The 53,558-nt window shown below is 34.3% G+C and overlaps 6 protein-coding genes across 8 annotated transcripts; 3 read left to right on the top strand and 3 right to left on the bottom strand.

Annotated features, from left to right (window-relative positions):
• Positions 1-1,708: 1,708 nt before the first annotated feature.
• Positions 1,709-3,484, top strand: LOC130988728 (F-box protein At4g19940-like). Its single transcript, XM_057912665.1, has one exon. The coding sequence runs from the start codon at positions 1,978-1,980 to the stop codon at positions 3,166-3,168; it is 1,191 nt and encodes a 396-aa protein (XP_057768648.1). The 5' UTR covers positions 1,709-1,977; the 3' UTR covers positions 3,169-3,484.
• A 1,018-nt stretch (positions 3,485-4,502) lies between these two features.
• On the bottom strand, positions 4,503-6,426 carry LOC130988734 (xyloglucan endotransglucosylase protein 1-like). The gene is made up of 3 exons (XM_057912677.1): positions 5,368-6,426; positions 5,094-5,287; positions 4,503-5,011 (listed from the first exon to the last, which is right to left on the bottom strand). Exons 1-3 carry the CDS (start codon positions 5,656-5,658, stop codon positions 4,630-4,632), a joined length of 867 nt encoding a protein of 288 aa, XP_057768660.1. The 5' UTR covers positions 5,659-6,426; the 3' UTR covers positions 4,503-4,629.
• Positions 6,427-27,029: 20,603 nt separating this feature from the next.
• On the bottom strand, positions 27,030-27,951 carry LOC130988743 (uncharacterized). 2 transcript variants are annotated; one of them, XM_057912697.1, is made up of 3 exons: positions 27,513-27,951; positions 27,343-27,413; positions 27,030-27,245 (listed from the first exon to the last, which is right to left on the bottom strand). In XM_057912697.1, the coding sequence occupies exons 1-3, from the start codon at positions 27,833-27,835 to the stop codon at positions 27,232-27,234; spliced, it is 408 nt and encodes a 135-aa protein (XP_057768680.1). In that variant the 5' UTR covers positions 27,836-27,951; the 3' UTR covers positions 27,030-27,231. The 2 variants fall into 2 exon arrangements, with proteins under 2 accessions (XP_057768680.1, XP_057768672.1); XM_057912689.1 differs by having other exon boundaries at positions 27,030-27,413; positions 27,513-27,914.
• Positions 27,952-34,819: 6,868 nt separating this feature from the next.
• LOC130988756 (NADH-cytochrome b5 reductase-like protein) lies at positions 34,820-40,116 on the top strand. Its single transcript, XM_057912710.1, has 13 exons — positions 34,820-35,220; positions 35,997-36,039; positions 36,586-36,661; positions 37,797-37,856; positions 37,935-37,985; positions 38,402-38,456; positions 38,566-38,636; positions 38,711-38,762; positions 38,996-39,073; positions 39,179-39,268; positions 39,357-39,470; positions 39,651-39,716; positions 39,794-40,116. Exons 1-13 carry the CDS (start codon positions 35,074-35,076, stop codon positions 39,848-39,850), a joined length of 960 nt encoding a protein of 319 aa, XP_057768693.1. The 5' UTR covers positions 34,820-35,073; the 3' UTR covers positions 39,851-40,116.
• Positions 40,117-42,025: 1,909 nt separating this feature from the next.
• On the top strand, positions 42,026-46,334 carry LOC130988771 (uncharacterized). 2 transcript variants are annotated; one of them, XM_057912732.1, is made up of 7 exons: positions 42,092-42,494; positions 43,750-43,917; positions 44,245-44,518; positions 44,978-45,145; positions 45,376-45,644; positions 45,890-46,049; positions 46,246-46,334. In XM_057912732.1, the coding sequence occupies exons 1-6, from the start codon at positions 42,201-42,203 to the stop codon at positions 46,040-46,042; spliced, it is 1,326 nt and encodes a 441-aa protein (XP_057768715.1). In that variant the 5' UTR covers positions 42,092-42,200; the 3' UTR covers positions 46,043-46,049; positions 46,246-46,334. The 2 variants fall into 2 exon arrangements, with proteins under 2 accessions (XP_057768723.1, XP_057768715.1); XM_057912740.1 differs by having other exon boundaries at positions 42,026-42,494; positions 45,890-46,262.
• Positions 46,335-47,055: 721 nt separating this feature from the next.
• On the bottom strand, positions 47,056-51,506 carry LOC130988762 (probable inactive receptor kinase At2g26730). The gene is made up of 2 exons (XM_057912722.1): positions 49,635-51,506; positions 47,056-48,044 (listed from the first exon to the last, which is right to left on the bottom strand). Exons 1-2 carry the CDS (start codon positions 50,950-50,952, stop codon positions 47,374-47,376), a joined length of 1,989 nt encoding a protein of 662 aa, XP_057768705.1. The 5' UTR covers positions 50,953-51,506; the 3' UTR covers positions 47,056-47,373.
• Between the last annotated feature and the right edge of the window lie 2,052 nt (positions 51,507-53,558).

Consider the following 53,558-nt stretch of genomic DNA (forward strand, 5'->3'; position numbering starts at 1 on the left):
TCTCTATATAAGTCGAGCTCTCCCAGAAGTTAAGTTCGGCTTTTTGTGTATGGGATAAGCATTTATTGAGTGCAACACGTTTTGTGAGAGTGTAGTACGTTTTTGAGATAACATCTTTGTTTCGTTCATGTGTTCTAGTATTCTTACTTTACTTTTACTTCCTGCCGATAGCAAGGTATTTTCTGTATATCTCATTTGTGAGTTGAAATTCGAGTTGTAAGGGAGTAAGTGTGTTCGCCGGGGTACAAATTTAGAAGGTTAGTGTTATCTACCTTTCGACTTTTCACTTGTGTTGAGGTTTTGGAAAATTATTGAAGCATAGAAAGATTGAGTCTTGTGTAAGTCCTGATGTAAGTTAATCTCTCATAGTGAATCGTTTTCCTTGAGTAAGGCCACCCAAACGTAAGTGTTCTATTACCGAATTGGGTTACCATTTCGTGCGTTCGTTTATGTTACTGGTTTTGTTACTCGTCGTGTTATAGTATCTCGCTAAGTACTATCTCTGGTATTTGCGAGATTTTTTATGTGCATTTGGACAGGTAGGTCTTTCAATAGATAGCTATTTGATCGTTCGAACTAGGCGTGCTCTTTGATTGACTCTTCAAGCTCCTTCACACAAAAAACACCAAGTAGAAGGAACTAGCGTACGCAACTGTTGAATGGAGTAAAACAAAGAAAGATAGAGAAAATATGGGGCAACAAGGTAGCTTCCAAAGACAGAGCAACAACAGCAGCTGCCCGGAGACGGAGCAACAACAGCTGCCCGAAGACGACGCGACATCACAGCTGCAACGACATTAGTTCAGAGGCGACAAAGGCACGACAATTTCCTAGCTTAGATCTCGGTCTCTCTCAAACCAAAAAATAGTCTTCCTCCGGCAACGCCATTGTTAAGTTCACCCTCAATCTCACTCCGACTAACTCACGCAAAAATAGCAAAGATCGGACGAAGAAGACACACAAGCTTATTCACACTTCGACCAAGACACAGATATGATAAGAGGTGAGATGAAAATTCGGACAAAACTTATTTTATTCACAAATGAACGTAGAGAGAATGAAGAAGAGAACAAGAAGGAAGAAAGCAACTAGGGTTCTCAAATTGGTCTGAATGAATGCGAATAACTAGACCTACAATTTAAGTCAATAGATGTGTTGCCCCAAATAGGCTGAAGGAGGGTAATGAACCGCCAAGAGATGGCCTTGAGTTGGGCCAACCATTTCAACATTAATTTCTTGTTAAATCTGAAAAGGTTACGAACTAGTTCATCAATTATTAAATCATGTGTTAATTTTTTTTTTGTCATATACAATACAAAATTGATATTTACTTATATCAAGAATTGTAGATTTTTCTCATTGGTACTACTATTTCCAGAAGTTCTTTATAAGATAAATCAAGCGTCACCAAAACTACGACATTTTTAATCCATAATAGAGGTCGGCATAGTAATAAGAATGCTTGAACAACTCTACCAAAAAAGTATATTGCTCGGCATCTTTGTATCTGCATATTTAATTTATTTGGCTTTATTCTCGACACTATTTTTTGTATGTTGCGAGTAATTTTTTAATGGAGATATTTCGATTATAATTATATGGTGATAAGTAATTTATGGAAATATAACACGTGGAAACCATTAGCCTAAGACCTAAGTAGTAATAGCGTAATTAATTTTCGTGGCATGCAATTTGTTCCATTCGGACCAGTCTATGGGAAAAGGAAAAGGGCCAAACTAACCGACTTTGCACCCAAAATTCGTAGAGAGAGAGATAACGCGTTTTCCCTCCCTTCGCTTCCTCCCTTTCTCTCTCATCCTCTTTTTCCTTTCCCTTTTCCTTTTTTTCTTTTCTTTGTGGGGGAATGCACTGACAGTTTGCCCTTTCTCCATACACACACAAAGGCGGAGTCAACATTGAAGAAAGTAATTCCTCCATCATTCTCTCTCTAGAAACGAGCTTAGAAGCAAGGAGACGATGAAGAAGAAGCTACCCATGCGGATCCAATCGCCGCCGCCTTCTCTGCCGTCATCGCCATTATCGTCACCCAACGACGGCGTCGTTTTGGAGGACTTGATGGGCCCCTCGCTCCCCACCGATCTGATCATCAACATCCTCTTAAGGCTGCCGGTGATGTCTCTGGGTAAGTTCAAATGTGTTTCCAAGGAATGGCTTCAATTAATCACAGACCCACACTTCATCTCCACTCACAGGGAGCTCTCTCTTACCAACCCGAACATAGTGTTAGTGAAAAAGGTTCCTTTTTTAGAGGAGCCCCTCATGAGAAAATGCACCAGGGTTGATGTTTGTGCCCTAAGCTTTGATGGGCTCTGCAAGAATCTTGACTTCTCTTTGTATTTAAACGATGATGAGAAGAATATTGAGATGTTGCCTTCCAAGTGGGATCTCATTTGCTTTGTGAGTGAGAGTGGGTTTTATGCTTGTAACCCTAGTACACAGGTGATGATGAAATTGCCCGAGGCCAGTTGTTGCACCTCGGGCGAGGTGAATGCCGGGATGGGGTATGTTAAAGAGAGGGATGAGTATGTGTTGGTGCATTTGTTTGATAGAAGCTTGGACATACATGTGGATTATGACATTGGGTGTGAAGTGTTGAGATTGAGAGACGGGGCGGAGTGCTCATGGAAGGTGGTGGATGCGAATTGTCCGTTTGTTGTTCGTGGTTGGGGAGTGTTGGTGGAGAATGTGTTCTATTGGATGATTTGGGATGAGTACAATCAGCCGGGGGATGAGGCCATCGTGTCGTTTGATTTGGGAAAAGAGGAGTTTGGAACTGTGTCTCCTCCTGAGGGCTGTTTTGACCCCAATGGCGCCTGGTCTCTGGTGGAGCTAGGAGGGAGATTATGTTTGGTAGACAATGTGACACGGCCTATGACTATGGATATATGGGTCTTGAAGGATATTGAGAATCACAAGTGGGTTCGGGAGTATAGTATTCAGATGAATGGGTATACTAATGACATGCTCAGCTTCATTGTTCCATTGGATTTCCAAGACGGGAAGATTGTGATGGATGCCAAGCAAGAGAGTCTTGACTACTACGATGTCAAGAAGAAGCACATCAAAAGGATGGACCATCTGATTGCAGGAGACTGGAACTGGCTTCGTCTTTACTCTGAGAGCTTCTTTTCCTTGAGAATCAAATAGATATTTGATGCTTGATGCCAAATATTAGTGGCACATGCACTTCATTTGTTGTCTATAATCATGATTGTTTTCTTGTTTCCTGATATTGTCTGCTTCCAAATTCAATCCAAATCATTAGGGTTTTTTGTTTGTTGAGTTTTCAAAGGGCAACCAGACTATAATAGTCTTCAAATGCTTATTTCTCATATCTTTGTTTGGACAATTGTTCTTCTGGTCTTTGATAGCCAAGTTGTTCTGCTTTGAGGGTGATTAGTTGTTGTATGATTTTGGAAAGACATTGTATTTGAATGGAATTGTTATAATTCTTCTTTCTTCATATGATTGCCTGACATTTTATTTTGGGTATATTTATATGAGCTCCTTCGTGATGATGCTAAAATAACTCTGGCATGCTCATCTAGAGATGCAGCTACTAGAGCAGCATTTTGGTTCAGTTATGAGACAATATTTCTGCCTTATGAGGTATCTTCTGACTTGTCTTCACTTTGAACTCTGTATCTCATCTCTGAGGTCATTCAGGAAATGGTAGTTTTATCTCATTTCAAACTTATTCATCTTGCCCACAAAATTTTATGTGGAAGAAGAACTGCACCACTGTACTCAAGAGATTGAACAGGCATTTGAATTGCCAGCTTCATGGGACTATTTTATTTTGCTTGTGGTTTTCCATTTTGTCTTTTCTGCTATTAGTCCGCAATTTACTTGGAGTTCTTCATATAATTCAGTACACAATTTTGTCCTTTCTTTCCCAGCTCAGCCATATACATTGTTGTATATGTTTTGGCAGCAGGTCTTAGAAAGTATCCTTTTCTGTTCATGTTGTTTCTTTATACTATTGTTCATAGCTGAGGAGGTATTGTTTCCAATAAAATTCTGTATGAAATTGAAGAAACATGAATTTTGATCTCTGTGATTACTAATAGAGGATGTGCTTCTAGAAACAGGGTGTACATTCATCATGGATTTATTGATGAAAAATGTAATGGATTTTATCTTACATAGCTCTTTAGGCACTCTTGGTCTTCTTATTGTAATTTTCTTCTCTCAATAAATAAAGATGGTAGGTTTATGATGGTAAATTCAAATGGAGTTTCTTTTCTCGGAAAAATGTGGGGGGATTAGGATGGGTATGGCTTAGAGACATGCTCATGCTCAGTCTTCAAATGTTCATATGATAACTAAAGTTTGTTAGATGTGGATTTGCCATAACCATATCTCTTAGTTTGTCTAAGATAACTAGTTCTTTTTGTAAGATGTTTTGTGCGGGCAGTTAGGTGCGATTTTGTTAAATTTGTTCGTGTGAATGAATCCACATCCGTGTGCATGATGCTAACTTTCGGCTAACATGTTTTTTGTTTATTCGGCACATTACTGAAAGAATAACATATGTGCAGCAGGTGCTCATCAGAACCTCTGAGCATGGATTGGTTTAAGTAATCAATGACAAATTCTGGTATCTTATCATATGATGGAGCACTCTGGTGGAAATCCGTTTGGAAAACGTTTGGAATCGGTGCAATAGTTGTAGATCATGTAGTTCTTTTGCACCCATTTTATTCTTTCTATCCCAGGATTGTCCAGCGACTGAGAGAACCATGAATTGGCAGACGAGTTCTTGGAGCAGGAACCGGATGGGCTCGTGCAAGCCAGCGCATTGAAGTTTGTGTAGGAGGCCGTGAAAGGGGCTTGTGTCCAGTCAGTTTTGACGAGCCCTCCTCTTGTTGCCCAATCTTCTGCATCCCACAGGCTCGAGAAGATCCACATCGGCTGGTTTTTGGGGTAAGATATCCCTTTGGATTCATGGTTCTTGAATTGTCTGATGGGAGTTCCATCTACTGAGAATCTGTACAGTGAAACATCACTTCAGCTTCAGTAGGTAATCGAGGATCGGAAACCTTAAAGAAGGAGGATCATGAAGGAATTACATGATGCCGAGAGGGTTCCACAAGATGGAGTAGGTGTGGAAGTCCTTTGTGGGATCGAACCAGAGGTAGAACTGCTGCTCTCTATTACCTTGCCCTTGTGCGAATACGTTTGTGTGCAGGATGTAAGGATCCCCAGTGAGGTTGCCGAGAAATTCGAAGTCGATTTCATCGTGGTTCGACCCTAAGGAAGACAACTGAAAGAGAAAGAGCACGTTGATGAGTAAGCAAGCAGATAATGTATATGTTAAGTTTATGCAAAAGAGTGTATACTTACGTAGTAGGTCGTGACGGTGCCAGCAGAGTTACCAGCAACGAGCTTGATCTGCATGTCAATCTTCCCAAACATGTACTGATTTTTGGACCTAAATCCAGAACCAGAAGCCTTGTCCAAGGAAAGGGTAAGAAGCTTCCCGTTATCGAGTATTTTCGCCTGGCCCTCGCCCCACGTGATGTCGAAATCTTGGTTGAAATTGCCACCAGCAAGAACAGCCCCAGCAAAGGCTGCTAGCAACAGCAGAAGCACAGGGAACATCTTCATCTGAGGTAAAGCAACTTGAAGAATCATCTAATCTTTTTTTTTTTTTTTTTTGCTTTGAATTCTATAAAAAAGTAGGTGGTGTGCATGAGAGTGAACTTGAAGAAGGGGTTTAAATAGGGTTTTTGAAGTGAAATAGATTAAAGATGAGGATGAGTTGGTGGGAAAGGGATGCATGCGTGTGGAAAGGGAATAGGAGAAGAGACAGCTAAGCTAATGACGTGAGAGTAATGGATTCAACATGCATGCCATGCAATGCAAACCACATATTATAGTTTTTTTGCATTTTTATCCAAGGATGGGAGTTTGGTGAATTATATCAAGAAATAGATGTTACTATTAGTTTTAGGTTTCAAGGAAGCTGGGGGGTGGGTGTTGGGGGGTTATTCTCACAGCTGTTTGGATGTAACCATGCTTTTAAGCAGCTGGACATCATTGGACTGTTGCAAGCAGATACATCAATGAAAATCAGCGCCGACGGACTTCACACACGAATTTTAAATATCGTGTGACGGAGGACTCGAATATGAGACATTTGGCCTCGAATTCTATCACTAGCCAACACACACAAATTTTCCATTTCTTGATGCTGCTTGAAAAACAGCTATCTGTGTAGTATTTTTAGATTTATTGTCATTGAAATGATTCAAATGAATCGATTAGTACTGTTTATTAAAATTATGCTATTTTCAATACTTTTCTCCCGAGCAGTGGTACTTACTAGTGTAGGTGTGGGATGAACTTAGATGTGACAAAATAAGTATACTAGACAATTTTTGATGCTCCCTTTTTCAAGGGATATCAGTAACTGTCTTCAACCATTACAAAATATCTTAAGTATGTGTTGCATAGAACAAGTGAGACTACTTATTTTTCCATAAAAGATCTGAATTAGAATTTTGATCATATATTATCTTACGTGGAAATTAGAAATTAAATAGTTTTGTTGAATCAATAAGTTTTGACATGTAGATTCAAAGGGAAATCTGATTACTGAATTGTCATGTAATTAGTTTTTAGCTTCCAAGTAGGATTAAATGTGGTTGCAATTTTAATTCATGTCGAATTTCAAAAAATTAAAACTTTGTGGATTTTTTTTATCAAAATAATAATGTTGATTAAAAATAAAATTTAGATGTATTCAGTATATATATTTATGGGCAATTAACCTAGTTTTTTCATTGGCTAGTTTGGCAAACATAAAATGGCATTATCTACTTCTCATAAAATAATTGAGTGTCCAACTGGACAGCAATTATGGGCCATTTTTACTAGTGCTACAAAAACGAAGGTCCTCTAAACCTTGTCACTTTCAACTCTTTGGTCAACTACTTTCTTTCATTAAGTTTTGCTTTAATATGGCTTGATTTTAGTGGTGTCACACATTTTTATAATATTTTCTCTTGTACTTGGCATATTAATTTTATGCAAGTGTGTGAATCACATCATTAATTTTTTTTGAGTTGGCAACAGCTTATAACACACATTTTTATACACACATTATTAATCAATAGCTACTACAGCTCCTGCATGAGCATGACGTTAGAATATTCTTCGTTGTGAAATTGTGTTAGTTGTGCATGACTAATGCCTAAGTTACTATTAAAAAAAGGTAAATGATTTATGTTCACGCGTATAAGTTCTTATATGCTCCATCAAAATTTCAAGAAATGAGACCAAACACATTGATAAGATGAATGTGGTAAATGTTGAGTGACAAATCATACAAGTCCAGTTATCGTGTAATTTAGTAGTAATATGTATGTGTTCTCACACGCCTAAATTTATTTTATGTTGTTCTATTGGAATGAATGCTAATAGTGGAGAAATTTATAATTTGAATTCCTACCCACCTATTTTAGATTGTGCTTGTTGTGCAATTTTTTTAATCTATATATATATAAAAGCAAAATAAATTCTATCCTACGTGGCGTCGTATAATCACTCTATTATAATTTTCCTCAATTCTCATTCATTCTTATTTTTTTCTAAATTTTTAATCAACGTTTCCAACAATTTTCCATATCTCTTAATTTTATTAAATAACCATTAATTAAATTCAATTAGAACTATTCTCATCCAAAATTATTCGAACCTATCATCTATTCATCTCTGTTTGCATTATATAAACTAAAAATAACTTGACGAGATATAACCCACCTTGGGATATAACCGAATTTAAAAAATACATTATATAGTAAAAATTAAAAAGAAAAAGGATTTTAGTGATCAACTTGAAAATTTTTCGATCTAATTTGTTTAATGAAATTGATGTAGTGGATATTAGTGAGGGACGATTTATTATCCTACAAATGATAACATAATTACTTTTAGCATTTGGTTTCATCAGATTTATTGCGTAATGATTGATTGTTAGGGTCGATAAAATAAAAAATATGATGTATAAAATTTCAGTTTTTGATTATAAATGTTATTAGTGATTTATTAAAATAAATAATTTGATAGAGAGACATTGAATTGAATCAATATATTATTCATCAAAACAAAAATTTAAGCATCAATTTCAAAGAACATTAATTTATTGTACTAATGAAAAAGTTTAATACCTAAAATAATAGTACGCAAAGACAGTTTCATACACAAAATAAGAAAAAAAATATATTAATATTTTGCACTAAACATAATATGATCTTATTAATATTTGGTTGTATATCATTAAATACTAACTATTGGAGCCATATATTGACTCGGCATCAATTTATCTAAGATTTATAGTTTATAGTTTTGATTTAGATATTACATTGCTCTAATGACTTTTATTAAACAGATTTGCAGTTGACAGATTAGTTGCTTATTGCTAATTCCATCAGTTTAGTTAATTTTCCTGGCATGCCGTTACCAAACGAAACTGCCATATCTAATTCAGAAAATCTATTGATATTAGAAGAGATGTCTTATAACATAGAAGAAATGAAACAAGAGCACGCTAAGCTATATCCATCTTTGACAGATGAGCAAAGAATGGCTTATGAAACAATAATGACGGTGGTTGATTAAGGTGAGGGAGGATTTTTCTTTCTATATGATGGTACAAGAAAGACATATATTTGGAACATAATTATTTTTAGCATTTGGTTTCATCAGATTTATTACTTAACGATTTATTGTTAGGGTCGATAAAAACAAGATAAAAACAAAAATAGGATATATAAAATTTCAATTTTTGATTATAAATGTTATTAATGATGCATTAAAATAAGGATTAATTGCCCATAAAATACTGAACTTTCATCCAATTATGATTTTGCACACAAACTTTGAACTGTGGCGTCATAATTACTAAACTTTTGGTTTTATCTGGTTTTGCTACTAATTCAAATTCCGGTCAAATATCAAGCTAATATGTAATATGGCGTGCCAATTTTGACGTGACGTATTTACATGACAATTAGTTGGCAAAATAATATTTTTTATTTAATTTCCTATCAATAAAAAAAGAACACAAAGCAAATAACTTAAATTGTCAATAATGTAATATATCAAATCAAATAATAATATTTTTTTAGTTGAATTAATTAATTGAATAAATTCAATAATAGTAAGGGGATTATTCGAATTTAGGTGTGTCAGCCAAAGAACATTTTAATTAGCAATAACTTAATATATAAAAAATTTATTTAGCTAAGTAATAAAGTTTATTAAATTTCATTATCTAAAGATTAATTTTTTTATAAACTATATATATTTATACTATTTGAATGGCTTCTATTTTATATATTGGAGAAATTTGCTGTGTAATAGTGAATTAGTAAAAAAATGATTTAAACTTGAGAATTAAAAAAATACTGTTATTTGATTTGATATATTAAATTATTGACAATTTGAGTTATTTGCTTTGTGTTTTTTTATTATTAATAAGAAATAAACAATAGAGACGTCAGATCAAACATTGACACGTCATATTAGCCTGATATTTGACCGGAATTTGGATTAGTAGCAAAATCAAATAAAATCTAAAGTTTAGTAATTATCACGCTATATTTCAAAGTTTATGTGCAAAATCAGAATTGGACAAAAGTTCAGTATTTTATGGGCAATTAATCCTTAAAATAAATAATTTGATAGAGAGACATTGAATTTGAATCAATATCTATTTATATATAATAGCAAAATAAATCTTATTCTACGTGGCGTCGTATAATCACTCCATTTTAATTTTCCTCAATTTTCATTCATTCTTATTTTTTTTCTAAATTTTTAATCAATTTCCATATCTAAAAAAAATTATGTTTGTATTATTTTATTATATAATATTAGTTTAAGTTTATCACTTCATACTCACAAATTAATTTTTATATATATATATATATATATATATATATATATATATATATATATATATATATATATATAGGGTGTGGTTCTAGAGAGAACTACATTATTTGTGAGAACGGGAGAACCATCAAATCTAATGCATTCACTGTAAAAATTAATGCATCCGCTGTTAAAATTAATGCACTCAAAAAAATAAAAATAAAATGCTCCCTTCAGGATTCGAACCCAGGATCTGCATTCATCCAACAAGATGATGCATCCACCGTAGATCTTGATGATCGAATGGCTGAAAATGGTTCTCCGGTCTTCTTTTATTTATGGTTCTTTCCTGAACCTCTCCCTATATATATAGGGGGCCGCTACAATGAGACCCCCTGATTTTAGTGAGATTTAGGGCACGATCTGGTGCGTTTATTTTATCAATCATATGGCTGATATTGTATCTAGAGCGTGATTTTTTTCTTCGCAGGGTTCGAATTCTGGAGGGAGCAGAATATTTTAAATTTTGTTATTCATTAGTATATACTGCATTGTTCATCAATATATAATGCCTTGTTCATCAGTATATATGTCTTATTCATTACCAATTTTTTAAATTTTATTTTTCATTAGTATATACATCTTGTTCGTTAGATATACGTCTTGTTCATTAGTATTATATGTCTTATTCATTGTCCTCATGTTACATGAAAAATAGGGGGTCTCACTGGAGCGCGCCCCTATATATATAATACGTTTATATATAGATGTAATTACTTAAACAATTAACTATATATATAAATATATATATATATATATGTTTTAATTTACTAATTTAAATGACTAATTATTTATGTATTGTGTGCATATTTATTTATTTATATATATATTTGTATATATATCTATTTCATGGATGGTGGGAGTATTTAAAATTTTAATTATTACTATTATTTAAGTTGTTATCATTATAGATGATTGAATATGATTTCAAATTTGACGATGTTGTTTAATGTTTGAGACGAGATGATGCTCATAACTCAATTTTCGTCTTTCAAGTTTTAGAGATGATGCTCATAAGTAACATGCGAGATTACGAAGACTCAATTATGATCTTTCAAACTCTAGACGAGATGATGCTCACAAGTCAGTTATGATCTTTCAAACTTCAGACAAGATAATGCTCAAAAGTCAAAACTTAGTTATGGCATTTTAAGTTTTAGACAAGATGATTCTCAAAACTAAGTTGTGATTTTTCAAGTTCCACACGAGAGGGTGCTCAAAAGTCAGAGACGACATGTCAAGCACCAAACGAGATTATTCTCATAACTTAATTATAGTTTCACAAACTCTAGACAAAATGATACTCACAAGTAAGTTATAATCTTCAAGCTCCATACAAAATGATAATCAAAAGTCAGGTGTAGTATTTCAAACTCCAGAGAATATTGATTTATGCCTAATTGTTCTAATTTTGGGGTTTGTATGAGCTATATTTTAAGTTAAATCTTCTGGAAATTGGTGCGTTTTATGGTGTATTTTATGCTTTGCAGGAGATTTAGGTTTTCGAGATGAAGAGTGCAAATTTTGGAGAGTTTGGGCTAAGAATCGTGTTTATGTGCATACTTTGGTGTGCCAGAGCTGAGAAGCCCCGCGCTGCAGAGCAGAGGTGCTCGATAAAGCAGAGCCGACATCTCCAGAACAGAGAAACCAATCGCCAGAGGAATCATAGCAGAGAAATGAAAAGCCAGCGAAGTCATCGCAGCGAAGTCAGAGCAGCAAAATCACACGCCAGAGGAAAGCTCCAGAGCCAGAGCAGCGGAACCAAGCCAGGCCAGAGAAATCAAAAGCCAGGCCAGCGAAGTCAATCTCCAGTGCAGCGAAGTCAATCTCCAGAGCAGAGGAATCACTCGCCCGAGGAATCACTTCGCTGTTGAAATCACTCGCCCGAGGAATCACTTCGCTGCTGAAATCATTCGCCAGAGAAATCACTTCGCTGCTGAAATCGAAAGCGCCAGAGGAATCGAAAGCGCCATAGAGGAAGCCGTTTCTCTGGCGAGAGCCGCGATTTCCGCCAGAGTGGAGATTATTTCCAGAGCGCGCGTCACAGCTGGAAGTTGCCTTATCTTGCACGATTCTATTGCCTTTAGAATTCTACTTTGCATGGCAACTTCCATGGTGATCTAGAGGAATTTGAAGACTATAAATAGGGCTATACTTTTCATTGTAAATCATATACTTTGCCCTAGTTTTAGACGCCATCTTGGAGATCTGTTGGCATCCGAAGCTTAGGATTTAATTGCTTTCTTAGTGCTTTCATAGTTTCGAATTTTATTGTTTTTGTTAGTTAGTTTCAATTCAGTCTTGTTTAGTTTTTATTCTTGGATTGTGATTGAGTGACACAATTACATGTTCAAGACGTTTACGGTATTTCGTATTTCAATTCAATTTATTTCTGTTTAATCATGTTTACGTTTTTCGTTCATGTTTATGCTTTCTTTTTAATTATGCAATTTAAATTATGCACTTTAGTTTCACGCCTAGATTAGATGGTTTTTAATTTACAAGTATTTAATTTCTTAAGTTAGGTTTAATTTGACTTGTTTAAATTCTTGCCTAGGTTAAGTTTAAATTCAAGTCAAGTTTAATTTAAGTTTAAGTTTAAGTTTCAATTTTTAAAATCAATCTCTTTACTGTTTTTCCTGCGATACAATTAGAAGCCCTTTAAGACTTACCTTGAGAGATGACACTGGGTCAACTTACCATCACTAGGATGTCCTTGTTCTATTGCAAGTCAAACTAGAGGTGTTCTAGGTTGAGTCAAATATGATTTTCAGAATTTTGACATTCAAATGTCATATGTGGTCTTTAGAGCTTCAACTGATTATCTGGTCTTATTATGTCTAGGGCTGGGAATTTCGGGATCAGGTATCGGGTACCCGATTATTCGACCCGAAAAAATCGGGTATCGGGTACCCAATACCCGAAAAAATTGGGTTCGGGTATTTAGGGTGTTAGAAAATTGGGTATCGGGTATACCCGAAATACCCGAATTAATTAATTTAATATATTTTGAATTATTTTAAATTATTTAATATATTGGCACAACTGTAATCCAATCCCAGCTATTTCCCTTGAATCCCTTCGGCCCTTCCAATTTCGCAAATCCCAAATTCCCAATCCCAGCTCGCCCGGCCGCCCCCACTCCAGAATCGTTTCCGTTTCCGGCGACCCAGCGGCGCCCCTCGCCCGCCCGCAGTCGCCGTTCTCCTCGGCCGTCGCCGTCGTTCACAGACCGCCAGTCCCACCGCGACCCTCGCACAGTCGCGCCGCCGTGCCGCCAGTGGAGCCCCGCAGCAGTGAATACCCGACTCGGGTACCCGAGTCGGGTATTAGGGTACCCGATTTCGTTTTCGGGGTCGGGGTCGGGTATAGGGTTTAAGGAATTTTCGGGTTCGGGTATCCGATTTTTTCGGGTAGGGTACCCGAACCCGACCCGATTCCCAGCCCTAATTATGTCCATATGAGATAATACTCAGATGATATATGTTTAATTATATTTATTTCTTATCCATCAAATTTAAAGAATTTGTACAAACTGAATACTCTCTTCGTCCCCCCAAACATCTTCCTAAGAGAGAATGACACAGATTTTAATAAAAGTTAGTTATGTATTTGATAAGTGAAGAATAGGTCCCACAAAAAGTGAAATTATAAGAGTGATAGTTAGTGAAAGTGGAGAACGAGTCCCACAAAAAGTGAAATTGTAAAAAGGGAAAATGTGCAGATTGGCCCCCGAAGTAGTAGCCCCTATAGCGTATAACCCCTCTTACTCACTGTGTGTGCAACTAAACCCCTGAACTCCGAGAAAAATGTGCAAATTCCCCCCTCTGACCTAACACCGTTAAGTGTCCGTTAACGTTTATGTTTAATTGCACCCTCTACTTCAGGGGTGGATCTGCACCTTAATTTTTTTTTTATAATTTCAGCAACCTACCTCCGGCATCAACTTAACCGCCCCCCGTAATCATCGGCTCCAACTTACACTTTGTCAGCTCGCATGCGCTCAATCTCTTGATCGTTGACTGCTTACCGCCGACATGCATCAGCATCACCAACTCCAGATGTGGACCTGGATCGAATCCTGCTTGGTCCAAAGCAATATCCGTATTTTTTTACTTAGGTCAGGATCCGATCCAAATTCATTAGGTCCAAAAAAATGAGATTCATGTCCAGATCCATTAGATTTACAGGGTCTCGAGTCCTGACCCGGATCCATTCTTTTTTCTCTTTTAAAATAAATTTACAAATATTAAATTAACCAAAAATAAAATCATAATTATTATCTAGAGTTTTAATAATTATTCAAAAATAAATAAATACAATTTAAATATATATATGATATAGATAAATATATACACAATTAATATCATAAGATAAGCCTAAAAGGTTAAGGTGTTGGAGGAGATGCTGTTGTGCGGGGCGGTGAAGAAGCTGGTGGCGTTGCTGCATGTAAGCGGTGGGCAGTCGACAACCAAAAGATTGGGCGCGTGCGAGCTGACAAGGTGCAAGTCAGAATCGATGAGTACGGAGGCGGTTAAGTTGATGCCGGAGGTGGGTTGCTGAAATTTAAAAAAAAATAAAAAATTAAGGTGTAGATTCACCCCTGAAGTAGAGGGTGCAATTAAATCCAAACTTTAACGGACACTTAACGGCGTTAGGCCAGAGGGGGGAATTTGCACCCTTTTCTCGGAGTTCAGAGGTTTAGTTGCACACACAGTAAGTAAGAGGGGTTATACGCTATAGGGGCTACTACTTCGGGGGCCAATCCGCACCTTTTCCCTTGTAAAAATAATAATTGGTGAAATTATTTCCAAAATTAGGTTAGGAAGATGCTTTGGGGACAAACCAAAATAGAAAAAAGAGGAAAATGTTTGAGGGACGGATGAAGTAAATATTATCGATATACGATTAATAGGAGATGCGACACATTAATCGTACATCATATCATACTTCAGTTTTACATATTTGTTTCTTCTAAAATCTTCAATCTCACATCAATTTTTTATAAACTTCATCAAATGAATATTTATATAAAAATGTATTTCTATTATCACAACCTATATTTAATATTATTTCAAATATTGTACTACTAATTTAATTTGATCGTATCAAATTAATTAAAAAAATAATTTATATATAAATTATTTCATATGTTATAATAATAAAAAATAACATAAAATAATTATAAATAATAACATAAAATAATTCCCGTCAAATTTCAACGGGTTAGTAGCTAGTAATATAAAATACTAGTATAGTTTACTTTGAATAATTTACGAGCCAGATAGTGCACTATACTTTAGCTTTCTACTCAGCTGGTTTTGAGTGTGGATATTTAGCGTTTTGGTTATGATTTTTGTAACTTGGTTTTTTGCAGACGTTGGGAGCAATAAAATTTATAAAAATAAAAAAATAAAAATAAATTGAAGATTTAGATTTTAAGACGATGATGAACTGAAAAAATTAATTTGGGGAAGCCAAACAAACAATGACTATGCAAAGTTGCAAACTATATAAAAGTATCCTTTTTTTTATCAGGAAAAGGGGAATATTATAGAAAGAAAAACAGTAAGGTACCAGAGGTACCCGAAAAAGGAGAAACATGCCCGCCCAAAGCCAAGCAAAAGACAGAAAAAACAAAGAAAAGCAGTCAAAAAAACTTCCAAAGAAAAGAAGTCTGAAAAGGAAAGCTTCCAACTCCAAGGTCTTGAAAAAATGACAGCAGCAAAGCTTTCCTTTGATCCACCTGATTCCATAGTCTTCTGCATTGAAAACTCTCCACACCACAGAAAAACAAAAGATGAGCTGTAGCAGTCCAAAAACACCCAAAATCCTCTTGATCCCTTTGCCCTGCCTCGCCAAAACAATGCAGAAGCGTGCACAACAAAACAAGAAGCTAATCACAAAAACAGGAGGCCAAGGAGAAATCCGAAGAGCACCAGGATTGAAGACTAAGCTCATTCTTCAGCACTTTAAAAGATGACAACCAACTCCACAGCCTGGTTTTAACTTCCAAGACCAGATTTTTGACGTCCCAAAGTTTTTTTTCAAATCTGCTCTCGTTTCTTTTTTTCCAAATAAGCCAAACGACACACATCCACAAAGCTTTAAGGATTTTACGACTTCTCTTACCTCTACCCTGATGGCAGAAAGACATGAAATGGTGTACCACGCCTCTTGGTCTTGCCGTCGTGATACCGATCCATCGTTGGATCCTGAACAGTTGCTTATTTATTATGGATTAAGAAGTATAATTATTAGTCTTTGAGCTTGTGATAATTATCGAGAATGGTGAATTATTTAGGTTCCCTACTAACTATACATGAAGATAAGGATTTCAATCCTTTTTAGATTAGGAAAAAGGCTGATGTGACAAAATAATTAAGTTAATCATCCACGTCAGCTTACGGGCTAAAGTTTCATGAAATAATTAAGAGTTGGTCGCAGGTACATTCGACTGTACCGTATACTCAAATTGATCCGTACTCAGATCATTATCAGCATTCTGATCCAAACTTACATCCTGACTCAAATCGTGTAAATGATACTATTCAATTATACAAATGACACTGTCTGTAATTGACATTATTATGTTATACAAATGACACTGCATATAAATGACACTACAACATTGTAAATGAAATTATACATAATTGACATTATTCATAAATATAAAATGACACTTCCTGTAATTAATACTATAAGATTGCAAATGACACTATAATATTTTAAATAACATTATAAAATTGAAAATAACACTATAACATTTTAAAATATTATAGTATCATTTATATAATTGAATAATGTCAATTATAAGCAGTGTCATTTATATAACTGAATAGTGTCATTTAAACGATCTAGATTAGGATGCCGGTTTGAATTAACATGAAGATCACAATCTGGGTATGGGTCAATCCAATCCGGATGAGATTTTGTGAATAATTAATCCCATTCCATGGGGTTTATCATCTTTAATAACGACTTCTGATTTGTGCTTAGGATGTTGAAGACCACAAATTAGTTACCCATTGATACAGCTATAAGATTATGACACTAATGGCATGGTTATCTCGAAGCAATTATTGGAAGCAGCATTTTATTTTATCCATTTTTTTTAAATAAGCAACATTTTATTTTATCCAGTTTTTAAAGTTCTCTGCCACGTAAGAGCATCTAGGGGTGAGCATTCGTTTTTTTTGTTCGATTTTTGTTAAAATCAAATCAAATCAAATTTTTATTTGATTTTAATAAAAAAAATCGAGCCGAACCGAATCGAATTAACCAAATCAAAAAATCGAAATTTTTAGACTGAAAAATCAAACAAAGCCGAAAAATCGAAAAAATCCAAAAAAAACCGAAAATCCGAAGAAAGAAAATAAAAATAAGAAAAAATAAATTAAATTATATTTAATATCAAAATTATATATATATATATATTAATAAAAATTATATATAAATATGTCTATATATTTACTTATAAAGTATATATATATATGTATATATATATGAAATAAATATAATTCAATTTTCGGTTTTGTTTGGTTTTTACAAAACCAAATCGAACCGAACAAAAAAAACCAAATTCTTTTGAAAAATCAAACCGAACCAAACCATATTTCAAAATTTCGATTTGGATCAATTCGGTTATTCGGTTTCGGTTATTTTACTCACCTATATATAAGAGCACCTCCACCTACGAGCCACTTTGAGGCTTTGAGGGTTACACGAATTTTAAGAAATTGATTAAGTGTGTGTGAGTGAAATAAGGGATTAACTTTTATTATGAGTGAGTTATGTGTGGTACACTTACCAAAAAAGAAAATGAATATTCATTTGGTGGACGGACCAAAAAGAAAATATGGATACTCATTTCATGGACGAAGGAAATATTTAGTTATTTCTTTCGTCCATAAAAAATTTGGCATAATTTTTTTTGGTATATTCATATAAAGTGGGACCATGACCCCACTAACAACTTCACTAACATTTTATTAAAATTCATGTCGTTTATAATGTGACAAATGTTTTGTGGAGTGAGTGAGTAATTTTTATTCTCTTTCACATCACCAATGTTCATCTCAACCAAAAATGACACTTTTGTCATTTTTGACGTTTACTAAAAATATGATACTTTTCTTTTTAAAACATGGTTCCACATATTTTCTTTATTTTTTATTCTTATAAATACATTTTATTTACAATTTTCTTATACCACAAATTCAATCTCAATCGCTCATTTCATACAATGGTGATACTCTTTCTACACTACATAAAATTCACCACCAATTGTGTGCATGTGTTGGCCTAGCGGTAGATGGTTAATGCTAAGACCTGAGGTCTTGGGTTCGACCGTCATGCAATCTTTAAATTTCTTTATTTATTTTATCAAAAAAAAAATAAAATTCATGACCAATTTATTAAAACTTGTGCCTGTCAAAAGTGTTATACTTTTGATAGACAGAGGGAGTATAATTGTTTTAAATAATTTATCAACAACCACACCAACCATCCAATGGCATATATTTTAAGTCGGAGAACTTGTGTTTGACTTAAATAAAATATAAACTGACTTTTTTAAAAATTAAAAATTCAATTAAATTTTAAATTCTTTTTTTAATTTTAATTCAGTTTTAATTCCAACATGTCATTAAAATTCATTTCTCCCCCTAGTGGCGGCAGAATTTCATTAAAATCACCAAATTTTCAACATTTTTGTAATATATTTTCTCCGTTCATAAAAAATAGTCTCTTTTTATCATTTTAGAATGTCTATAAAAATTAGTCTTTTTTCCATTTTTAGAATCTATCAATCACATATGGGCCCTCTTCTCCACTCATAATACAATTAATTATCATTATAAACAAGAGGTTATGGCCAAAATATACACGAATTTTGAAAAAAGATGTAATTTTCCCATGAACTTTCAATTAAACCAAAAAAAATACAAGAATTTATATATTTTTTTTGCAATTTTCACCTGAGTTTGACTTTCACGAAATGAGAGTTTAATTGACAGTCGAAATTAAGTTAAATATATTAAATTTTGCTTTCTTAGACCTCTGAGCTTCTAAATATTCTTCATCATCAGAAGTTAGACCAATGACAGGTGAACTTTGACTGTCAATTAAGCTTTAATTTGGTTGAAAGTCAAACTTAGGTGAAAATTGCAACAAAAATATAAATTCATGTATTTTTTGGCTTAATTGAAAGTTCAAATGAAAATTACAATTTTTTTCGAAGTTTGCGTATTTTTTGGTTATAACTCCTAAAAACAATTAACTACATAATTACTAAATTGACGGTCGATCACCCCATAACATGATACTCCCTCCATCCCATCGAAAGTGATGTGTACTCATTTTTTGACTTCCCAACAAAAGTGAGTCATTTCATTTTAATTAAATGTTCCCTGATTTTTCTTTAATTTTGGGTTAATTAGGCAATCAAACCCACAAATTTTTTTTTGGCCCAAGTGCAACAAATCGACCCTCATTTCTTTCATTTCACACAACCATTTCTCTCGGTCTCTCTCTCTCTCTCTCTCTTATATTTTCAGCGAAAGTTCTCCGACTTAAAATAAAATTAATTAAAATATTTAAAAAATGGCATCAAAATTTTAAAACTCACTAAACAAATATATAGTAATATTTTATTCACAAAATTAAAAACATACTTAAACAATTAAACACTACTTCGACGGAGGAAGTAATTGTTATTTTCAGTCTCAGAGGTGTACCTACCAGTGCAATGACCCGATTTTTTTAAAATAAACTACTATTCATGTAAATGAAGAATCTTCATCTTTTTTTTTCTTTGAATTAGAATTACAATAAGTATATAAATATAATCAAATTAATAATCCGTACGCAGACGGATCTTTACACCACACAAATGTGGGAAAATAATCGTACATAGACGGAACCACTGCCCACACAAAAGTGGGAAGACTACACCGCATGCAATCGAGATTCAACCTGAAACCTCTTATAAAGAAGAGTCTTTGGGTGCCTCAACTTTGCCACTTGAGGTAGGCCCCATTGGTGACCCTTAGAGGGTTTCACTAAGCTTATTTTAAAGAGCTTATAAGCTCTTGGAGCTTATAAGGTATTTCAACAGCTTATAAGATATAGTTTTATATGAACTTATAAATTATGAGTTGTTAAAGTATTTGGATAATTGAACTTATAAGATAGAGAGAGATCCTTTAGTTAGAGATATAAAATTTTTGTTAAAGAGAGAAAATCGAAGAGATATGAAATTAGAATGATATGTAATGAAAATAAAAAATTATAGTTGAATTAATTTTATAAAAAGAGTGTTGGTTATAAGATTACGAGAAAATAAGTTAGGTCTAGATGAACTTATTTTTTGAGAACCTTATTGTTGGGGATGGGTCCAACAATTACGGATAAGGACGTCGGGGTCGTCCGTTACGATGGGCACTAGCAACTTGAAACACGAACAACGTTAGAGTCCTTCTCGGAGCACCGGTGGGGGTGTCGATGGAAGGGCCTCTGACGCTCAAGTTAGTAAAAAATATTAATAAAAATCGTATTGAAAACAATTGAAAGTAAATGAAAAAGTAAATCGGGTCGATTTGGTTGATGGAGTTGAAGGCGATTGAGCAATGAGCAAGGGCCGTTGGGTCGTCCCGGTTGATCTGATCACCGGAAAACCTAAGGCTGAGAACGTGGAGGCAGAATAATGCGAGCGGGGAGAGAAAAGCGAGAGAACGTGTTGGAGTGCGAATGATTGTGTCGGTCGAATGACCTAGTTGGTTCTTATTTATACCCTGATGGCCTGACGGCTAGGGTTTTGCTCACGTCCCCCTCAACCCTAGTTGTTTCGATATTTGTGGGGTCGATATCCCTGATCCGTTTTCTGCCTTCTTCCCCAAGTTGCTGCCCTATCTAGGGTTAAGGTCGATGGGCCTTGATAACCTAGAGTACGGGCTGAATTATTTGAAATTAATTCAATTTTTTGGCTTGGGCTTGACGTTTTGGGCCGCGAATATTTGCTCGAATGAGCTATACGAAATTTGCCCACTACACTTATAAGCTCTTAGAGCTTATTTTTTATATCTTATAAGCTCTTTAATAACTTATTTTGCCGAACACTTGAATTTATAAGTTCCTAAACATCTTATAAGCCGTTTTAAAGAGCTTATAAACTCAGTCAAACATCCTCTTAGTCCCTTATTTCATCTTTTACAGTTTTAAATATATTTGGTCTTTTATAAAGTAATTAACTCTTATATTTCGTATGATTACAGAACTTGGTAAAATTAAAGAAAAAAGCTAAAAAAAATACATAGAAAGTTAGACGATTAACTCTCAAATATAAAAAAGGTGTTTGCACAAGTATTATCTAAAAGTTCATTACGATAAGGTGTAAGTTGCAATGTCAAATCGTCTTGAAGAAACAGTTTTCTCCAAGACCAAATCATCAAAAATTTAAAATCCACATGCCAAAATCAAATGAATTATATCCCAGTTTTTTCTATAACTCTATTATCACCTTTTTTTGTCAAGAGTTATATTATGAGCATATCTTTTTTTTTTTTGAAGTACAAAATTTTATATTAAATAACGATAAGTAATATTTGTGATCCAAATAAAAAAATCCACCATTCAAATCATCACACCATCAGATCAAGCAGATCAAGCAGCGAAATTAGCGTATGTTATGCATACCATTTTGAAGAATCCTCATTGGAGACCATTTTTCTCATAAGTAAAGCAGAAGTTTCCAGAAATTACATTTTTGCGTTCTAACCACATCTTTTTCTTCATAATGATTAATGATATTTCATGTCAAATACAGACTATGCGGATCTTAATAGAGACAGAGAAACACAATGTTGTGGAATTGTTCGGGAAGACAATCAACGCAGCAAGAACGTAAAAGAAAAGAACACGGAAGGAATTTATGTGGTTCGGATTTTTCAATCCTACATCCACGGTGCAGAAACAATCAATTCTATTTCACTATGAACACGCAAGAACTTTACAATTACAATTGAGAACACTCAACACTAGAAGAAGTGTATAGCCTACAAATCTATCAAGATTGCTATAATTCCTCACTCTCAACTAGTTTTCAGTAATAGAAATTCTTAAGCTTCAACTCAACAACTAACCTAAGTATTTAATCAAAAGAAATAGCAGTTGAGAAGATTTGAGCTACGCGCCGACTTCTGGTGAAGGATGTGATTCATAAGCAGGAGAAATTGTTTTAAGGAGGGATCAAGTGTTATGTTTATTTTTTTATTTGTGGATTTTAAATTAAAAAAGTGCAATATCCAATAAAATAGCATAATGAATTCAGTAAGGTTAACTACAAAAATTAAATATTTGTAGAATTAATAATATTATTTTTAAATAAAAAAAATTGTCTATTCATTTGATATATGTACATTTTAGTTTGAAAAGAGGGTAAATACAACTTTAAACCTCAAATTATTTGTGGACTATCAATTATATCCTGAACTATTGAAAATATTTTTTTAAATCTTGAACTATCAATTTTGTATCAACTGTACCGTTGATTCATTTTTCACCTTTAAATATTCAATTAGCGTGGCATATACTAACGTCGTTTTGTACAATGTAGGTTAAAAAAAAATCTAAATACATTGTAGCATCCGATGAGCCACGTCAAAATTTTGGAGAAAAAAAATGGAGGAATGGTACAATTGATACAAAATTGATAGTTGAAGGTTTAAAAAAATATTTTCGATAGTTCAGGATATAATTGATAGTGCACAAATAGTTTGAGGTTTAAAGTGATATTTACCCTTGAAAAATACATATTACATATAATTATTTTTCATAAAAAATTCAGGCAAATGCTTATGGTTTGGATGCAGAATAAATCAAAGAATTTGTAGAATGAATATTTAAAGTAGGTGACGGTACTGCCGTTGAAAATCTTGGTTATGGAGAATCTGATGTGATATTATCAGAAAATATTCTTACACTAGATGCAATAAATCCTATTGCATCTATGGTGGAATACACATAGACTGATGTAATGAATAATGCATTTGATCCGAAATTTTTTAAGGATAAATTTATCTTAGCCCCCACCTATTAGATGGTTGATACGATTAATGATTATAATGTCATGTCTCTAATGTCTACCAAATAAATGATTTACTTAAGTTCAGACAACATTTACAAAGAAGATGGACAAGTTGACCTCGATAAAGAAGTATTGTCGGTTGAATATCTCAACACTATCAAGTGTTCAAGATTGTTGAGTTATGAAATTAAATTGAAAGAGGGATGCATAGTCATGCTTTTTAGAAATATTAATCCATCTAATGAGCTTTTGCAATGAACTAGGCTGATAGTAGCTAAACTTTGAGAATGTGTAATTGAAAGCAAGCTCATTTTAGGAAAAAATGCGAACAAGAAGTTTCCTATTGCCATAATGATTATGAGTGCATCAGATTTTACTAAATTTTCTATTTGTTTCAAAAGACTTAAAAGTATTTGTTTTCTATGACAAGAAATATGAGTCAGGACAACGTTTTTCGAATGTAGAATTATATCTATTGAAACATGTGTTTAGTCATGCATGAACAACTGTACGTGTCAATCTCAAGAATCACTACAAAAAGAGATCTAAAGATTTTAGTATGTGATGAGAATGGTCATACACATGACACAACAACTAACATGGCATATGATGAAATTTTAAATAGATTATAAGGTAATTACAAATTTAATAATTTATTCAGACTTTGTAAGTTGAAGTCATTATTGATATTATTTAATTCATTATTTGTTTTTATTTTTTTAGTGACTCGTTGTAGCTACATACATCCTAAGTTAGGTAAATTTCAAATAAATATTGCAATTTATCTAATAAAATTTTGTGGATAAATACTCTTCTTATATATATATATATATATATATATATATTTCATAAGACATAATTTAACCCAATTCCAAATAAATGTTACAGTTTTATATTTTAAAACTATTTCATTCAATTCTCTATTTTAGTAAAATAAAATTCATGAATAAAAATTATATTAGATAATTCCAAAAATTTATATAATAATGAATTCTCGTTGAATTTCGACTGAATACTTACTAGTTATGTTTATTTGAAAACATTGTGACAATATGATGAGCAATATCAATTTTTTGAAGTTAAAAAATGAATACGGACTATAATTGATATAAAATCAATTCTTTAAGATTAAGTATTTATAATAATTAAAATATTATTAATAGCATAAATATAGTTTAAAATTTAAAACAATATGTATCTTTTTATTAAATATAATATTAATCAAATATACTTTCACCCTTCAAGTTCAAACCCGTGCTCCACATGGCTGTTGGATCTGTCAAGGCCGGGTAGGGCTGAGCCCACCTGGCCAATAGGCAAAATCGGGTTGGGCTGATCTAACACCCGGAAATGGGTTTTATGAACAAAAATTCCAACGAATTTTAATTATTTGTGGCGCAACATAAATCTGACCAGCCCATCCAATCGGGCTAGACTAATTTTGTCTAGGGGAAACCAAATATTCTAAATCGAATAATCGAATTGATTCAAATCGAAATATTTAAATATGATTCGAATTTTTTGATTTGATTTGTTTTTATTTTCCAAAATAATTTGATTTTTTGTTTCGATTTTTTAAAATCGAACAAAACCGAAATCGATTTATATTTATATAATACTCCATACACATAGGGCTGTAAACGAGCCGAGCCGAGCCGAATACAAGCAGGCTCGAGCTCGGCTCGTTTAAATATTCGGGTGTTCGAGCTCGGCTCGAGCTCGATTCGAGCTTTTATTTTGATGATCGAGCTCGGCTCGTCACCCACATACTTAACTCGAGCTCGGTTTGAGTTCGGCTCGGGTGATGCTCGATAATGTCGAATTCAAGCTTGAGCTCGAGCTCGGCTCGTTAGATGTTCGTATGTATGATGTTCAAGCTCGAATTTATTATAAATTTAAGAAAATCTTCTTAATTAATATGTTATTCGAGTTCGAGTTCGACTCGTTTAAGGCTCGTGTACTAACTCGATTGAAGGCTCGACTGAAGGTTCGTGAACAGGCTCGCGAACAATTGAATTCGAACATGTTAATGAGCTCAACGAGCCGAGCACTGTCAGGCTCGATAAAAATTTCGAGCCGAAATCAGGCTCGAGCTCGGCTCGTTTATTATCGAATCGAGCTCCGAACGAGCTTTTTTCGAGCCGAATCTCGAATAGCTCGCGAGTAGCTCTGTTCATTTACAACCCTACACACACACATAAATCTTAAATACAATTAAATTTTACCCTTATTTTGTTTTTTGGGTAGAGTTATTTCGCTGTTTTAATTCTATTATTTCGATTTGATTTGGTTTTTTATTTTTTAAAAATTAATATAAATTTAATTTAATTTTAACAAGAATCAAATGAAAAATCGACACCCCTACATTTTACACATTAGTATATGCCCATTCGTGCGATGCACGATGGAAATCGAAATTATACGATAAATTTAAATAAATAAAAATAATAAAAAATCAAAATATAAACAAATACAACATATGTTTTAAAAACAAAATATAATAATTCATATCAATTACTCAATAAAATCCTGAATTTAAAAATGTATGTTTTCAACTTATACAAAGTGTAATGATAATTATAGTTATTAAATAAATTTAAAAATTATTCGAAAATGAAAATTTGCATTATGCATATTATTATATAAATTATTCATCATAATAAATATTTTCATACATAAATATAAATAAAATTTGTAAATTTGTAATGAAGAGACATAAAATAAACATTTTAAAATTTTCATAACTTATTCAATTTAAATTTATTTTTGATGATTTTTATACTATATTTAATTTAAGATACATATTGATTATTTTATTCATGAATCAAACTTGATGACGTTTCGAAAATAATTAAAATATAAAAAATAAAAAGAAAAAAATAGTGAAAAATTGGTGGAAGAAGAGAGATAAAGAAAGGGGGAAAAATGGAGGGAAAAACTCCTCTTTTATATTAGTATTATATAGATTTAATAGCTACATGTATTGTTAAGGGCCGTGCGAACGGATGGTTCTAACAACCTAATTACCCTAATTATGGTTTAATCATATTTTTTTTTTTTTTTTTGAGGAATATGGTTTAATCAAATTTTAGTTGTGGACTAATTAATCAAAGGGTTGGGACATTCGCACCCAAATTTTCGTCAGCTGAAAATACGACTCCATCAATCAAGCAAACTCTCTCTCAGAATTTATGGCATATATAAAGAAACATTCTATGATGGGATGAAACCCCTCCTCTCCTGCACTTGTCTAATTATATATCAATTCCTATCAATATCTGAAATTAACTGAGGACCACAGAATCTTCCAAATTAAGTGATAAACATGGGAGTGTAGGGGACCGGACAGCCCTTCAAAGTGATTATCAATTTGTTATTGCAAACTTAATTAGGATATATACATTTCCTAATTAAAGAAAATTAATCTCTTCTAACCTAATATATATAGTGATGTCACCCAATTAATCGAAATGAGTCATTTTTTTTTCTTAAGAGGAATCGAAGTGAGACTTTAACTGCTCGACAAATATATATACATATAATTGTTTCTATTAGAATCTTTAATTTATTATCCAAAAAAAATTAACGGCTTCGCATGTGATAGGGTTGGAGGTGTCCAATGCTAGCATCATCCTTATATCTACTACATATATATATCATCATCGACCAACAACACACATTTTAACTAGTTGTACTGTTCTTTTCCAGGAATAACTAAATTTCTTCTTGCATGAAACTTACTTTACTTAGTGTGTTTTTCCTGTCCAATATGCTCGCAGTTCGCTTTCTTTATAAATTTATCATAAGAAATAAGAGATAAAAAGACAATTATCTCTTTAAATGTTTTATTCCTTTTCTTTCATTTTCTAAAAAAGAGAATTTGAACCTTTTTCATTCATTCTTTACAACTTAGTAGTAAACATCATCGGTTTTTGCAAAAGTTAATTTAGTTTGGAAAAAATCTTGAAACAGACATGATTAATGGAGGAAAAGGCGAAGAGATTTCATTAAGAATCCATCCATGGTAGCAACATTTTGAGATGAAATATGTGAAAACAAAATCAGTCACCAAAACCAGTCACTAATTAAATCCTACTAAGAAAGGAGGAAAAACAAATGAAGACAAAAATCCGAGAAAAAAAAATTAAAGAGTTGCAGCACTAGGTGTGATCCAGTGATAATCCTCACATTGCTCCTCCTGAAAAGGGAAAATAAGAAAAAAAGAGATAAATAACCAAAATATGAAGAGAAACATCAAACAATAGATTGTTTGCATAATAGCGTAAGTAATTTACCATAATCTTTAGGCGTGTGGCATTTATAGCACTCCATCCTGCTAGCATAATTATGCATGCCGCATCCAACTCTGTTGACAATATATAAAGGTGATTGAGTGGATGAAATTTATATATATAAAAAAAGAAAAAGGAAATTAAAAAGAATATTAATAGACGAATTAAATTACCTGGAGCAGATCCAGTCGCCGGTTTTCCAGCCGGGGACGGCGTAGCCTGCCGGGGCCATAATTCGGGCGTCATAACCGCAATAATCTTTGGAGGCGCAGCACCTGTAGCAGGTGGTCCTGCTGGCGTAGTTGTGGGCGCCGCAGTTCATGGCGCCACAATACCAGTCTCCCGCCAAAACCTCGCTCTTCTGCAATGCGCCGCCGTACGCCGCCACCTCCGCCGCTCCGGCGTACTTGGGGCACCCGCACCGCTGGCACGTGTCGCGCTTCGAGAAATTCAGATGCTGGCACGCTCCACACATCCAGTCTCCTTGCCTGCTCATCTTCTCGCTGCTGCTGTGTTTTCTCACCTGATCAAATGGTTGTAGCAACTAGTTTTGTTGTTTGGAGTTGGTGATTTTGGGGAATGAATTGGTGTGGGGTTTTTATACTTGTCAAATAGACTCGTTTGTGGGGGCCTCCCTCCTTCAAATTAAACTCATATCACATTCACCGCCACACCTATTACAATACTTTTTTATTCCCTCTGTCTCGTTACAAACGATCACGAAGATTAAGAAATGTGTAATTAGTAGATAATGTGAATTGATAGAAATTATTTAAATATTAGATGTAAAAAGAGAATATATATATATATATATATATATATTGCCAAAAAAGAAATGAGATATTTGTAATGAGACATTTCATTATAGAAAGTGGAACATTTGTAATGGGACGGAGGGAGTATTACATATCATTCTATTTAGAAACGGTCTCCGCGCACCCCAAATCACTATTAATTAATTTATTAATAATTAATAAAGTATTATTTAACAAACTTTAATTACTTAATTAATTTTAAATACTCTTTCCGTCCCAATATATAATAACGTCTCAAAAAAATGGAGAACACAAATTAAGAAAATTTATATATAGTAAATGAGGAGACAGTAGTGAAAAAGTAAGAGATAGATAAATTAATTAGTAGAGAGATAGAGATAGTAGATAAGGTAAATTGTTTTTTTTTTTTTTTGGATCGAAAAGTTATAAATGGACCAAAAAAAATGAGAGTAAGATTTAAGGTAGAACTCATGGTGCTGTAGCCTATAGAGCGCACTATTTATTTTAAGTTATAACATTTGGACCTAAAATTTAAGTAAAGTTTCGAAGCTACTAAATGTAATTAAGTAAATACTACATTCGTCTCATTGATAATGGCTTATTGGATGGGACATGTCATTATCAATGGGACGGACGAAAAAGGAAAGTGAGTCATTATGAATGGGAGTAATAAATATATTTTTTTAGAAATGAGTGTTAGATTTTGTGAGGAGAATGGATGGGTTGTTACAAGTTAGAAGGTGGTGAAGCAATGGCAACTTTATGGATGAATGATTCCCATATGCATTATTGCTGGGGAAAGAGTTTGAAATGCTATTCTGTATTCGACGGCCATTTGTGGTAAGGTGTTATGAGGGGAAGATGTTATTTGGGAGTGGGTGGAAACGTAAGCCAGTTGCCACGGTGGACGCCACGTAGGTGTCGAGCCGGAAGGGGAGGGGGAGGGAGATCATGTACACATTTTTTCACATGGCGGAATCGATTCCTTATAATGCACATCCATTGACAAAATTCCATTCCAATAATTCAATATCCATTTGAAGATAGATAGAAGTCCGATCCACTAGCATTACACATTTACACAAGCCACTATCTCCAATTCAATGTGGGACTTCAATACACCCCCCCGCACGCGCAGCGTGGACTATCCCAAACGCCATCTGTTGACAACGATATTGGGGGGGTCCATCATTGGATTGGGTTGACTCTGATACCATGTTAGAAATGGATATTGGACCCATTCATCCCTTAAAAGACCTTATAAGGGAGAGGATTGTCTCACCATATAAAGTGGCTCATGCCACTATCTCCAATCCAATATGGAACACTTCAATAGTTAGTATTGACAGCACTGTTGTGTTCATCACCTAGCATCTCTTTGCTTGCACGCAATAATGGAGATACCACATTCCCAATACGATGATATATATGCATGCCCTCTCTCTCTCTCCTGCACGAAATAAGGAAGCCAAACTCAACACAAAAAATCATGTCAACAGTATATTCTGCAGGAAAACAACTTTCCTTGTCCCCAAACAAAGCAACTCCATGCACTAACAATTAATGTTCACAAATGGCTACTTTAATAGTATTTGCTTCATCAACACATGATCTCTTGGAAAATTTTAATTTGACGTGTGTTGAATGTTTTTATATAAGAAATTTTATTGCAAATTAATATACTGCATGCAGAATCTCCTGCCTTTTGAGTAGATACACATAGAAGTTTCCATTTATATATGCCTTTATTTGCCCACAAAAATAGATTAAGACTTTATAGTGTCTCACTGTGTCTGATTATATATAAAAACTGAAAAGCTCTTCTCTATTTGTTTATTAAACAAATACGCTAATCTTTAACAATCTTTCAGCTCAAACTTGACCCGATAAATAATTACATTAATCAATTTACTTGAGCTTAATTCAGTTGAAACTTGTCTATACTAGATGGGTAAATTAATCATTGATCCGAACTCAAACTCAAACATTTGTTGTAATAATAACAGTAAAGCTAGATCAAGTGAATAAGGAGCTGTGACATACTATATATGTATCTAATTTTATGAGTGTGAATACAGGGGGCCGATCCTTTATTTGCTGACATGACAATACGTTTGTCAGGCTGGTTTATCCTTATTAAAATGTTAAAGTGATTAAAATGGAGTGATGATCCTACATTTATAGGTTTATCATTTATGTGGAGTAATTTTACTAAAAATAGAAAAAAAAAAAACATGAAATTCAAAGACGAACTAAAATGACAAAAGGGGCATGAAATTAGGGGACGGATGAAGTATTTTTCTTGAGTCATTCACTCAATCTCATTCATAGCTTGTTTATTCAATAATTATATATATATATATATATATTTGCATCTTTTAGGCTTTAAACGGATTTTTAATGGTAAGAAGTGTATAAAATGTGTGTGTGTTTTTTTTTACGCTTAATGTTGGACTTAATTTATGCATACAATCAAACAAAATATATATATATATATATATATATATATATATATATATATATATTGTTAGAACATTAATATGCATCATGTTTAATACATGCAATACGCATATTGTATAAAGTGAATTGAATCTCGTACCGCATCAATTGTTTTTCTAATGAAAAAGAGAAAGGCGATTTCATTTGAAAGATTTAGGATATGATGAAGAAAACAGGGGCCGATGGTGGAGGCTGTGGTGGTTTTCGGTGTTAAGCTAAGCTTATTTTAAAGAGCTTATAAGTTTTGGAGCTTATAAGATATTTCAAGAGCTTATAAGATGTAATTTTTAAGAGCTTATAAGTTGTCAAATTGTTTGGATAATTGAGCTTATAAGTTAGAGTGAGAATTTTTTTGCTATAAAATAGAAAATATTTTTTCAAAGAGAGAAAATCAAAGAAAAATGAACTTGAATGATAGTATATGATAAAAATAATAAATTATAGTTGAAAAATATTTGTAAAAGAATTATTGTATATGAGATTATAAAAAAATAAGTTGGGGTATAAGAACTTATTTTTTGGGGAGCTTATAAGCTCTTGGAGTTTATTTTTGGAACTTATAAGCTATATTTAGGAACTTATTTTGTCAAACACTTTGAAGGAACTTATAAGCTGTTTTAAGGAGCTTATAAGCTCAGCCAAACTCCCTCTTGTTGATCGGTTTTATGATGGTGAGACATTGACTGAATTGAGGAATGCGGATTGGAGAAGTATTGCAAGAATGAGAGATTGGAGACATTAAAACATAAAACTACACAAAGTTAAACATAAACCAACATCACATTGTATATGGGTTGGGATCTATTGAGAAGTCAATATATTTCGTTTTAATTATGTCAATAACTTTATCGAAAAAATCAAGAGACCGCATGAATAGACATTTATTCATAAACACGCCACCTTCAGGATTTGAACCTCAGGCGGCCTTCAGTAAATTTATTATGTTCAATAAAATTGTTGGCGTATTCAGTAAATTTATTGACTTATTCAGACCGCTCTTCTCTTTCTCTCAATATTTAACCTTCTCTATTGATCTATTTCCCATTGTATATATATATATAGGGAAGAGTTCAATGGAGACCACTCCCCTACATAGAGAATGAAGACCAAATCAGAGCCATTGATCTCACCAAAATCAATGAATCAGATTCATCCGAATTCTTCAAGTTTAGGAAATTCCGTAAATTCCTCATTTTCCAATTTTGGGAACTAACGAACATTATATGAACTTACGAACATAAGTATGTTTATTTGTATGTTCATTTGTTTTTATACGAACATATCGACGAACATTAGTATGTTCATTTGTTTTTTATACGAACACATAGACGAACATTAGTATGTTCGTAAGTTCATAATAATGTTCGTTGGTTCTCAGAATTGGAAAATGAGGAATTTACTGGATTTCCTAAACTTGAAGAATTCGGATTAATCTGATTCATTGATGTTGGTGAGATCAATGGCTCTGCTTTGATCTCTATTCTCTATGTATATAGTGGTCTCCATTGAAGCTGACCCTATATATATATATATATATATATATATATATATATATATATATATATAGGGGCGCGCTCCAGTGAGACCCCCTATTTTTCGTGTAACATGAGGACAATGAATAAGACATATAATACTAACGAATAAGACGTATATCTAACGAACAAGATGTATATACTGATGAAAAACAAGATTTAAAAAATTGGTAATGAATAAGACATATATACTGATGAACAAGACAGTATATACTGATGAACAATGCATATGTATTGATGAATAACAAAATTTAAAATATTATGCTCCCTTCAGGATTCGAACCCTGCGAAAAAAATCTCCCTCCGGATACAATCATACAATATCAGCCATAGAATTGATAAAATAAATGTACCAGATTGTGCCCTACATCTCACTAAAATTAAGGGGTCTCATTGGAGTGGTCCTATATATATATATATATATATATATATATATATATATATAGGGTGCGATTATAGTGAGAACCACAATTATCGTGAGAACATAAGAACCAATAAAATTACTGCATCTGCTATACAAATTAATGCATCCGCTATTAAATTTAATGCATCCGAAAAAAATAATTTTTTTGCTCCCTTCAGGATTCGAACCCAGCACCTGCATCCATCCACCAAAGATAATGCATCCACCGTAGATCTTGATGATCGAATGGCTTAAAATGGTTCCCCGTTCTTATTTTATTAGTGGTTCTTATTTGAACCTCTCCCTATATATATATATATATATATATATATATATATAGATAGATATAGAGAGAGATTGAGAGAGAGATAAACGTTATGCTACATTCATGTTTAGCTCTCGTTAGCGTTATCTTTTTTGTTTTAGGCATTTATTTTTATTCTAATACTACTTCATATATTGTTATTGAGATCATTAATTTATAAATTACATAAAAATCAAAGTTTGATTTGTTCATATTCCCTTTAACTTCAAATAATTAATAAAAGAATAAATTAGACTTTGATTTTTATTTAATTTATAAAATTAATGATCTCAATAAGAGTATAAAGTATTAGAATAAAAATAAATGCCTAAAACAAAAAAGATAACGCTAACGAGAGCTAAACATGAGCGGTGCTCATATAAGAAGCTCACATAAGATATGTAGCATATCATTTCTCGAGATATATATATATATATATATATATATATATATAATATAAATTCAGCATTCATATTTCATACGCAAATTTGTTCATTGATATATGCATTTTTAAAAATTGTATGAATTCACGAGGCCTGTATTTTTAAAATCACAAAAAAAGAAGGAAAAAAAAACAAAAAGCACATGTCCACATAACAACAATCTAAGACGTCCACATAAACACAGTAAATGTCAAGATTGAGTTTATATACTCCCACCATTCCGCGAAGCTTAATCACTTTTCATTCGACATGGGTTTTAAAGAGCTATTAATATTTAGCGTGTTAAGTGTGGTAGGTGAAAAAATAAAAAGATGAATAAAAGGAAAAACTTTTGTCATATAAGAAAAATAGTAAGCTTCACAAAACAACTTGAAAAAAAATACTGATCAATTAGTTTTACGAGACGAAGGAAGTACTACCTAAAGCATGAGTATTATCGAAACCCAATCACAAATACTATATTTGATAAGAAAGAATCATCCATCACCACAATTTTTCACCAGACAAAATGAATATTCTAATCCACGTCCAAAACAAATACTACAAAATTAATTTTTGTAAAAAAATTAGATATATAGCTGACTTCTTCTATATTCTCAAGATGTTAGCGTAGTGAAAAAGGGGTCTAATTCTCTCAATAATACTTGCAAGAATCCACATCTTTTCCATAGGTTATGAGAAAAATAGCCACTGCTTTTGCATTATTGGATACCCATCAATTCATCATAGAATTTAAAAGGTTTCAATCTGCAGTTTGTTCTTCATCATGATCAGTGTGATTATTTGCTTATTTTAATCCCAAAAGCTTAATATTTTCTGATTGTGACACAATATGTATGAAGGGTGCTAGATACCCTTTCCCTCTCTAATCTTCATCCTCAATTTCATGTGCCATTCATGTCACTATTCTGATTTTTTTAGTAAGCATATCAAGTTGTAAAATGAGGCCATTGCCTCCCTTTACTATAATTAATTAAAACACAAAAAATAATGTGTGGAATTGCTTGATAGATTAAGATTCGTCATATGATACTTGTAAATGAACTTATGTCCACAAAATGGTGGTACATTTACAATTTTGCTAATATTGGATGGGTATTTGGGTACCACTAGTTTAATGGATCTTTACCTATCTATAAGTTGCCTACTATTTTGGTTTTACAATTCTCTACTGTAAAATCATTGGTTCTAGATTCCGTACTAAGAGACTAAATATTTTGATTGACGAAAAAAATGTGTTATTAAAATATTGATGATTAATTTGATTGGTTTCCAATTATAAAATAAATTTATCTTTATTTTAATGATACCTCACTCGTCATGAATTTTATAAAATTTTATTTATTTTAATTAAATAAATATTAATATGTGTCTCATACGAGCATCACACTGGAATAAAACTAATTTTTGTAAAAGCTTCAAAGAATAGGATAAAATAGTCCTTTGTCTATAATAATAATAAAAGAAAACATTAATACCTAAAATTATATATTTTTATTCAAAAGTATTATTGTTCACATCTAAAAACATTAGAATTTTTAATCTTGTAATTGGTCGATCCACGATGACGAGACGTCTTACATAGATGCGAAATCTACTCCTCATTCACTTTATAATTTTTGAGAAAAAATAAAATGAAATAAGAAATAAGGTTGTAGTTAATTAGTTGGAAAGAGTCGATTACCAATAAACTCTAAGTTCCAAAACCCTCACTGCACAGACACATTGCCACTGATCTCCACATTTCCATCTCCATTTCTCTGATTTAGGATCCGCAATGGCGACATTTTTCAGAAGACTCGCAAAGGCTGCACCAATTGCTTTTGGAGTCCAAACTAAATCCGCTCCTCGCCTTCGATTCGGAGCTCTTGCCGCCATTTCCGGTGGAATCTCCGCTTACTACTTCTATTCGTCGCCAAATTTGGTAATTTCTCATTTTGATTTTGAAAATATCGGTAAATGTTGTTGTTGTTATGCTTTAGATAATTGGGGGTTTGATGGACTGAAAACGCTGAATTTCTATGTAAAAATTCGGTGTATGTTCTCTTCGACTGAGCTGCATTTGAATTGATATCTTGCCGCGGATTTATGTTTTGGATCAAGGTTGGATAGAGTTAATTTTTGTTCTTAGTCTAGGCTTTTTGGATGTGAATCAGTGTTATACTTGTGTTATTTCTGCACGTGGTTGGAGCGAGTGAATTAAAATGCATGTCTTATGATTGGAAACTCTCGCTGGTTGGTTGTTAATGTCAAATAACCTAATTTTTATTCCCAAAATGGAGGAATCAGAATAACAATGGCAATGCAAATGATATTCTTTTGAAATTTAACGAGGCAAAAAAATGGAAAAACCCCCCAAACAGCTTTCTAACCATCCTTGTTCTATTAAATTCATGTAGAATGCTACTATGCTAGTTACTTAGCAATGCCTACTCTGTAAATGTGTCTGTGTGTGTTGTGCATGTGCATAGCTATATGTTCATATATTTATTCATATTTGGTGGGGAACTTGTCTTGAGCATGTGCAGTTTTCACTCTGTGCAGTTGTCTGACTGCCTGAGAGGGTATGTTACAGATGATGCTCGTCCAATCAAGTACTCATGCTATTTTTTAACCAAATATGTAAAAAATTAATTGTTACTATATAATTATTTGTTTTCTGCACATTTCAGTATATGATATTTGTCGTGTATAATTCAGGGGTACCTAGATCAACTCAATGAAGAAACTGCACCACAAGTTGGTATGTGCTGTTTCCCTTGTGAATCTACTGACTAATAAATTCTCGCTTCTGGTTTCAATCATTTCTAACAGTCAAATCTTGTGCATAACATCAAATTATTCTTCACCAAGTTAGAGCTAAGCCTTTTGATTGTTTCACTATATAACTAAAGCTAAAAACATTTTATAAAATGTGAAATAATAAATAGTAAGGATTGCTCGGTTTCTATTTTGTTATGGATAGAAAGCATGATTGGTGCTCTTACGTTCAAGTATAACAAGAAGTTGAATGTGATACCTATAGAGCTGTTTTGTAGCCTCTATTTAATGGGACATCTGAAATCAAGTTAGAGAGGTGACTATAAATATAGTCAATCAAGTTGTTTCAATTCATTATCTTCCCTTAATTAGGGTGAAGGTGACAACACATATTTGGGCATTACATAAGGCTATGTTTTGCAGCATATCCAATATATCTATGATACCCAGATAGATAAATACATGTCATTCTTTCTGGTCTATCCTAACAATTTTCCTATGAACAGTTTATGTTTTTCTTTCTTTTCAGCCCTAAATCCTGATAAATGGATTGAATTCAAGCTCCAAGAGAAGGCGCAAGCTAGCCATAATACTCAATTATTTAGGTTATCCTCTTATCTCATGGCTCCTCAAGTTGTATTGTACTCGAGATCCCTTGTTCTCTTCCTTATATCAGAATATTTTCTTATAATTGAATCATTGGATAGTGCATTAGTATACCACTTAATAGATATGATAGATGAATTTTTAAGGACTCGAGTAAATGATGAAGTTAAATTTTGACATCGTCTGTCACTGTTTAGTGTGGAACTTGTTACGTTTCTTCTTTCATTGCACAATGTATGTTTCTGAATGGATATTCTTCATATGTATGTATGTATGTATGTATGTGTGTGTGTGTGTGTGTGTATCTAAGGTGACGGTCTCATCTAAAAGATAATTAGTTTGGGAAGGAGATTAGTATAGCTGTCCAATGGTTTCTGTGATGAATGAAGTAAAGAAGGCCCCTACAGTATTGGTGTCCAATCGACACTATTGTTGTATAGTGGTCACTGGTCAGTATTAACCATAAGTCCATGAGTAGTATAAGCATAGGGAAGAAATTCAATGGAGCTTATGCTTGTGAAAAAAAATGGGATATATTTGTTTGTGTTTTGATTGGTTACCTAATTTAGACTCTAGTTAATCTGAGATCAAGATCTTCTGGTGAAGATGCAATAACTCATGCAATAATCTGACCTCAATCGCTTTGAATATCTACTTAAGAATATTTTTAGTATTATAATCAGCATTGTTCCTATTACTGGTGTACTTGTTAACATCAATCATAACACTATTTTTAGATCTATTATCTAGACTTCCTCAACTATATAAAAACACTGGAAGAGCAAAAAACATCCCAAATTAAGGTAAAATTTGGATGACTTTTGGGTAAATTGAGTGATGATTTTGGTAGAAGATCTAAGAATCATTAGCAGATTCAATAGTTTAATATGCTAGTAAGAATGCAGTTGAAACTGTTAATATGTCAGATAGAAGCAAGGGTGGGTGGTATGTGGCCAGAGTCAAGCAAGGGGGTGTATGGGAATTAACATTCATAGAATCTTGTCTGCTGATTCTATAAATTTGGACTGATTTCACATTTCGGGGAATCTTTTACTGCAGAAGAATTGCTGAAAAATGCCTCTGACATCAGAAATTGTTACTGAGGCCGACTCTTATTCTGTTTACAAATGGCAGGTTTTCGTTTGATCCTGATGTGAAGTTGGGTCTTCATGTTGCATCCTGTCTTATTACGAGGTACTTGCTCAGACACTTAATACATTGTATATACTTCTTCGTGCGTAAAATGATTACTCAACACTGATTTTCTTGTAGGGCCCCAAACGGTCAAAATGCTGAAAGAAAAACCAAATATGTGATTCGCCCGTAAGTCATACTAATTTTGGATATCGTGTAGTGCTTTATTTATATTAAGTTTGACTCGATAGCTTAGAGTCTCTCTCCTGCTGTGCTTTGGAATTTTATTCAAATATATTTATCCTCACTGGATATTACCTTCGTGTTGATAAAATTGAAAGTTTTATACCTTACGTACATGACATATTGTGTCTAATTTGGACATTTCTGTAGGAGTTCTAAAGTAAGCTAAATCACTTTCATTCCTCATATCATTCCAATCTTAAGATATATCTGTCAAATATGAATCTTCATTTTAAGGAGATGCATCATGGATTTCCACTTTATTAATGTGCTTTGCAATCAACATAGCCAAAAACATCTTATTAGTGTGCTCTGCAATCAACATAGCCAAAAAAGTTATTATGAACCTTCTTGTTATGCAGTTACACTCCAATTTCAGATCCAGATGCAAAGGGTTACTTCGATTTGCTTATTAAGGTAGTCATTTGGAAATGAATCTATATACATATGCATATCAGCGTATCATTTTCATCAGGCTCCGTACGTTTATCTTAAAAGAACATCATTTTGTTTTCACATTCTACAGGTGTATCCAGAAGGTAAAATGAGTCAGCACTTTGCTAGCTTAAAACCAGGAGATGTGGTAGAAGTGAAAGGGTAAGTGATGCACCATTAGCTATAACATAAGGTTACATATTTTACTTGCCTATTAATCCGCTTTTTATGTACAGGCCCATTGAGAAATTCAGATATAGTCCAAATATGAAAAAGCATATTGGCATGGTAAGAATAGTGACATTTTTACTGCATCAACCCTCCCATCTTTCCAGACAAATTATTTTCATCAAATTGCTTACTACAGCATACGCCTCACTAAAGTCAAATAAATTTGACTCCTCTTGAGTTTGTCAAAGTTCTTTTCAAGATACCCTAATTCACCCCCTAAAATAGAAAAGTTAAAATTCTATGTTACTTATTGTCTAGTTTATTAAAACGCTTGAATGTCTATATTTCAGATTGCAGGAGGGTCTGGAATTACTCCAATGCTTCAGGTGATAGATGCCATCCTTAAGAACCCTGACGACAATACTCAGGTAGGCTAGTACATGAAAGCTTTCATATTTCATTCAATTGACAAATTAAGCATTATGATATCCGTTCTTTTATATGGACTTGATAATGATCTTTTACTCTTTTAGGTTTCTCTAATCTATGCTAATCTATCTCCTGATGATATACTTCTCAAAAAGAAGCTCGACACACTTTCTGCCAGCAATCCAAACTTGAAGGTTCTATGATAACCATCACTGCTTTCTAAAACTTTTTTCTTTTACACTTCTTTTCAGTTGATCTATTTATCTCTGTTTGGATTTGTAGGTATTCTACACTGTTGATAACCCAACAAAGGATTGGTTGGGGGGTCACGGTTTCATATCAAAGCAAATGGTAGTGAAAGGCTTGCCAGGTCCTAGTGATGATACTCTCGTTCTTGTAAGTTTTCTCTGCCATCAAAACTAGAGTGACTGATTTTAAGGTTTAAGGCATTTGTAAAACTACCCATTTCTAAAAGTTGGCGTCTTCTTCACAATTTTACGATTGTTCAAATCTCTGGAGAAATTAGATTCATCTCTCGTTACTAAATTGCTCATGAACTTTTGCTTGTTTGGCCAGGTTTGTGGCCCTCCGGGAATGATGAATCATGTATCTGGTGACAAGAAGGATCGGACGCAAGGAGAGGTACATATTTTTTAACACTTGAAAAATACCGGTCTCTCTCTATCTACACCCTTAACATCCTTCTACTGTTTTGGCAGCTGAGCGGTATACTCAAGGAGCTTGGGTACACGGAAGATATGGTTTACAAATTCTAAGCGACACCATTTTTGATGGAATAAATGAACTTGTAACACTATAGTTATGCATATTGAATTTAAAACCTCAAATGTGGATCTTTGATAACAAAAGCTGCTACGCCTTATACGGCTCCTTTTACTTGCACATTTTCGATTCCATTTTGTAAGTGGAGGAGAATTCATGAAATTAGGTCGATTACTTGTATTAGCATATCTCTATTTATAGAGCGTGAACTGGAACGTCTTTGAAAGATCAATAAACTTGTCGACCCAAATTTGATGGATTCTTTGTTTCCCTATTGTAAAATGATGAGATTCGAGTTCTATCCACATTTACATTGCATTCATAAAATATTGACTACTTGTTGTAGCTTTCGACTAAGCAGTCGACAATTGGGAATAACCTCGTTCAGGCATCGCAGTCGCAGATTATTCTCACATATTTCCTGTGAAATTTTTTCATGATAGTATTAGTTAGTACTTTGAAGACTTGTTTTAATTTTTATGAATTTTGATCGAAGATTATTTATTGTCAAATTTTTTAATATTGTAATTCATAAAATTATTGAGTTTTTCATTGGTTTTTTCACAAATAATTAATGGTTTATTTATTTATTTATTTATTAAATTACATAGTTTACTTTAGTTTTTGTTTTATTTGGTGTTTTCTAGAAATTATATCGTAGTTATATTGATATTTATAAAATTTATGTAAATTATATTTTTAATAAACAAATGGATGAACAATAGTAGGGGTGAGCAAAATAAATAAATAAATAAAATTTTATAAATTACATAAAAAACTGAATTTATTTTTGAATCGTTTGTAGTACTATGGGTAAATATTTTTCTTTACTGTATAATACAAACTCAATAATACCGTAGAGTATATTATTATTATAAGAAATTGAATTGTATCAGGAAATTTGTATAATAAGAAACTATCATATCACAACCTTTAGAATTTCTATAGGAATCCTTTTGATATTTATAATTAAAAATTAGTAGTAATAATAACTTTATAGGATTTAGTCATTTTAAATCCTTGGTTGTGGTGTAGCACGAGCTGCTTATTTAGATATTGGTTATTGGTTATATCCGGATCGAATCGAAATCCGCATGTTATCGGGTAACCGATACTCGATATTTGGCTAAATGGTACAGTTATGGGTATGAGTATTGAGATTTTTTGGTTATCGGGTATACCCAATAACCGATCGGGTATACCCGATTAACCGATTTAATTAATTTTAAAATTATAAAATATAATTTTATTAATATAAATATATTTAGTTTAATTGATATTTATAATATAACTACAACTTTACGTGAAAGGAAATGTATCAATTTAAAAATTAATAATTAAATAAACTTATAAATAGTCAAATACTCCTATAAACTTATTAAACTCTATTAAAGTATTAACTTAATTCAATGAGATCATTAACTTGTTCATGGAATCATCACACGAGGAATCGTAAAGGTGAATTAATTAAATAAATTCTACTAAATGGCTACCCTCTAACATAGCTTTTTTTTTTTTAATGGTATTTTGGTTACCCGTTTAACCGATCCATATAACCGTCCCATTTAACTGGTAATCAAATACCGTTTGGGTTTGAGTACAGATAACATAAATATTAAATTTTAGGTACGGGTACCCGAACTTTGGGTACGATATATGGGTACGAGTACCCGAACTTTGAGTACAATTATCCCGTACCTGACCCGTTCATCACCCCTAAGCACGACAACGAACCAAAAAGATTAGATTAGTAGGATTCAATCAATTAAACCGATCTAAAATACATGTACTCAATATTTGTACTCGTCTCAATTACGATTGAAAAATGTTTTTTATACTTGTTTTAGTCTCAAACATGTGTAATAATATTGTTGAACTCATTTGAATTTAATCTATAGATAAATTATACTTCAATCTGTTCACAAAAAAAATTATCACATTTAATGGAATTATTAGTGAAGTAAGAATCTATCACTTTTAAATGTGAATGAAATTGTGTATGCCAAATATTATAAGTGAAAATGATAATTTTTTTTATAGACAAATCAAAAAGAAAATTATGGTAAAAAAATTTATGGACGGAGAGAATAACAAATTAATAATACTCAGAAACTAAACAGGTAACCAAATATTAATAATACATGGTATAAATATCATCTAAATGGTCGTATTCTCATCTCAAATTTTTTTATGAATCAATTCTCATCTCAAATTTTAATGGAGTACAATTTTTTTTTTTGAATTATAATAGAGTATAAAATTATTAAACCCAATTCTCCAAATTTTAACAATCAATCATATGCAACAATTTAGTGCCTACTTTGCAGTTGCAGGAACCGATATATGTTTAAACGGCCTCCATCTAACCATCTCCGTCGTGCCTTAGACATGGCCGCCGCCACCGCCGCTTCTCCTTCTTATTCTCCGGAGTCACAGCTCCCAGCAGCTCTCGCCGCCAGAGGCTGGTGTTTGAGAGATACGGAACGAATTCAAGAACTCATCACAGCATCTGCCACCGTCGATTCAGTTGAATCAGAGCTTCTCAATATGGACCTGCGATCGTTTGGCGGAAAATGCTTACCGCCACCTTCTCTTCTGTGCAAAACCTCTCATCTCCAAGGTCCAATCGTGCTTCAGGTATATTATTTACCCACTAATGTAGCTTTGTTAATTGTGGAGTAATCAGTCAGAAATGCGGCGAACAAAGTTGAGTCCGATTTGTGAATTGTTTAAGGTAGTAGTAATGTAATGACCTATAATCTAAGGTTGAAATAGTTTCTTTCTTTGTTGCAAATTGTAGTGCCAGACTGATGCAATTGGGAATGGGAGTGAGAATAATATGGTGGCTTGATTTAGGGGAATGATTCTCCAAGTATTAATTCTAATACCCCAGTTTTAGATTGAGCCGTGCCCCACAAAAATGAGAGTTGGAACTTATTCCTCGTTCTTATCATTGTCATTTAAATCACCTCAAAGTGATCGAAGATATTCAAGTAGAAGTCATTTACTGACTTTTGTAGTGCATGTGTTTGTTTGAACTTTGAAGAGTGGATAAGGTGTGTCACACATATATGAGAAAATTTCAACATTCAATGAATATAGAAATACTAAGAAGGGAAATTCGATTTTCTCATGTATCCACCTGAACCAGAATGATTTATAAAGCCTTCGTAGCAGTTTAGCTCTATGTTGATTTGTTTGCAGTCAAGTGTAGTTTAGTAAATCTGCAAACAAGAAGCTCGGGCTGTACAAAATGACAGCCTTAATTTTTGCACGCATAAATATATAACAGTGCCCTATTACTACATATAGTAACTTTACCCTCTGTATCTACTTAAACTGTTAGAATGGTAGGCATAGTATTTGACAACCTAAACAAAGAAAGGGTAAAAGTGACAGGATTTTGCATTTTGATAGATACAAGTATGCCTATTCCTAAGCTATTAATGCCAGTAAAGTTGTTTACTTGCAAACCAACACTGTGTTCCTCGATGTGGTTTTAGCATAGCAGCTTCTAACATTTATCCTGACAAAGAGAATACACAAATGGTTATTTCACATGTTTCACTGAGCATTCACTAATCTAGCAGCACAAGGGCACAAATACATATGGTCATGATTTTCTGTTATACTATGAGACTAGAACTGAATAAGAATTTTTCTTATTAAAATGATAAAAAATGAATTTGAACTAAACAACTGCATCTGGATTAAAACAAGCCCCACCAATTTGTCTTCCCTTACATTTACTAAAGCACTTCACTCAAAAAAACTTACACTTCTTCATAAGCTTTATGCTGCCTAAAGTCCTGTTTTGATGTAGTTTTTGTTATCAAGAAACTATATACTCATGGACTATCTGACCTTTCACAGAACTGTATCTACTGAACAGGTGTGCTCAAGCAGAGATATATCTCGGAGTAGCATGGCTGAGGCTTCAGAAAATTCAGGCAACCGGCGACTGTTACTATTGAAGCTCACTGATGGACATTCTGAAATAACTGCTATAGAGTACTCCCATGTGCCATCATTTCCAGATGATATTAGCCCTGGGACAAAGGTTTCCAACTCTTAAAACTCTTCTGAAGCCAGTAGTTAGTTTGAATCATGTTATACAGAAGCTAGCACGATTGATTACTATTGAATGAACTAGTCAGATGACCTAACCTTTGGAACTGCCTGTAATTAAGTTTTTCAGTGCACTTATACCTTTTAAGTGCTTGTTTAGCCATCAGATGTAGCAAATGGGAGCATATGCTTTAGAAAATATCTATTTATACTAAGTTTGTGCTATTTGTTGTCTATGTGTGATAGGCTAGTGTCTGGACTATAACTCGCTGATGCATCTTTTTCGTGTTATATATTTTTCTTGGTGCTTGTCTTCCAGGTCCGGCTGCAGGGTAAAGCTGATATGCGTAATGGTATTTTGTGTTTGAACAAAAAGGTAATTACTGTTTTAGGCGGTGTTGTTCAGTTCCTTTATGAAGAGTGGCAACTGAAGCGCAAGTATATGAATGTCTCTCGCTACAAGTTAAGGCCCTCGCAAGAAAATACATCAAGTTGTCCTCCACCATTCGAAAAGCTCCAAGTTCGGACACTTGGACGAGGAACTTCATCTACTTCATCTTCTGAAGGCATGCATGTTTCAGTAGATACTACAGGTTCGTGATTAAGATGAATTTACTTTTCATCTAAAAACATTATTTTATCCCATAAACCACAAATGCCTTCATGTCAGAAAAATATATCCTTTTGATAAGAAATGGAACAATCAATTCAATAATAAGTGAATTCTCTCAAAAAAAAAAAAAAATCAATAATAAGTGAAAGTTTCATCATGAGTACAAGTTAACAAATGGAACAATTGATCCAATAACAAAACTAAAGAACAAGCTCATCTCCAATATCTAAACAAGTCTGAAACAAACAATATATCCTGCTGGAGTCTTTTGATTCTCTCCATAAATCTGATTTCAATAGTTCAGATATATAATTCCTTGGATGGAACCTGATAAATATTCTTTCACTGAGAGTTTTTTGGTTTTGAATAGGAAGTCCTTCCACATAGCTTCTCATTGTTAAAAGCAAACTTATAATATTTTGGGTCTCATGGATTTCAGGGACATCCTCAAATGATCATCAACAAACTCTAGCTGCAAGAAGTGGAAACCAGATTCTCCAGCCTCAGAAAAATAATGCAACTAAAGATGGTTTAACTAATGAAGTAAAGCCGCTTCACACAAATGATGGAAACCCTGAGAAGGCAGTTGCCTCAGAAAGACCAAAAGGTAAACTTAATGTAGCCTGTAGGTCTTTTGGTAGAATTTCTGCAGTGGTGCATAATAAATTTCTGTTTTGATTCAGCCTTCCAAGAGTCTACATTTATGCACTCTATCTCTACTGTTATAGGTCAACCCCAATGTACCTGCCATTTAAAGTTTTGAAATATGCATCTTCAAATTTTAAGATGGTTATTTCTGGTGCTTATGCCACAGTAACATGTTTGAATCTATTACAGTGGCAGCATCTGTACCTGTTCAAAATCAAGTGGCTGCCCAGAAACTTCTCCAGAAGACAAGTCAACCTAGTTTTAATGACCGCAACTCTAGATTTCAGAGGCGTAGGGGAAAGGATATAGAAGATGACTCGTCTTTGCTCACACTTGATGAGTGGGAAAGGAGGAAAACTGGAAGCAATCATCCAACAACGCATGAGCACCACAATTACAGTCAAGATGAGGAGCTTGCGAGACAGCTTCAGGAGCAATTTGATTTGGAGGAAAATCATGTAACCATTTCTTTCCGAACAACATTTCATATGGATTACACTATTCCTATTATGTCAATTGGTGCATCAAACCTTATTTATGTTGGCTGATGCTATAGTCACCATCAGCATATCGTATATATGAGTGTTTATTTGTTATGTGGCCCATTTTTTGTTCATCAAAGTAAGGATAGTAATTTAGCAACAATGTAATTGCTGTCAGGTGGCTTCTCTATTTAAACTCATACTCTGTGTTATACATTTAGGTGCAAAATGATCCTCATACGATGGATGCTAAAAGTATAAAGATGAGCATGTTCAGTTTTGAAAGAGATGATGCCAGAGCTTCCGGTCGAACTGAATTCAGGGGAAGAGGGAGAGGCAGAGGACGAGGGAGAGGAAGGGGTAGGAGATACTGAAGCAGAGGTAGAGTTCAATCTGAATTAATTGTTCAAATTCTTTTCATTTTCTACTTAGTGCTGGGTACTCACCATAGTTATCCTTGAATCTGTGATTTGCAAATGCTTTAGAAAAAAATCGTGGAATTATGCATCTGTGTTTTTTGCTTTAGTGGTTAGTTAACATTTCTGTGATGTTTGTTTTGTTTTTATTAATTCATCAGCATCCTTAATTTGCAAATCTGTGCAAACAATTTGTGGTTGTACAATTTGCTCATCGACATTTCTAAAGCAAAGGGTCCACTTCAAGTCACACCTCTCTCTCTCTCTCTCTCAAGAGAAATGTAACAAAATTTGAGGTAACTTTCGTAGCCCACTAAAATTTACCTGGCTGATTAAATATATTGAACTGTAAAGTGTGTTACTTAAAGTTTAATTTTGACTCTTTTTTGGTAGCACAGCATAGGATCCAATTTTAGGAGTCGTAATCGTGGGAACTGCTTTTGGGGGAATTTTCACACTCCCGTTGGTGTCGAGTTTGATCCTCGCATCTTTAGTTCCATTTGTTAGAGAAAGATGCAACGACTAAGTCATCTTCAAATTTACGCTTTAACCGAACATGCTCGAGATTTTAGCTTTTTTTTTGGGGGGGGGGGGGGGGGGGGGGGGCTTGTCTCAACAAATTCCTCAACAAGGAAGGGACATCTTACCGAAAAAAGATAGGAATGCCAATCTAAATTCAACAAAGCAGTTGTAATGTAGAGGTATGTAATGTGTAGTTATAATTTGAAGTTTGAATTTCTGCAGGAATTTGGTTTTTATTAAAACGGTAAAACAAAAGGTAGAATAGAAAGACATATGAATTTCATGTTTGTAGACTGCTGTCTCCACAATTTTAAGATTGTTACACGTGTTAGGGGGCTGGCTGGTTGAATATAATCAAACACAATATGATGAATACAAAAAGGTCGTTTGAACAAGAGCCAAAAACAAGAAGTGAATTACTTGTGATAAAATAACAGAAAGAATCGAAGAGAAAAAAACAGTTGGTGTCCTTGACTCTGTCAAATCTTGAACCGATCACATACATAATTAATCCCACAACAAACAATCCTATCATGCTCTACAAAAAAAAAGAAAAAAATGAAAAATCATTGCACAATCAAACAAGAGAAGGTGAGAAGGCCTTCACAAAGAATATAAGAGCTAAAGGGATAACCAATTCTTCCTTCTTGGACCATCCTGCACGTTGGAATATCAAACCTATTTCCCCATCGGCACTTGCAGGATTTCATTCCAATTATTCCCACCCAGATTTGTACGGATGCTATACTTGACTCGAGTCGAGCTACCTACGGTGTGAGACCCGGGGGTGAAGCCCTCGACTCCATGGGAGGCGTTTGGCTGTCCGACCCTCCCCTCAGTGCGTCATCTGAGGAGCGTAGCCCGTCATCAGTGTCCCCCCGGTTCATATCCTCGATCATTCTCAACACCTCCTGCATCGAGGGTCTCTGATCTGGCACGGTGGCAACGCAAGCCATACCTATTTGGAGAAGCAGCACCATCTCCTCCTCCACATTTTGATACCTCATTAGCTCCACATCAAACACCTCAGCTGTCCATTCCTCTCTCACCACGCTTTGGACCCATCTCGGCAAATCAATTCCTTCCTCACCCAAAGAGGCCTGATTAGGCGCCTTCCCAGTCAAGAGCTCTAACAGCAACACTCCAAAACTGTAAACATCCGACTTGAAGGTGACCTTCCGGGTTTCAAGAACCTCAGGTGCGCGGTAGCCCATGATGCGGTGATTGGGGGGAGACGAGTTCAGGAAGAGAGGGTTGAGCCCATAGTCGGATATGGAAGCATCTAGACTGTCTTGTTTGAGGAGGATGTTGGAAGACTTTATGTTGCCATGGACCACATTTCCAGACACATGGAGATGGGCAAGTCCTCTTGCAGCACTTACTGCTATCCTCAGTCTGCTGTCCCATTCTAGTGGGGTTCGCCCCGACCCTCGACTACCTGTACATCACACAAACATCCAATTTTACCTAACATATTCCACACACAGTAGAGGTGATGCATGACATAAAAAGGAGTAAAAAACCATCCTTTTCTCCAGCAAGACAGCATACCATCAATTTAGTTAAGACTTAAGAGAAAGAAAACTAGCAATGGAAACACATACACGCACATGAGCAGAAGCAAGAACATACAAATTTATTATTACAGATAAGCAATAACAGAATAAAAATATCATTCATTGCAATGCAGCATATCTCTTACATGCAAGGTGGAAAACAGAGCATGACTTGATATTTTAATATAATCAGATTAACTCTTAATCTATTGCACAGCGACAAATTGACAATGGAGAATGTATGTCACAGGGTCTACATGTGCTTTGGCCAAAAGAGATACACTTAGGCAAAAGATCAAATTTTTGGATTAAAAAAAAGGTACATGGGTCAAAAGCATGTGACATCAATAGCGTAATGTAGGGGCGAGGAGCGTTATTATTACTACTATTTTAAAAAGAAAGTAAGGGTACATATAATAAAGAAACATAGAGGAAAAAGTAACATCATCTCTTCTATTCTTTCCATATTATTTGCTACAAATATATATACATCAATACTTTTCTTTTTTAAATTAAAAAAAAATGAATACTTTAAACACAAGGAAAGGTATGCGGGTAGGGCTGTGAATCATTGAAGGTATACTTGTAAAGGCACCCATGGCATTGGCATGCGCATTACTACATATTTTTATTTGAAAACTAATCCACCAAAATAATCATATAACTGATCAGAAATCAAAAGAAATAATTATTCTTAATTATCTCAAACCATGCATCAAGCTTGAAAAATTCATAGCTTGATTAAATGTAAACAGTGTGAAGGGCCGCCTTAACCGCGTAAAAGTTGAACAAAATAATGAAAAGGGAAGCCGGCCATGAAAAAGAAAATGTAGCAAAATGCTTTACAAGACTTTTTCTAATATAGATTATACTAATCGAAAAAAGACCAAACTTTCAGTAAATTTATGATAACGTAAAACATATCCAATCCTTAATGAAGAAGTCTAAACAAGGTAAAGCTTCAATTATTGCAAATTAATCTTGCGATAATTTAATTAATCAGATAAAAGAGTGGCAATGGCACTCAAACATCCCAACACCAAACTTGGCATCACACGATAATTCTTGAAAACAATAAAGATGAAAGTGGAAAACAGAGATAGTTAGGTAGCAAATCCAATAATTGACATAATAGGCTAAACAAGAACCTAGCGGTGGAAAAAAATCAAATGAAATTAATTCGCACATGCACTCAAATTCCCATAACCATCTTCTCCAATGTATAAATTATAATAACACAAATACGAATGTCAGAAGTCGGGTTCATAAATCAATGAAGCAGAGCATAAAATTTGCAGTATAAAACATAGCAAATCATGCAAAACAAGATTGAAATTGATGATAATGAGAAAGATAAATGGATGCACGATGTATCCACCTCACTTAGATCAATTCTCAATTAAAGTTGATTAATTTTGTTAAATCTTTAATTAGTACGGAACATGAGGGGGAAAAGGGGGAAGAAATATTACCATGGAGAAGTGCAGAGAGGCTGCCAGCAGGCATGTAATCGTAGACCAACAATTTCTCATCTTTAGAGAAGTAATAAGCCCTCAGCGGCAGCACATTTTGGTGCTTCACATTCCCCAACATCTCCAACTGCTGCTCGAACTCCTTCTTCGCGGCGGCAACGTCTTTGAGCCGCTTCACCACCACCGTTGTACCTTCCTCAAGCACAGCTTTGTAGCTTGTACCTACACTACCCTTCCCCAGCACCTCCGCCGAAGCCCGAAGCAAATCTTCCAAATCGAAACTGTAGACACCTCCTTGGAAGAAAACTAATTTATTCCTCTCCGCGCCTTCAGCGGAGGCGCCGGTGACGTCGTCTTTCGAGGAGGAGGTTCCGACCTCCCCTGCTGCTGCTGCTGCGGCGGCGGTGGTGGTTGAAGGCGGTTTGTACGCCTTCGTGGTGTGACTTGCTTTTCTCTTTTTGATTAGGAGGAAAATTAGGGCGAGTAGGAGGAGGAGCGCGAGTAAGCCGCCGGCGATTGATATTCCGACAATGGCGGCGGTGGAGAGCTTCCGCTTCTTCTTGGAGGAGGCGACGGGAGGCGAGGGAGGTAGAATGGGCGAGGGCGCGGGGGCGGGGAAGAAGGGGTTGCAGGGGGGCAATGGCGCGCCGCACAAATCGAGGTTATTGGCGAATGCCGAGGAGGAGAAGCCCGCGAGCGCGGTGGGGATGGAGCCGTTGAGGCGGTTGCTGGAGACATTGAAGGCTTGGAGCCCCGGCACCGCGATGTTTGGTATCTTGCCGGAGAAGGCGTTGGTCTGCAGAAACAAGCCGGTGAGATGAGTGAGATTGTTGATGGCGAAGGGGATTGGGCCGGTGAAGTTGTTGAAGGAGAGGTCGAGGCGCGTGAGGCGGGTCAACTCGGTGAGACTCGGGGGAAACTCGCCGGAGAACTGGTTCCTCTGGAGGTAGACGTTGCGGAGGGATTTGAGCTGGGCGAGGTCGGCGGGGATGGGGCCGGAGAGGCGGTTGGAGCGGAGGCTGAGGACTCTGAGCTGCGAGAGGCGGCCGAGAGTGCTGGGCGGGATCTGGCCGATGAGGCCGACGCCGGGGAGGCGGAGGGAGTAGACGGAGGAGTTGGAGGGGTCGCAGGCGACGCCAACCCAGGTGCAGGCGGAGACGGAGGCGTTCCAGCGGAGGCGGCCTTCGTGGGGGACCTTGGAGAGGAAGTCGAGCAGCGCCTGCTTGTCCTCAGTGGGCTCCGACGCCACGCACAGGCACAGCAACAACAATGCCGATACTAGTAATGTAGATGCCGCCATTGCTGGATTGGTCTCCATTCTGAATCAAGGAGAGACTAAAATCATGGGGGTGGCATGAGTGCAGGCATGTGGGTGGGTGGGTGGGTGGAAGAAGAGAGAGAAAAAGAAGAGAGAGGGGGCTGGGGCTGGGGCTGGGCTGGGCTGTACAAGTATGGTAAAGTGGGGGGGGGGGGGGGGGGGCGAAAAGAGAAAAGAGAAAGCGAATGTGAGTGAGTGAGTGTTGCTGCTTCAGAATTACGCTTCGAAAGAAGCAACAATAATCAGAGAGAGAGAGAGAGAGTGAGTTGTAGGCGAATATGGGAAGGAGGGAGGCGTGAGGGAGGAGCTGGACTCTTTGTCGTCACTTCTCATTTTTCCTCACCATTTTCTAATTTTACTTGAAAACTTTTCTTCTTCATCTTAACATAATAAGATTAAGTATATGAGAGATTCAAATTAAATTTGAAAATTTTGACTTTAAGAATAATACCAACTCAACTCAACTACTTGATTATTGCGAAGGGGACGAATCGTTTTAAATTTTAATTTGAATTTTTGTAGATACTTGTGAATCTATTAGACTGACTCATTTAATGTTAGAGAATTATGATTGTATGGAGTATCTTTTACAGCAATTTAGTCCAAAGTGCCACATGGGATTGGTGGGACAAATTGTGTGAGTATCAGTATGTGTAAATCTGATTTTCAAAGTGGTTAACTCCAACCAAACCATACTGCCGACAAACTAAAAACAAAACATCTCGATAGGGTAAGTGGCATCTCTACAAAAATAGCTTATTACTACTATTATTCGTACAAATGGAGGAGAATGCCCATCCTCTCAAAATTAGCATTTATTTATTATTATATAAATATAGTAGTAATATTTTTATTATTAAAATAATAAATTTAATAATGAAATATGAATAATGAGATATGGAATTCATCCAATTCTTAGCATCCTCTTCAAATAAATAAGAATCGCATCACATGTGAGTAGAATCGAATAGGCAAAAGAATTGCAAAAGCTATATAAGTTGGAAATGTTTTTAATTAAGTAGAGAAAAAACAATGAAAAAGTGGGATTTGGGAAGAAGAAGAATAGCCAACCAATTGGAAAAAGGCAGTGTATAAATAAAAAGTCAAGAATGAAGATAGATTATGGGTGGAAGACAGCCAACACTCTCTCTCTTTCAGTTTGACAATTGGCGGATGAGCTGCTTCTGCATGTGTTTACCCCCTTCATTCACCCTAATCAAATCAAATGGTAAAAACAAATTACCAAAATATTTGTACGATAATTTGGTATGAATAAATTAATACAAATTTCATGTAAATAAAGGACAAGTTAGGAATACATTAATTTTGAATATTGATTAATTGGACCATAGTAGCATATATTCATGGAATTATGATTTCACTACGTCATGATGGTCTCCAATTTTTGCAAGTATATGGACCATTCAACGGTCCGTTCGTGGAATTGAATCGGCGTTAATTGGATGATTCAATAATATTGATTATTTATTTTATTTATTTATTAAGTTGAACGATGATTCAATTTATTAATTGATATGTATTTACTGCATTATAATAAGATTTTGTTTTACTTTGAGTTGGAAAAATAAGTAAACTATGTCACTGATTTAGAATTAAAGTTCGACTCTGATTTTGGATTTCTAACCTTTCTCCTTCTTCTTATTATAGTCTCAGCGATTGGATTTGCAATCCCTCTTTATGCTAATGATCTTTTTTGTGTTTATCTTTTATTCTTGTTGTCTCCTTGCTAAGTTGCACCATTCGTGCGTTGTTTAATAATTTTACTTAAAAAAAATGTTAACCTATGAAAACCGATTATTGGAAGCATCAAAGTTAGACACAAACGAGATAATATCACAATAATTTGCTGGAATTTTGGGGAAAAGATATCCAATTGGTCCTCTTGTGGACGTGGAAGAGTCACATTTGGTGCATTCGTTTTAATTAAAGTTTAATTATGAATCAATATATTATTATTGGAAATTGTTGAATCCTAATTGAGGTGGATGTATTAATTGTGCATATGGATACATACAACAAATTTTTATATGGTTAAGGCTGACCTACTTAATTTTTCAATGTGATTTACTCCTTTATTTGCAGGTTATTACACAAAATTGAAATTTACACAATGTATATTCTAGATAGCGGTTGCTGGATAATATGCAATATCCTCACCATTAAAAAAAATCTAGTTGGTCAAATCTATTTATTGCATTTTCCCGGTCCAATTTAATAAACAAAAAATAATGCGACGGAAAAAATTATGTGGGAGACACCAAATAATGATGGCTACATAAAATTCAAAATTTATGCGGCAATACCAACTGTGGAGCTAATGGTAGGAATGAGATTCAGTGTACCACACTTTATGTCTCACTTTGTGTCCCACTTTCAATTTTATTTATTTTCTTATATATTTTTTCTTCAATTTCAACTTTATATGCTTTAGTTTAATTTTGTGATTATTAACTAGGGTTTATTCCATCAATCCAGGGTATATAATTATTTTTTATCATTTAATTTCACTTTGATTAAATGACCTCCCTTTGATTTTACTTTCAACCAAGAGTTATTATTATTATTTGTAAATGTATTTAAAACAA

The sequence above is a fragment of the Salvia miltiorrhiza genome, chromosome 1 (genome assembly GCF_028751815.1).
Source record: "Salvia miltiorrhiza cultivar Shanhuang (shh) chromosome 1, IMPLAD_Smil_shh, whole genome shotgun sequence".
Lineage (NCBI taxonomy): Eukaryota > Viridiplantae > Streptophyta > Magnoliopsida > Lamiales > Lamiaceae > Salvia > Salvia miltiorrhiza.

What these genes read in the sequence shown, in the direction of transcription:
- LOC130988734 (XM_057912677.1), bottom strand. Translation starts at nt 5,658, where the DNA reads ATGATTCTTCAAGTTGCTTTACCTCAGATGAAGATGTTCCCTGTGCTT. An exon ending in GCACCGTCACGACCTACTAC is followed by an intron (nt 5,288 to 5,367) that starts GTAAGTATACAC and finishes TTTCTCTTTCAG; the next exon opens with TTGTCTTCCTTAGGGTCGAA. An exon ending in TGGAACCCTCTCGGCATCAT is followed by an intron (nt 5,012 to 5,093) that starts GTAATTCCTTCA and finishes TTCACTGTACAG; the next exon opens with ATTCTCAGTAGATGGAACTC.
- LOC130988728 (XM_057912665.1), top strand. Translation starts at nt 1,978, where the DNA reads ATGAAGAAGAAGCTACCCATGCGGATCCAATCGCCGCCGCCTTCTCTG.
- LOC130988771 (XM_057912740.1), top strand. Translation starts at nt 42,201, where the DNA reads ATGTTTAAACGGCCTCCATCTAACCATCTCCGTCGTGCCTTAGACATG. An exon ending in TGTTTCAGTAGATACTACAG is followed by an intron (nt 44,519 to 44,977) that starts GTTCGTGATTAA and finishes CATGGATTTCAG; the next exon opens with GGACATCCTCAAATGATCAT. An exon ending in TTGATTTGGAGGAAAATCAT is followed by an intron (nt 45,645 to 45,889) that starts GTAACCATTTCT and finishes TTATACATTTAG; the next exon opens with GTGCAAAATGATCCTCATAC.
- LOC130988762 (XM_057912722.1), bottom strand. Translation starts at nt 50,952, where the DNA reads ATGGAGACCAATCCAGCAATGGCGGCATCTACATTACTAGTATCGGCA. An exon ending in CCTCTCTGCACTTCTCCATG is followed by an intron (nt 48,045 to 49,634) that starts GTAATATTTCTT and finishes TGTGATGTACAG; the next exon opens with GTAGTCGAGGGTCGGGGCGA.
- LOC130988756 (XM_057912710.1), top strand. Translation starts at nt 35,074, where the DNA reads ATGGCGACATTTTTCAGAAGACTCGCAAAGGCTGCACCAATTGCTTTT. An exon ending in ACTTCGATTTGCTTATTAAG is followed by an intron (nt 38,457 to 38,565) that starts GTAGTCATTTGG and finishes CACATTCTACAG; the next exon opens with GTGTATCCAGAAGGTAAAAT. An exon ending in ACCCTGACGACAATACTCAG is followed by an intron (nt 39,074 to 39,178) that starts GTAGGCTAGTAC and finishes TTACTCTTTTAG; the next exon opens with GTTTCTCTAATCTATGCTAA.
- LOC130988743 (XM_057912689.1), bottom strand. Translation starts at nt 27,835, where the DNA reads ATGAGCAGGCAAGGAGACTGGATGTGTGGAGCGTGCCAGCATCTGAAT. An exon ending in GGCGACTGGATCTGCTCCAG is followed by an intron (nt 27,414 to 27,512) that starts GTAATTTAATTC and finishes TATTGTCAACAG; the next exon opens with AGTTGGATGCGGCATGCATA.